This window comes from Colius striatus, chromosome 3, assembly GCF_028858725.1.
Source record: "Colius striatus isolate bColStr4 chromosome 3, bColStr4.1.hap1, whole genome shotgun sequence".
Lineage (NCBI taxonomy): Eukaryota > Metazoa > Chordata > Aves > Coliiformes > Coliidae > Colius > Colius striatus.
This window is the reverse complement of record NC_084761.1, coordinates 16,974,627-17,040,311: the sequence shown is the minus strand read 5'-3', so window position 1 is coordinate 17,040,311 and position 65,685 is coordinate 16,974,627. Positions and strand designations below refer to the sequence as shown.

Sequence of the window (65,685 nt, the reverse complement as noted above, 5' to 3'; positions counted from 1 at the left end):
ACACGTTCCCATGGCACCCACAGCTCACACACCTCCCATAGCCCACACACCTCCCATAGCTACCCCCACACGTTCCCATGGCACCCATAGCCCACACAGCCCACATAGCCCACACACCTCCCATAGCTACCCCCACACGTTCCCATGGCACCCACAGCTCACACACCTCCCATAGCCCACACACCTCCCATAGTTACCCCCACACGTTCCCATGGCACCCATAGCCCACACAGCCCACATAGCCCACACACCTCCCATAGCTACCCCCACACGTTCCCATGGCACCCATAGCCCACACACCTCACATAGCTACCACCACACGTTCCCATGGCACCCATAGCTCATACACCTCACATAGCCCACACACTCCCATAGCTACCCCCACACCTTCCCATGGCACCCATAGCCCATGCACTCCCATAGCTACCCCCACACGTTCCCATGGCACCCATAGCTCATACACCTCACATAGCCCACATACTCCCATAGCTACCCCCACACATTCCCATGGCACTCATAGCCCACACAGCCCACATACCCCATACACTCCCATAGCTACCCCCACACGTTCCCATGGCACCCATAGCCCACACACCTCCCATAGCCCACACACCCCATACACTCCCATAGCTACCCCCACGCACTACATAGCACCCATAGCTCACACATCAACATAGCCCCCCCACCATAGCCCACATAGTACCCATAGCCCACACACCCCCATAGCCCACATAGTCCCAAAACCTCCCCATAGCCGGCATAGTACCCATAGCCCACACACCCCCCATAGCCCCCATAGCCTCAGCCAGTTGCTGGCTCCAGGGATGGTGCTTCTCCTGGCTGTGGGTGCAGGGCTGGGGAGGGGTCTAGAGAACAAGTCTGGTGAGGAGTGGATGAGATAGCTGGGGTGGTTTATTCTGGGGAAGAGGCTGAGGGGAGGGAGACATGATCACTCTCTACAACTGCCTGACAGGAGGCTGTGGCGACTTGGGGGTCAGTCTCTTCTCACAGGTGACAGGACAAGAAGAAACAGCCTCAAGTTGCATTTGGGGAGGTTTAGATTGGAGACGAGAAAGAAGTTTTTCACTGAGAGGGCTGTTAGACACTGTCCCAGGCTGCCCAGGGAGGTGGTGGAGTTCCCGTTTCTGGAGATATATAAAAGCCATACAGATGAGGAGCTGAGGGACGTGGGTTAGTGGTGGGCTTGGCAGTGTGAGAAGTTGGACTCTATGAAGTTAAAGGCCTTTTCCAACCAAAATGATTCCAGGATTCTGTATGGGTGAGGAGGCTTAGCCCAGGCATTCGCTGTTAAACAGCACACAGAGAAATATGCATTTCTGATCAGGTTTTTTGCCAATACAGCAGCTGACCCTGGGTTTGAATCTTAGATTTGAGGAGAACTGGATGGGATGGGTTTTCCTTCACGGGACACTGTGACATGAACCTCCCACCAGTGCCAGTTAACCTGACAGCAGTATGTATCTATGCATGTATCTATAGCGTGTGTGTCAGAGCTCATGGCGAGGAACAGCTCTCCTACGTGCCAACAAGTGGTGAAAGGCACCTCAGCGTTATTTCCAGCCCAGTGATACCATCACGGTGTGGTTTAAAGAGCAAACAAATGGGTAACTCAACTGCAACTCCTACAGCAGAACACGCCCATATCAAATTTTATGTCTTGTAACACATTGTCACGTGCTTGTAAAACTATATTGAGGAAGAATTTACTTAGCGCTTTCCGAGAACGTTTGCATGTGTTAGACGAGGGCAGGTACATTGAAGAAATGAGCCCTGGCCTGCAGCTGGGCAGCTCAGGGGGAAGGAGAGCCCAGCTCTTCAGTCTCCAGTGGAAATTCAGCAGCTTTCCTTGGTCTCCTGGTGAGCCACAGGCTTGTGAGTGTGTTAGGATGGTGATCCATCTCCTGTGAGGTGGTCCAGCACAGCATCAGCTTCAGAGTCAGGTCTCTCACCCCTTGGGAAGTTAATTAGCTGCAGCTTGTCACTATGCTAAAAGCACAGATAAAACTTTTGGCAGATTCATCTTGTAACATCTGCAGAAAACCCCATAGCCAGCCTCCAAGACACAGCAGCTTTGGGAACTTCTTGATGGGGCTCAGAGGATGAAAAGTCAGAGGGCAGCACAGACTTCCTCTTTACCTTCCATTTGGCTTGTCACTGTCATGCTGTTAGAGGTTTTGAGGCCATGGGATAAGTCTCCCACTGTAGACAATGCACTCTACAATGTAGATGTTGTATCCACTTCCACTTTTCCCTCTTTGCATCCTTCAGGTCAAGTGAAAAAATCTGAGTATCATAGAATCACAGAATGGTAGGGGTTCGAAGGGACCTTTAGAGATCATCTAGTCCAACCCCCCTGCAGGTTCACCTAGATCAGGTCACATAGGAACATATCCAGGCGGGTCTTGAAGACCTCCAAGGAAGGAGACTCCACAACCCCTCTGGGCAGCCTGTGCCAGGGCTCCCTCACCTGAACAGTGAAATAGTTTTTTCTTAAGTGGAACTTTTTGTGTTCCACCTTCATCCCATCACCCCTTGTCCTGTTACTATCTACTATAGAAAAAAGGGATGTCCCAACCTCCTGACACCCACCCTTTAGATATTTATAAATGTTAATAAGATCTCTCCTCAGTCTCCTCCAGACTAAACAGCCCCAGTTCCCGCAGCCTTTCCTCAGAACGAAGATGCTCCAGTCCCCTGATCATCTCGGTGGCCCTGTGCTGGACTCTCTCCAGAAGTTCCCTGTCCCTCTTGAGCTGAGGAGCCCAGAACTGGACACAGGACTCCAGATGAGGCCTCACCAGGGCAGAGTAGAGAGGGAGAAGAACCTCCCTTGACCTGCTGGCCACACTCTTCTTGATGCATCCCAGGAGTATTTTGTTTAATGCAAACAAATGTATGTCCAGGTTGGAGGTGGATCAAAATGTCATCTTAAGAAATCTTGTACTGGCTGGCTAGGATAGGTTTTTGCCTGCCTTCCCTCCTCCTCAGGCAACACCAGCACTTTTCATATCCATTCAGGCAGTCTTGGCCTGGGACTTTGATTCCTAGCAGCTCCTGCCCCTACAAAGAGCTGTACTTCTCCACATGCTGATCCTTCCAGGCTGTTTCATAGCCTATTTTGAAACACATCTTGAGTCTTTTGCCTGATGTTAAGTGCTGTTATGCCACCAATTCTGCAAAGACACAATTTGTATGAAAGTTGCTGGAAAAATACCTCTCATTTTCAGCTGTTATCGCCTGATCTAGTTAACACAGCATGGTGTAAAATGTTTAGTAGGTAATGGATCACTTTAGAGAAAAGACTTGCCTTTGAAAAAGAGTTCAAAACTTGCTGTGCTGCATGTGGAAATGGCTCATCTGTTCCCTTGTTTGCAGAGCACACTGAGTTCATTACTGTGGCCCTTTCTTCTTTCTAATGTTTTTAGTTTTAATTTCCTAAGGACATTTATTCGCTGCTATTTGTGAAGGTGGGAGGTGCGACATGACTCACTGACAGCAACTACTGAAATGTCTTTGTCTGAAGTTCTAGAAAACTATATCTCTGAATTTCACACACGAAGGAAAGATCAAGTAGGGGCAAAGACATGCTTTATGTTTGCTTTCTTTACCCACCAATAAATATTTAAATGATGACCTCAGTCTTTTCTTTTAATTCAAGGGGAAAAGGTATGATGGTATCTGCAAGAGAGACACGGGGAATTCCTTCAGAGCCTTATTGCTTTGCCTTCAAGCAATTAAATAGTTACAGAGGTGTTTCTAAATCAAAGAAACCTCCTTATTTGGCTGTTAACAGCCTGTTTGCTTCCTCATTATTGTGATAGTGATTCCATTTATTGGGTTAGTCTATATTTTACTATTAGTTAAAAGGTAAAAGTTCATAACCTGAAAAGAAGCTGCTGCTTACAGAGGGATTAGTGCTCAGTGTTGTTACCCCTACCTATCTTCTGGTCATCTCTAAGAGCAGAGCTGGCTCTTTAGGAAAAGCTGTACTCAATTTTCTCTATTTGCCCTCACAACCAGCATCATCTGGTTTCAAAGCAGGTGAGGAACATAATGCAGTGATGCTCAGATTCAAATCAGAGCAAGGAAATCTGCTTTACTGTTTCTAATTGAATTCAAGTGCAGATCCTAATGAACTCCATTCAAAGGAAGGAACATGGTGCAGAGCAGGGGAAGGAGCCCAGTGCAGGGCCACCAAGATGATCAGGGGACTGGAGCATCTTTCTTCTGAGGAAAGGCTGCAGGAACTGGGGCTGTTTAGCCTAGAGAAGAGAAGATTGAGGGGCGACCTCAACAACACTTACAAGTACCTAATGGGTGATGTCAGGAGGATGCAGCATCACTTTTTTTCTGTAGTATCCAACAACAAGACTGGGGGTAACGGGCACAAGCTAGAACACAAAAAGTTCCACTTAAACAACGGGAAAAGCTTCTTTACTGTTCAGGTGAGGGAGCCTTGGCACAGGCTTCCCAGGTAGGGTGTGGAGTCTTCTTCTCTGGAGGTTTCCAAACCTGCCTGGACGTGTTCCTGTGTCCACTGAGGGATGGGAACCTGGTTTAGCAGGGGGTTGGGCTGGATGATCTCTAGAGGTCCCTCCCAACCACCACCATTTGATGATTCTAAGGGCACGGCAGCCCTGCTCTCCCTTGGATGACCCTCCTGTCATGTCCCAGCGTTGAGTCTGGGGGATGCCCCATGGAGCGTCCCAATGGGAACCAGTGTTCAGCTGCCTGTCTTTGCACTGCTGCTGCCCCTCTGCTCCAAGCATGCCTGAGGATGCCCAGACAGGTAGAGAAGCTGCAGCGTGGGTGAGCCCAGGGGCGATGGAGCTCTGGGCCTGAGGGAACTCACAGTGAGCCCTGGCTGGCCAGCATGCTGCAGCTCCCACCCAGCCCTCCAGTTCCAGCATTACAATTTCAGAACCAGCAGTGTGCTAGAACCAAATGAAGTCCAAACAAAGCCCCTCCTAAGGGTGGCTGCCTCCTGGGGCCAGGAGCAAAGCACAGCTCCATCCTGTGCTGCCCAACTGATGCTTCCTTGATGCGCAGTCCAGGCCCCAGCTGACAGTGGCACCTTGCTCCTGGGCACGGGTGCTGCCAACAAAGCACCTATTTTTCAAGTACTCATGTCTGTGAAACCACTGAAGTCAACTGGGTCAGTGGCTCTTCCTAACAGGTGCTTAACCCCTGGCTGGAATAGCATAGTTGGGGACTGAAGGTTGGGCAATTACCAGGAAGCATTAGTAAAACCTGCACTTGAGAAAATGAAAAGGGTGTGTTTGCCTTTCTCAGAGGAAGACTGCTGTTTGATGTTCTGCTCTTATCTTTGGCAGATACTAAACAAAGTCTTGGGAACAGGCAGATGATAGTGGGGTGCACAGGGAAGGAAGAAGAAACTGGTAATGGGAGAAGACCTGTATTTGAGGGCAGATACACATCCCTCAGCTCCATCTCTAGTGTGAGGCTGGCAGCTGGGGCCAGACACCCCCGTGGGGCCAGACAACCCACTGGCCTTCCGAGCCCCCCTGCACCATGGCCAGAAAGTCCAGTCAGGATAGGCAAAATGCAAGGCACAAGTACCACCCCCTATGGGCTTCCAGCGAAGACAAAGGCCTGAGCCTCAATGCCTCTCCTGAGCAAAGGAGGGAACACCCCCAAGAAGCACACATCTCAAGGAGGAGAGACCCCAAGCAGGCTTCACGCAGCTCTTGCCCCAGCAGTTTGGCCCCAGGTTACAGCAGGGTGCATGTTTATGCACAGAAGTGATTGTGTCTACAAGAAGGCTGCTAATTTTCAAAGATAAATGGCTTAACTAAGACACAGAGGACAGAACTCTTGCTGCTGTCTGACCAGCCCACTCTCTAGGGTTCAGCAGGATGGTATGGAAATGCAATAGCCTGCAGGGCCAGGGAGCCCAGGCTGCCTGCTGGCATGCACTTCACTGCATTACTGCAATAAACACTTAGAAGTTGACCAGAATAATATTCTCAAAGCCTTCTACCTCATTTGGGAACATAAATATCACTAGGTTTTCATTCATTTCTTTACAGTAATTTGGCACATTTTACCCTGTATTTCTGAGGATTCTTACCATGTTTTATGTGATAGTTTTGTAGGTAGCTCCACCTGAATGTAACTGTTGCACTCTCCATCAGAACACACTAACAGGAAGCTGTCTGGTATTTACATGGAGGGATGCAAGCCTAAAGTCCAACCAGTTACAAAGACAGCATCAGGAATTAGTCATGGGGCTGTTTGTGAAGTTACAGTCAACTAGGAAATAGCAGCAGAAAAAAAAATGATGTGTATTTCCAGGTAAGTGTACCATATCAGTTTTGATTTTGCACAAGAAATGCAGCACCTGCAAAATTTCCCAAGGCATGAACTTATCCCCGTGATGCCGTCCTGACACACTCCACTGCCAGTGAATGGGTGAAGCAACAATCTCAGTTCATATCTGTCCAGAACTATTACAATCTGTTTAAAACAGTCTGAGGTATGAGACTCAGTGAAGAGTATACCAAGACTTTGCCTCACATCTGGGGGTCTATACCCAGAGACTGCAGGGTGTTATTTTAAAGTCTGTGCCCTCTTTGCACGTGGCTGATTAAAAGGAGTCTTCAGAAGCAGTGGTGTATATGTTTGCAATGACAGGCCTAGGGAGAAGACCAAAATGTTTTCTGCAAGTTGGTACAGCCAGTCCTCTGACGCTTGTGTCACGCTCCAGTCTGTCTCCTGCATCCCAGGCTCTCTCCAAGCATCCACAGAGGCAGTTAATGCATTCTGAGCATAAACAAGGCACAACTGGGGGGGTCCTTTTGTACTCTTGAAAAAACAAAGCACAAAATTTCCAGTAAGCAGCTCTTGTTTCGCTTGGCTTTGTGAAAGGAGACTGACAGCACTGTCCCCTGCCAACACCAGGAGAGGGCAGGGTGGGCTCCAACTTGGACAGGGGCTTCTGCTGCTGCAGCAGTAGCACAACTGACTGCCCCGTGGGAGCACACTTGGTTTTAATAAGAAGATGCTATTTGAAGTTCATTAAAAGTTGTTGTAATGCAGATTTTGGGCTTCTTCCTTATCAGAGACTCTCATTTTTGTCTGTTAAAAAGTAATGACCCCATTGTTAGCTGTGCTTTTAAAACTGCTTGTGTTCTGTCTGCGGTTTCTGTCTTTTTCCTCATCCTCACGCATCTCTCCCTGATTTTGGGGTGATTCATTTTTCTAGAAGTATGTCAAAGCAAGTGGACTGTAGTAAGTCTCAGTCAGTGGTGGAGGAAGAGATTTTTGTTTGGTAACGATTGCTATGAGAAATCATTAAGAATTAAACATTGATGAAATAACAGCTCTTCTTCCACCTCACTCTTCTCCCCATCAGGCTTTTGCATGAAGATTAAATATTGTTTTCCCTGCTTTCTGAAGAGGAAAAGGAACACGGGGGTCTTCCCTTTCCTCTGAAATAAAGGTAAACTTTAATCTTGAGCCATCAGTGCTGGTTGAAACCCCAGGAGAGATAAGGTGCTTTGCATATTCTGCTTATTGTCGGCAGCGGGGAATGAGGAAAGGGTAAAAATAGGATAAGCACATCTCTGACTAATCTGGGAGGAATACAAGAGTCTTGTCTCTGATAAGACTTCACCATGTCTAGCACGAAGTAAGGATAGATTTTGCCCAAGCAAAGCGGTATTTCTACATTTCTGCAGTTCACCTGTGCTTGCTCCACTTGCCGTTGGCTGTACAGGCTGTGTTGGTGGGATTTTCCCCTGATGGATTTTGGAACGTGTGGGGCAGCCTCCTTGAAGCTTGAAACCCCTCAGGCTCTCAGCCCTGCCTCCTGTCTCCCTTTGCATCCCGCAGCCGGGTCCCAGCAGGTGCCCAGGCTGCGTTGGCCTTGTACCACTCATCAAACACCTTCTCTCTATTTGATTTTAGTTTTTGCTGTAGGAAATGATGCAGGAAACTTTCTCTTGCAGCGCCTTAAGTTCCATTATCATCCTTCCTGGAAGTTTTCTTCTTGAATCATGGTTTTGACCTCTACATAACCTTAGCAAAGCATGTCACTTTTACAAAGGAGCAATGAAATTATCACAGCAAGTGCCTGGTTAACAGGGGCCTGTCCGGCGTGCCCCGGGCAGCGAGCAAACCTCTTGCCAAAGGCAGCTTTTGCCCTGAAAGGCTGCATCTCAAGGGCATTTCAAGGTAAATTTGCTCTGTTGCTTTCACCCCTCTTCACACCCTCTCAGTGTGAGGTTTGAGGGAGTTCATAATTTGTGCCATGATTTTGTACCACCCATCTGGCTGAGGCCATGCTGTCAGGCATCCAGGCAGGGACGGCACCTGAGCCCTGATATCCCGCATGGGGGCAATAACCAGGGATGCCCCAGGCACAAGACCATCCCATGAGATTGCAGATGAAAAGGAATGGGATTAATGCTGCAGTGGAAGGGTGGCAGAGGAAAGCAGAGACAGCCATGGGGCGCAGAGGAGAACAAAAGTGCCAGAAGAAGCCAGCCCCTCTCTATGTGCTGACTCACCAAATCACAGTGATCACATGTAGTTTCTCATGGAAGAGGGCTTGTAGAAAACAAGCAAGGTATTTACCTAGCCCTGTCATAGGGGGCCTTGCTGGCACCTTCTGTTTCTAAGACAGCTCAGGTAGCAGCACTGCAAAATTACTTTTTCCTCCTTCCAGCAAACGCTGCCTTCCCAGCCTGAGCTGGTGGAGAACAGAGAAATACACTCAGCCTTAATGGATCTTTGGTCTCTCTGTCAGGAGTCAACTGCTTTAAGCTGCATCGGTTTGTGATTTGAATGAAAACTCAGCTTGTGGGTGTTGCAAAATGCATTCTTGGTGCTGTGAGGTTCATCAGCTGGAGAGGAAGGTCTCACACACAGCCCCGGTGCAGCTACCTGCCGACCAGCTCCTGTGTTGCACATACAGTGCTGGTACCATGGCTCTTCACACTTGAAGAGCCCTGACTCTCTATCCTGAAGTAAATCTGCCCATTGGGAGGTAGCGAAGCCCCTGCACTGAAGACGGATGTGTTTGTTCAGAAGCTCCTGCCCTGCAGCCGCTTTGGGGGGTGGAGAAGTGCTGTGCTGCTGTGTGATTCATCTGACTACTGAAAGATGCTGTAGTGCCTGCAGCAGCTGATGAAACAGGATGAAACGAAATCTTTTCTTCTGGATTACATATTCCAAAATCTCTCATCCCAGCCTGTGGGAAAGTTCAACTGCCTCCTTTGTTTACGAGGTGAAGGGTATTTTTGTCAGCTCCAGTGTCTGATTTCCTTTTTATTATTTTAAATAAGGGCCTGTTTCTCTATTATCAGAAGTCTAAAACCTCTTTGTACTCTTAAAATCAGCTTTTAGCAGCTGGGCTTTTCATTAAAGGTGCTGATAGGTCATGTGTTATCACAGGTGACCTTCAAGGACATTAAAAAGCAGGTTTTGATTCTCAAGGTGATGGTGGAAAAGATGAAGCTCACTGGCACTGTTCCAGGTGAGGGCCCCCCTTGGCTGTGCCCACAGCTCCTTTCTGTATCTCTTTCTTGCAGCCACAGTACCTCAAGGGTGGTTTGAGGACTTTTTCTGGTTTTGTCTTTTCCTGGTGAGTTTGCAAGAGCTCAGAGAGGAACCTTCGGTAGTTCCTCCCGTTCTGGGCATAGATGAGCAATGTTGGATTTAGAGCCCCTCACATCTGCAGCCATGAGATGTGCAGCTCACAGCCCAGACTTCTGTACAGGTAAGGAGTGCTCATAACACAACTCCTTCCTCTTTTCACGTGTGTGCATTTGTGATAAGGCTATTGCTTGTTAGACTTGGTGGGGCTGGTGAAGAGCTGCCTTTGGCTACTCATGAGAACCCACGTCCTCAATTCTACTTCTGCCTCAGTGAAGGATTGGTCTGGGCATTTGTCCCACATAGGCTGCTCTGCTCTGCTTAAACACACTGGATCAAGTTATTCCTTACTGAAGTTAGCCTACACTGAAATGAAAAGAAAACCAGACCCTCAGTGTTTACTCGTCATGGAGATTTTGTACCAGGTGGAGGGAAGCTGGTCTTGGAAATAGCAGAGGGGGCAGCCTGGGTGGCCCATGGGACTCCCTGAAGCCACTGTCTGACCTACCCTGTCCTTCAGATTGTGAGCTCTTTGGGGCAGGACTCTGCCGTGACTCTCCATGACTATACCTTAGTCATTTCTGTGACACAAACAGTAGTTCCTATACCCAGAGCAACTATTTATGGTAGTATGGTGGCAGCGCTGTTGCTCGAGGAGCAAGAGGCAGAGCTCCACCTTTGCAAGGCATGTGTGGCTTTCTTGAAGCAGACTGCAAAATGTCTACAGTTATTAGGGAGGAAAACTTGTGTTGCCTCATCCGTGTCAAAGCCGGACAATCCGCTCCTATGTATTACTTGTGAATTTATGATCTCTTCTGTAGCTTGTAAAAAGGCTAAGGGAGAAAAGTAACTGTTGTCCTCAAAAACTTTGTAAATAGTGGTGATGAAATAGCAGTGCCCAGCAATACTTGGTGAGTTGGCAGACCACTCCTACCCTTCAGTTAATAATTACACATAAGGAGGTACCAATTCGTGGCAGGGTGATATGGAAGCAATAGAAGACACAAAGTAAACTTGACAATGTCAGAACAATGGTGTTTTGTTGTATTTTTTTTTATGTGTGCTCAAATGTATCCAGCAGAGAAGTGGAACGAATGGCCTCTTCTGATCACATTATCCATCCTTCCCAACAGAAGTGGCCCTGACCTGACACAGTTGTACAAGGGAAGTGCAGTGATGCTGTTGAGGAGCACTTGTGCTGATCCAGAGGCAATCTGGCATAGCCTTCCTTCGCTTTCACAAACAGCATCCCTTCACACTGCTGTGATGTGGCTCTTGAGCAAACTGTTTCTTGACATCAACCCTGAAAACAGCAAACCCTGAAACCAGACAACTATGGCAACTGCAGAGCCTCGCACTCAGCTCTCGGGGATGACATCCTCTCAGAGAAGTGCCTGGCCATTGTCTCCCCCACACCTCTGTCCTGCACTGCAGTGAGCTTTGCTTCTGCAATACGTTTTCTCAAAAACTAATTACTAGGTTTTGAGTAGTTTTGCTCATATTTTGTGTTATACAAGTTCCCTAAATTTAAAATATAGTATATTTAAAATATGTATTTATGATGTATTAAAAGATATGGTGTTTGAAAGCCATGTAGCTGAGGTGCTGAGGGACATGGGTTAGTGGTGGGCTTAGCAGCATGAGGTGAGCGGTTGAACTCGATGAGCTTACAATCAAAAGGATTCTATCACCAGACAATCTCCCAGCCAACCAGCTCTCCAAACCGCACACCCAACTCTTCAGCCTCAGGTGACTTCTTGTTGTAAAATTTGACCATGTCTTCCACATCCCTCTTCCTGAATTCCTTGAAAATGGTGAAATGTGGCAAAGCCTTTGGTGCCAGCAATTGCCAAAACCAAGGCTGCCAAGGAGAAACCTGTGACCATGGGTACAGTGACAGGGAGTCACCAAGGGTTTTGCTGCTGACAGCTTCTAGATAAGCACGATCATAAGGAATAAACTTGCTGGATTAAGTGATTTCCTCTCTCTATCTCTCCCATCCTTTTGAGCCATGTGTATTTAACAGCATATGCTTTTGCTGGACCCTTTGTGAGCAGCAGGCCAGAGGATCCGGCTGTGGGGCTGCTGAGAGCAGTGAGCTTTCCACCGGTCAGTTCCTGTCTGCTTTCATGAGCCAGGAAGTGCCCTGAAGGTCAAATCAAAGGGGTTTTCCCACTAAAACTGCACCCAGGACCTAGGTGCTGTCTGTGTAACTTTTCTTTCCCAATAGGGGAAGCAGCAACAGATTGATCTGTAATGGCAATGCTTCCTCTGTCCTCAGAAACTGCCATCCTGCTGTGCAGGAGCAGGAGCAGGAGCAGGAGCAGGAGCAGGAGCAGCATTACATGCTCATGAAATGCAAACCAAGGCCCTGCTCAGCGTTATTTTCTAGCCATCCAGCAGGAATCTTGTTTGGCCTCCTCTTCAGGTGCTGGGGTTTTTTGTTGTAGATGAAAAATCACCCGCCACAGTTGCTGGGGGTTTTGAGGCACCAGGTGTGACTGGAAAATGAAAGGGAAGGCAGGGCTGAGCCTCTCAATTTGGGCTCTAATAATGTTAATGATTCCATTTCGGCTTCATCAAAGAAGAAAGGGAGGGAGGATGGAGAAGGCGGTTTGATCACACGAATGTCCATCAGCCAAGTCATAACCTGAGGCACGCTAAAGGCAGCAGCTCAATGAAGGGCCAGGCTTTCCAGGGCTGTAATTAGGGGTTCTGCAGCGCCTCTGGGCAGCGGGAGCTGGTCCCTGGGAAGAGCCCTGGAAGGGTATGGAGCCATGGCTTGACGTGAGACAGAACACAGAGCACTTGGAGCTGAGTCGCCATCGAGTATTTACACCTGAGAAGCGTTGAGACGTTTTCAGTTACACCTCGGGGATGTGTTTGTTCATCCCGTGCTCTGGCAACGTCGTCATCGGCGTCTCTCACTGAGTGTGCAAATTCCGATACGGCTACCTGAAAACCATTCGGGTATCTTAGCAGGCGGGACAAGGCAGTAAGGAGATGTGTAACCGCCAGCACACGCAGCGAGCCGTGCCCCATGTGTGCCTCACAACACACCATCTCCGTGATCTGTGCCGGGAACGGGAACGGGCGCGGGCGCGGCCGGCCGGGCTGTGGCAGAGAGCCGCAAACGCCCCGCAGCCGTCCCGCACACGAACCGCGGCTGGCCGCGGGTGCTGTGCGCCGCTGGCCACCCGAGCGCCGGGGCTGACGAAGCTCCCCGGCCGCGGCGCGGGGCCCGGCGCGATGCCATCGGATAAGGCGCTTCTCCGCCCCGGCTCTCGCAACCGAGCGCCCGCGAGGATTTGCGCCGTAAAGCGGGGGCAGGGACAACGCACACCGAGTTACGGAATTCGGGCGGGGTGGAGGAGGAAGAGGAGGAAGCGTGGGAAGGCCTGTGCCCTGCCCCCCGCCCAGGCATATTTAACTACGGGAGTCGGGGCCGAACCCGCAGCTCTGCTCAGCCTCCAGCTGCTTTGGGAAGGAGCATCCGTGCGGAAGATGAGCTGCTGCAGGTACCCAGTGGGTGTGACGGCTGTGGGCCTGATACAGTGCAGAAAGCAGAAGGTACTTCGATGATTTGTAGTTGTTGGGCTTTGCCTCCTTAGATTTTTAGAAATTGAGAAAGTAGAGGGCTTTCTGAGTGACTCCTGCAGCACTATACTTGCTCATTTCCCTATGCTGTTGGGATTAGAACCTCGTGATCTAGGATAAAGGGTCTTGGATTTCATTTGTACTGCGCTTACTAATGTAAGAAAATAGTAGTCTTGGATTCTGCTGCCTTTCTGTTCACAGTGTCATCAATTTCTCTGGTTATAACCATGATTACATCCATTTAGGGGCCTTAAAATTAAGGAAATCTTTTTGTAGGTCGTTTAGTTTAATGTTTTAACATGACAGGACTGCAGCCTGAAGCCAGAACCTGTGAAGCCACAGGTCCCAGCAAATGCCCAGTGCTGGAAAGCACCTGAGACTGAATGTTACCATTTTTTAAAATGCATTTCTTTCCCTTTCTATTTTTCCAGAACTACATGATGTTTGTGTCTTGGTCAGATCAGAACAACATCCTCATCTACCGGACGTTTGAAGACTTCAAGAGATTCCATGTGAGTGAAAGTTCCCCTGCAAAGAGGATTCCTGTCTGGGGCAGGAGCTCAGGCACATGTTGGGGCTGTGAAGCATCACTGTTCTCCTCTTATTATTTTTAGAAAGAGCTGAAGAGAAAATTCCCCATTGAGAGCGGCTCACTCCGGAGTTCTGACCGGACGATACCCAGGTTTAAAGGTAAGAACAAATCCCTGATGGGCCAGCAAACAGGACCGAGTCATAGCTGCTGCCATAGACATCAGCCTCCGAGTCTGACCATCCTCTGGAGCAGACTAACAGTTCATCCTGCTCACAGCACGGTATTGCTGGGTTATACTGCTGCACTTGGGTCTGCCACTGACTTAAAATAACACAGAAGTTTATTTTTAATAGGTAATTGCACTTGGTAAATTAATATTACCCTTGAAGTATTGGCCCAGAACTTGCACTTGGTAAATTAATATTACCCTTGAAGTATTGGCCCAGAACTCCTCACAACATTTAAGTGTGAACAAAGACACATTGTAGATGTAAAAAAATTATTATCAGGCACTTTTAAAAGCGATGGGGAGGCAGAGGTAGCTGCTGCCTGAGCTGTTTAGTTTGGGCTTGAGCAGCAAAGGGTGGTAGATGAGGGCACCTCCTGTTTGGGCAAAAGCTGCTGCTCCCAAGGCATCCAGACCCATGTTGTCTTACACCAGCTTGGCCCTTGATATTTTAAAGATGCAAATGCAAAGCACAGAAAGAGCAAGAAGCTGAACATGTGCCTGGAGCTACTGAAACTGCTGGAAACCTACTGCCAGAAGCTGATGAAAACCGACGCTAAGATCTCCCGCGGGGAAGATGTGATTCAGTTTTTCAAGGCACAGACCCAAGACCTAGATCCCTCCTTTCCTGAAGACAGGTATGAAATCATATTGGTACTGTTTGTTTGTGTCTTCATAGAATAGAATGTTACAGAATACACATAGAAGAGAAGCAGCAGTCAGGTACTGGGGCAGCAGAGCAGGGAAGGCTGACTGAATGCTTTTTAACACATTTACGCTGTTTCAGATGCCTTTTCTTAGCTTACTGCATCCATGATTTTACCAAAGCTCACACTAAACCATGTGACTTTTCAGTAAACCAATACGTAACTTTACTTTTCAGTGTTGTGATCATGCCATCAGAAATTGGAGGGGAAAAGAAAAACCGTTCAAGGCAGCAGCTCTCCTCTATCACCCCCCCGCAGCCATCCCAGAGCTACAGGTGCATCGAAACCTTTGAAACCAAAGATGCAAAGAACAAAACTTTCAAGGTGGCCAAGGAGGAAATTGTTGAAGTGTTACTCAAGGACATGACTGGTATGTGTGATAGTGATTCCTCACTTTCAGGGCTGGAGGGTGTGGATGGAGTCAGAGCTTGGCCAAAGCCAAGCTGGTAGCATTATGGGGGGGCTGTTTGTACAGGTAGTGTGCTCACCTCAATTTACACAGGGGAGAAGAACAGTGTGAGCACAGCCTTGGCCAGGCACTGAGCTGCCACAAAGGTCCCTCCTGCCTCCTAGGGCAAGGGAGCCCTTACCCAGGGATTATGGACTTCTGTCTTCTTGCAGGCTGTTAAAACCCAGTTTTTGCTGTTTGCTGCAGGATGGTGGCTAGTGGAAAACGCAGACAAACAGATAGCCTGGTTTCCAGCCTCCTACCTGGAAGAGACTGAAGGCTACAAGGACATCCAGAATGCCTTGAGCTCAAACGAGGAGGGTAAGTCTGCTTCTGATCCCGACACCACATTCCTCCTTCAAAAAAGGAGTTCTGCAACAAAACCACTGCATTAACCATTGCTTGGAGTCTGTGCCTGGAGTTCTGATCCTTTCTGAGCAGCTCTGCCACCAGCTCTGGGTCTCTCAATCATCAGGGTCACTTGTGCTGCAGCTCCCACCTGCTCCCTGGGGCTGCTGAGGGATGGAGGCACTTTCTCTGCAAGGCAAAACTGACCTCCTCTCCTGTTGTCTGCAGGCAGCCTGTACTTTGTTGTGCAGGCCTATGAGTCTCAGAAGGCAGACGAGCTCTCACTGAACAATGGTGTTGTTGTGGAGGTGGTCAGGAAGTCTGACAACGGCTGGTGGCTGATCCGGTAAGGATGTGTTTCTGAAGCTCTCCTGCCCTGAGGGAGCCAGTTACCAGCTGCAGGTCCTCCTCAGGCAGGGTGCAGAGGAGCCCCCCTGAGCTGACTCCTCTTGGCTAGGAACAGTCTCCCCTTCCTCACGCCTCATGTACAGCATTTGTATCCTCACCTGCTTCCCCTGGGTGCTCTACTCCTTCCCCTTGGTCTGAGCTGGGAGAAGGGGTCTGTTCAGTGTTCCTTTTCATCTTTTCCCCTCAGATACAATGGCTGTACGGGTTACATGCCCTCCATGTGCCTCCAGCCCTACAAGAATCCTCACCATAAGCTCCAGACCATCATGAACTCCAGGCTCAACATCTCCACCCCTAACCTCTGCTTCTCCCCAATGGCTCCTGAGCCCCAGGGCAAGGCTGAAGGACAGTGCAGGGTGCAGGCCTGCTCTTCCCTTGACCAGGCTGAAGAGGACACAAGCTCACTGAGAAGCAGATCAAGGTCTCTGCCCAGGGTCAGCTCCACCCCAGACCTGGAGTCAGACAGCACATCCCTCAGCTCCAGCAGTGGCAGCGAGCAGGACAGCCGGCTGAGCTGGAAGCCTGACTTGTCAACATCTCTGCCTCAAATCGAGCAGGCCAGGAGCCTTCCCCTGGGACATGCCCTGGCCATGCACAGCAGCAGGTCTCCACACCTCACCCCCAAGGACAGGAACAGTTCCAGCTCTGTGGAGTCATCTGCAGCTGATCTAAGTACCTCTCTCACCGACCCCGACTTGGCCGCTTGTGTCCCCAAGGTGCCTGTGCGCCCCTCAGCCCATGAAATCCTGCAGAGGTGCAGCACCCTGACCAAGCGTGCCCTGCAGCAGTCCCTGCCCCCCCGGCCCAGCCTCCCCACCTCCCACGCTCTGCTCCCTCTCCCCACTGTGCACTAGTGCCCTCAGAGGCAAAGAAGCCCAGTCCTGGGCCAGCATCTAGCCCATGACCCGGCACCCTCCTCGCTAAAGTGCCCCAGGCCGGGAGGTGTCAGAGATTGGGACTGTCTTTTGCCAAGGACATGGTTAGAGCCTGACATAATTCAGTTAGATCCTGCTGGAACTCACATGCAGATGTTGCCTCTGGGGCTGCAGAGGAATAGGGAGGCCAGGGAACCAGGAGGGGCTTTCCTGGAGGTGGAGGGTGAGGATTTAGTGGTTTAACTTATCAGGGCAGTTATAGCAGCCATGGATCTGGCAGTTCCTGTGCCAGTTAGAGGTCCCTCGGGCAGGTATTTATCCTGCAGTGCAGTGTGTGTAAGTGCCACAGGAGGTGTTCCCTGCAGGGCTTGCTGCATGAGTGCTGCAGCTGCCCTGGAGAGCAGCTGAGACAAGCCCAGTCACCCATGAAATCCAGAGCCAGTTACTGGTATAGGGGATGGGATGGTGCAGCCCTGTGAATGCCATTTATCTGAACCTTCTTTTTAAAACTCTGATTTTTGGTGTTTGGTTGGGGTTTTCTTGGGGGGTGTGAGGGGGGTGGAGGGTGTTGTTTTGTTTTTTTAAAGGTTACATCAACTTGGATAGCAGAGAACAAAAATACCTAAATTGTCTGGACCTGCTGGCTGACTGTGGGAACAAATGAACCCACTGGCTGGGAACCTCCTCGCTGACCACTCCCTGCAGTGATGGCTGTGCAGGCACAGACACAGAGGGCTGTGGACAGCTTCTTGCCTCACGGCCTAGGGAGGCAGAGCTCATTTTTATGAACAAAACGTTCCCCTTCTGAGTGGGTCTGGTACTTACTGAAACTCACAATAATTCTCACCTGAACTCATTTGCTAGAATTGAGTTAGGGAAATAGCTATAGGAAAACTTAAGACTTCTGTATGGATTGCTGCCTTCCATTTTAGTTATTCTCCCACATACCTGTTCATTTTTTTTACCAGCAATTTAACCACCAGGTGATTCTGTTTGAAGTTTTATACATTTTTGTCTCTATAATAAACTACATAAATATCTAAAGACTGCTTGGGGTTTATTCTTCAAAACTTGCTATCTGGGGAATGAAAACCACACTTATCTCCTTTCTAATAGCTATCATTTGGGGTGAGCACAGGCAAGAGACCTGCCTTGGTCCAGGCTGCATTATGCCTAAGCAAAGCAAATATTCAATGCCACAGCACTGCCCAGGACATGCTCGGCTGTGGGATGGGATACAACACTGTCAGTAGCATCTCTCATCTTCCTAAAGGCTTAAAGTCCCCAGGAAAGACCAAATGCTTTTTCAGAGCCAGATTCTGCTGCTTCTCCGAACTAAGAACTGTTGAAGTGTCTGGGCCTGAAAGTTCTGGGTGTCAAAACACAAAGGGAAAGTAGAGCCTGGCCGAAGAAATGACCCCTTCCTCTCACTAAGCCCCGAGGGCACCAAATGCTGGATTTGTTTTAGAAATTCCAACTTAAAAAATTTATTATATAAAATTCAGGAACAGTCCAGTTGCCATACCTGGTGGGAAAGCAGTTCAGACTCTCCTCTCTGGGAAAAGCAAGGGGAGGGAGGAAGGTCACAAGGGCACGTCCTCCTCCCGGGACACATCTGCCAGCCTCATGTTTTGCCACATGAAATCAATGAACATGGAGGCCTGTAGCAATCGGCTCAGTCTCTGGAAATGGCGCTCTGCAAAGAGAAATGACACGGTGAGTGTCACAGGAGAGAGGGAAAAAACACTCTTCTTAGACCAAAGCAAATGGGGAATGCTCATGCCACAGGAGGAATATTCATGCAGGCTCCCAGCCCATCCCTGCAGTGTGACCCACCGGTGTAAGGCAGCAGGGACTCCACAGCAGATTTAATGCCCGAGTACTGCAGGAGGCTGTCTGGTGCTTCGTGCTTCAGGAGAGTCTCAATCACAGCTTGTGCCTCGTGGCAGTTCCGAGAGTTGGTATTCCACGTCACCAAGAAGGTTAACACTGCCTCTAGGAAGGAAGGGGAGTTGTACACAGGGGTTGTGCTATGGCTGCCCATGTGCAGGACACACCGGGTTCAAAAGTGCCTCTGCCTTACAGAGCTTTTCAGCTCCCACACACCCAGAGGGGCAGTCATGAGGACATGCTGAACAAGGCCAGGCAAACCCACCACAGCAGCTCAGAGGAGCTGCTGGTGCACACGAGGAGTAGCACTGGAACAAAGACGCTGGCCTGGGCAGTGTCCTGCCTGAGGGTGTTGGGAGCTCGGCAGTAAATGCTGACTCCAGGCAGATTCTTCTCCTTTTAATTTCAGTTGAGAAAATAAACCCCTAACCTGAAAGCTTTCAGTACTTAAGTCGTGTTGCAACAAACCTTTCTGGTCCTTCCGGAGACGAAGAATGTTCTCCTCCAAGTGCTTTCTCCCATCAGCTTCCTTGAGGATGGCTGCAGAAAAGAGAGAAGAATCTGTGCAAGAGTCCAGCCTGTGCAGCCATGGGCTGGGAGCTGGGAGCCCAGCTGTTATTCCCACTTAAGAAAATGGGAGTCATATGAGAAAGGGAAAACTCAGGCTTTCAGACATTGTTGTCTTTGCCTGCAAGTGGTGTCCTGGAAAGCAGAGAGGGCAGAGAAATGCCTCCAGAGCCCAACGCAGACTCACCTTTGACCACCATCAACACTGTGTGTGGACGATCCAGGGAGATTGCCAACCCTAAAGCTTTGAGATATCTCTTCTCATGAAGCAGGTTAGAAAGCTCTTGCTCCCTGGAAAACAAATCAGGGTCAAGAGAGTGAGACAAATATTTGGTCAGTAGAAAGAAAACACTATACAGAGAGCAGCAGATTTGGCAGTAACGGCTCCTTGGTGTTACACCTCTGCACACCAACACTGCTTGCCAAGGAATGCCTCAGAGCCCTCACTGTGCAAGTGACTGCCCTGGCACACTGGAGGGCTCCCTGAGCTGCTCAGTGCTGGCTGAAACGGGAGAAAGTGAAAGTGGGTTTTGGCATTTTGACTTTGCTTGTCTTAGCAGTGTATAAATGTGAAACTAATGCATTGCCCATCTAACAGCAGGACAGGAAGGCTCTGCAGGAACTAAACAATCAAGACTACTGTGCCTCAACAGCCCCTAAATACAGAAAAGATGCAATATTGGAGTTGGACAGAGCTGGACAGCTCTGGTGTGGGTGGTTTCACTGGACAGAAGTTGTCTTTCAGAGTTCGTTATTGCACAAAATCAACTTACTTCATAATCTGCTCCTCCTCTTTAGCTTGTGCTTCTCTCTCTTCAATTTCAGTGACATCCTATTAAAAAACACAGAATATAAAACTTTGTCAAATCTTGCTTTGATACAGATGACTTTTTATTTAGCCATCAAGTGATGAGGTGACCAGTTTGTGCAGCAAGATCTCTAGGTTGAGTAATTTAAGTGTTAAATCCACAGCATCTTTAGAATGCAAGGGCTAGGGCAGGCTGCTCAGGCCCATCTGCTGTACCTTTACATCAACTAGGGAAACAAAGACAGTGCAGCCAAAAAAACCTCTAATCCCAAACCCCACTATATGCCTCAGTGACCCACTTTCAAAGAGCAGAAAATGAGGAGAGCACATGTCATGCTGGAACAGCCACAGGGATCCTGAGCTCTCCAACTGCATTTTGATCACTAACCCAGAGAAGAAACACAAAAGACCCCTCCCTGTACCTTCCACAGCGTGATGCAGGAGTCACCGGCCCCTGTCACAACCATGTCATCTTCCTTGTTAGAGTGAAGACCCCAGATTTTATCTTCATGACCATCTAATGTTTTCACACACTCATTTGTTTTAATTGTCCAGAGTTTTAAGAGACCATCAGAACCACTTTTAAAGAGAAAAAAACAAACCACAACAAAAGAATCAGTGCACAGATCCATTCTCACTCTGCCCCACCTCCAGTATCGGATAAATTTGGCCCCTTCCAACATGTTTCAAACAGGGGCTGAATTAACCAAAAAATGCCATGGGCCAGATGCACCTTTAGCTCTGCCTAAGGACAGTGTAATCCCCAACCCAGCTACATCACAGCAGCCAACCAGAATCCACAGCATAACCAGAGAAGAGGATGGTAAATGAGCCCCTGCAGAAAGACTGGTAGAAATGGGGCATTTTCCCATCAGTCTTTCCAAAACTAAATCTATTGGACAAGACTCTATTGTCTTGCTGCTGGTATCAGCTGAGAGACTTCTCTGATTACTTTTGTCACCTTCCTCTAGACTCCTGGTGCAGACACTTACCTGCTGAGCAGCTGTGTTCCTCGGCTTACAAAAATGATCTTCAGTACTGAGGCATCGTGACCTTCAAAGGTCTGGAACACAGAAAGGAAGTTCAGAAGCATTAAGAGCTGTTATCTGGCCTTTCCAGAGGATGATATGTACTCACAAAGCCCAGATAGGTCTGTTCCATAAAGCAGCCTCTGTTCTTAGCACTTCCTCTTACTATAAGTTGGAAGGCCAGTAAGAAGCAACTTGTCCCCACATCATTTCTTCAAACAATCTGCTTGCTTGACTTTGTTAGCCAAAGTCTTATTGCAAGTGGTCTGAGTGCTGAGGCCAACTGCATAGACTGTCTCACCAAAGGCTGATTCCCCTGCCACTGCATGAAGCATCCATTCAGTGAGGCAATCCTGCTGAGCAGAATGTGGCACAGCTGGCAATTGCCTTCTTGGTCTTACTGAGACACTACTATGCTGGCAAGAATCCTTCCATGAAAAGGGAGGCTGAAATTTAAACTTGTGTGTTTTAACTTCATGGCCACAGCTGTGTCAGCCAATGCCAACTTTCCTTCAGTAGCACAAATGTGCCTTTCCCCCAGGATTAACCATGTTCTCATTGTTAGGGAGAAAAGGAAGATCACTTGAGCATGGCAGATGCTCTTGTCCTGCAGCTTTGCATGCAGCTCACAGATCCCAGATCCTGGAGGGAAAGGCTAGACCTAGATAGCTCTTCCTTCAGCAGGGCCACATTGTGACATTCCAGCTGCACTGACTAGCACACCCTTCTTTGAGGCAGCCTTGATCAATCCCTGTAGCATGCAAGGGTTACTAGAGCAAAGGGCAATCTGTGTTCTCATTACCTTCAGACAGCTGAAGTCCTGAAGACCCCAAAGCTTGAGGGTGCCATCTGCTGAAGAGGTGGCCAAGATCTGATCCACTGGGGAGAACTGCACACACCAGATTCCACGCTTGTGGCCAGTGAAGACACCCAGCAAAGAGCAATCAGAACAGGACCACAGCTTGGCCAGCCGGTCCTGTGAGCCTGTGGCAATCAGCTTGTCATTTGGGGAGACTGTCACGCTGTTTATGTCCTAGAGAGGTCACATGAGTGCAGGACATTTTAGGTCTTTGCCCTAGCTGTTGCCCAGGTATTAAGTGTATGATATGACACAGGAGAGAAAGACTGAAGTACTAAAAGCATGTTCTAAAGTCAGGTGGGGTTTTACCTTGTCATGACCCTTCTCAGTCACTTTAGCATGAAGGGTTTCTGGACTGGAGATCAAGGCTGCTTTTGCTTTGGAAGTGAGGGATTCTGGGATATTCCAGATCTTGATTGTGCAGTCCTGGCTGCTGGTTACTATGAAGCTTTCTTTCAATCTGAAAGGAATAAAAGTGTCCAGTGTAAGGAAGTAAAAGAGTGGCTTCCCCTGCACAGGAAAAAAGGCCTTCTCCTCCCCTACCAGGATCTACACACATTCAGTTCCTCTGCTGGGATGTGAAACAGCACTCTAACACTTTTTCAAGCTGTCTTTCATTTTAATTAGACCCCTGGGATCGCCTCCAGCAATTCGGATATTGAGCAAGAGCACTGCTAGCTCTCTTTCTTTACAGACAAAAGTATGCTGCAGCATTCAAACAGGCTTCCAGATTGGCAGACATTCTATTCAAGCACGTTACACTGACAGACATGCTATTCAAGCACGTTACACTGACAGACATGCTATTCAAGCACGTTACAGTGACTATTAGATGTGCTACTCAAGGAAGCACCTTCACAGACATATTCCGTTCACCTCCTCTCCAGATCACTCAAGCTTTATCTGGCAACTTACCCAGCTGCTGCTCTCCAAGGCAAATGGGAATTAGACTGACAAAGACATGCAGACTTCACAACTTATGGGTAAACACATGTGCATCCAAAAAATAAACCATCCTTCCTTCAAACTCAGGGAACAATGGCAAGCTGGGACCAAGCATGGGAAGCAGTACGGCTCTGAGACAGGCATCCACCAAAACATCCATGCTGAGGACTAGCAAAGCAGCCAGGCTTCATGCTTGCAAAGGGAAAGCCTTGTCTAGCTTGTATTACCTTGAGCAGGAGACAGCGCCTACGCCCTGCGCGTGACCCAGACCTTGGGCAACACACATCACCCTTCCACCTTTGCTCATCCGCCACACTCGAAGGCTCCTGTCCTGCAACAGGAGAAGACAGAAGTTGCTGTGCTTTCTTGACACATGCTCAGCTCCCCAGGCACTCATCGTATCCCTGAGCTTAACCATTCATTTAATTTCAAGCCTGCATTTGTCTGAGCAGGTAAAGGCAGATACACAAATAAGGTGTTCTGCAATCCCAGCATGGAGGTTTGTTTCTGGATACCTCAAGGCAGCCAGCACCTTTTCTTTCAACATGGTGGGTTTGGTTTTTTTTATACAGAGCTCCCCATCGGTCTCATAACATCTCTTAACTCTAGTACAAGATGCTTGGAGAATGAGACCTCCCCTTTCAGGCTAATACAATCAATCACATTCCCCCAGCAACATTAAGAAGGGATAGTGGAAGAACCTTCTATTTGGGGGATGTATCTAACAGGAATTCCATCTGAACAAAAGTCTTTTCTGTACTGCCAAAAAGGAATACAGCTCTTCCCATAAAGATCCCTAAAAATGAAGAGAACTAACACACCTTAGCACAGCTGACAAACATCAGGCCTTTTCTGAAGACATCCAAAGCAAGAATTGTTTCTAAACAGAAGAAGAAAAAAGTACTACTGAAATCAGACATGCATGAATTAATGAGTCCACTGTGTCCTGACTGGGGCCAGGTTTGAGGCACTCAGGACATAACACATCCATGTTCACTATGGAGGGACAGGCTGCTTATGCACTGGTGACAGTCTGTCACTTGCAGTCACAAAACTGCATCCAGAGCTCACAGTCATCTTTAGCTCCAACTTAAATTGATCTCAAACCAAAGACCAGGACTCTAGTCTTTGTGGGAGAAGCTGGATAAAGAAATACTTGCAGACCTGCCTCCCACCCACCAGGTCAGAGCTGACCACGCACCTGTGTGGCCATAGAGGATCTGGCAGTGTGATGTTGCCAGTTCGAACACTTTCAGCTGAGGACTGTTGGTAGCCACAACAATGTGAGAGTCACCAGGCCCAAGGAACTTCACATCCAGAACCTCATCATTGTAACCTGCAAGCTGAGGATGCAGAACAGAAGCAGTTTAAAGAGGGAGGAGTCAGTTGGATGGAGAAGTATTAAATGGCCCCATGCTCAGGGAGGCTGCACTACTGTTGCCTTTCATTTAATACTGCATCTAAAAAGTGTTATTAGATATAAACTAGAGCATGGGAGGGATTTCTGGCTATGCCTGTTCTGCTTTCCTTGTCCTGTGTTTGTCTCTGTGTAATATTCCTCCATACAACCCCACCACTAAAAATGGCTTTCTGGCTTAGAACCAAGGAATAGTCCAAGTATGGGCAGGAATGGAGGGCACCCTCAGGCAAAGCTTTCACAGAAGCAGAGATGACCCTAAAATACGGATAAAGGAAGAGGAAAAGGGAGTCTGAGGATCATTACCTGCTTCCTGAGCTGAAGAGTTTCAGCATCATATAAAACAATGTTGTGTTCCACAGACACTGTGACAATCTCGTTTCTCTCAGGCACAAACATGCACTGGGTGAGACTGTGCTCACTGGCCTCCTCCTTCAGCTCGAAGGGCACAGGCTGGGTATACACACAAGCAGCTGTGGCAACTTCCCAAACTTTCAGGATGCCTAGCAAAAACACAAATCATCTGTCAGAGGCACTGGTTTAGCCAGTCAATGTCCAAAGGTTATAAACCTGGAAAAAGCCTCACAGCTTTTAAGGCAGGACTGGAGAGAGACCCAGTCACAGTGGCACTAAAGGTCACAAGGTTTTTCTTCTTCAGTCCAAATAAAACTTTTCTGTGGTTTGAAAACATCCATAGAACTCCACAGAGCCTGATCATTCCTGCTCAACTTCTCAGCCCAGGAAAAGGCTTTGCTGGAGTTCAGCCCAAAGCTTCTGTCACATAGGGAATGCAAATCCCAGGGATAACAGCAACACAGTGCCTTAGTCTCATCCCTTCTCAGCCTCCAAATCTGTCAGGGACCTGCCAGGATACCCACCTTTGCTGCCAGCTGTGATGAAATGCAACCCTTGTTTCTTCACACCTAGCTGAGAGAAATCTCCCTTCTTGGGTAACAAAACAACAGCTTCCACACTCTGCAAGAAAGAGTTGGGCCAAACACCAGCTGAGTGCAAGGGACAGGGTGCCACTTCAGCAGCAGAGCTGTGCCACAGCCCATGAGTGTTCACAACCCCCTGCCTCCCCAGTGGCTCCCTGAGAACAGGCAGGCAGGTATGAGAACAATGTTTTTACATGACTGCCCCTCTTTCCTCCTCCAGCACTGGGGAGATGAAGACAGCAGTGTTATATGTTTCCTCTGATTGCCCAGGCATGGCCACACCAGGCAAGGAGAGAAAGAAAATTAAAAAGCTTTAGACACAGGGTTTTCAGGCTTCTGGAGAGCACAAAGGAGAGAAAGCTGATTTGACAGCACTGTAGGACTGCGACCAAGAAACTACAGAGGATCTCAAAGGAATAAATGAAATGCAGTTTCACCTCGTAGACCGGGACAGTTCGTTTGCTTTCCCTGGTTTTCAGGTCCCACACCATGCAGATTTTATCACGGCCAGAGCTGCAAGTTAAAAGGGCAGTTTTAGTGCTAAATCCATGCCATCAACCCATTCTGAGTACAAAATTGGAACTGTGGAAGTTCAACACCTGGCCCACATGTTAAGAAAGCATCAGCCTTCCATATAGCAGCAGAGTGTATCACCAGAAACACGGGTGCTGACGTCCTCAGCCACTCACATGGCCAAGCACAGACTGCACACTTGCGTCAGTCCTCACAGGAAGGTCTGCCCAGATCCCAGAGAAACACCCGCTCCCTGGCAGGAGGCAGGCTGAACAGGAGTGTGCCAGACCTCTGGGAGGTTCTCCCTTTACCTAATGAGGGTGTTTCCATCTGCAAAGGCCAGGGAGGTGATGGCACTGAAGTGTCCATCCAGTGCAGCCACACACTTGCTGGAGCTGAGGTCCCAGATGCGGATCTTGTAGTCAATGGAGGAGGAGAAGAGCTGCAGTCGGGTGCTATCAGGGTGGAACTCGACAAGGCTGGGCAGAAGGAGAAGCACTTCAACAGGGCAGGAGTAAACAATTGGGCAGGCTGGCATTAGCCCAACATTTAAATACATAGACATTCTACACTGAGATCAGCAGATCAGTTGACATGAAAGATAAGAGGTTTCTTTGTAGGACTTCATTCCTCTGCCACCCATCAGAAAAAACTTATATTTGCCAGTCTTTACATGTTCTTGAAGCACTTTGGTTAGCCAGCACAGATATTCTGTTTAGATCCCAACAAATTTCTTGACCAAATGACTGACTTGGCTTAAGTCGGTCATAGCTCTGCTCCTTCACCAGACATCTCCAACCCCTACCATTCTATGATCTCAAGAATCAGGAAGCAGAAGAGCCCAGAATCTGCTCAGAACATGACTTTATATTCACAGAATGACAGAACAGTGGGGGTTGGAAGGGACCTTTAGAGATCATCCAGTCCAACGTCCCTGCCAAAGCAGGTTCATGTAGGTTACACAGGAAGTTATCCAGGTAGCTCTTGAAAATCGCCAGAGAAGAAGACTCTACACCCTCCCTGGGCAGCCTGTGCCAGGGGTCCCTCACCTAACAGTAAAATAGTTTTTCCTTATGTTTAAATGGGACTTTTTGTATTCCAGCTTCTTTCCATTACCCCTTGTCCTGTCACTAGATACAACAGGAAAAAAAAGGATGCCCCAACCTCCTGATATCCACCAATAAGATATTTTTAAATATCAATGAGATCCCCCCTCAGTCTTCTCTTTTCCAGACTAAACAGCCCCAGTTCCCACAGCTTTTCTTCAGAAGAAAGATGCTCCAGGCCCCTGATCATCTTAGCAGCCCTCTGCTGGACTCTCTCCAGCAGTTGTCTGTTCCTCTTAAGCTGGGGAGCCCAGAACTGGACACAGGACTCAAGATATGGCCTCACCAGGGCAGAGTAGAGGGGGAGGAAAACTCCCTCGACCTGCTAGACACCCAACTCAAGACATTTCCCATCAATCCCAGCATACAAGCACCACAGTAACACCAGTGGCCAACAGACAGGAGTCGTCCTTACTGTACAACACCTGAAGATCCCTTCAGGTTGTGTGTGCAGTACTGTTTGATCATATCCCAGATCTTAATGGTGCTGTCACAGCCACCTGGGAAAAGAGGGGCATAAAAAAATGAACTATGAAGGAGACACACACAGGAGCAACATATCAGCAACTGCAAATTTTCAGAGGTTGCAAAGGCAGCAGAAAGAAAATGAATCCAGTAACAACCACCCACACCAAGAGAAATCCATGGAGCACCTTATGCTGGGCAAAACCTGACTGTTCACAATCAAACCTGAAGGACAGCTTAGTCACATCTGACCTCCTCCATCTCAAAGAACCCCTGTTCTACACAAAGGCAACGACCCCGCACTGCCTCACAGATCCCAGATATTTATCAGTATTTTATTAAGTGTATTTTAGATGGAACATCGGAAGGATCTATTGTTGTCTACCAAGATGTTAGGTCTATGCAAGCAAAAGCTCTTCCTACTATGTCTGCACTCATGAGATCGTCACCTATGCCCAGTTGAGCTATACTATTCAAAAGCAAGAGAGGCACACAGTGTCAGTCTCATAGAGAGACGGTGAAATAGGAGGGTACCTGTGGCTAGCAATGTGGAAGTGGAGTCAAAGGCCATGCTAGCAACTGGTGCGGTGTGCACAGCTTTCCAGGTGCGGACACACTTGTTCTCCCGCCAGTTCCACTGCTTCAGGAGCAGAGCTCGGCTCCCTGTCACCAGCATCTGCTCAAAGGCAAGGTGAAGGAAAGCGTCATTGGTAAGACTTCAACTTCTTGCAGTGCATCCAGGTAAAGCACAGAAACACCAGTGTCTATGACCCTCCTGAAGCTCAGTCTCTCAGCATTCCCCTTCGCCTGACTTGAGCCCAGAAGGGCAGACATGAGCACCTGATGAGACTCTGGGAACACTGAGTGCTTCCAGGCAGAGCAGCCTCCAGCATCCACTGGCTGTAGCAGCCCAACAGGAAAGTCACAAAACAAGCACATACCTCATCATCAGGGCTAAGAACAAATGAGCTGATATCCTCCTCCTCATCCTACAAAAACAAAAGGTAAAACCCCACAGTTAAAACACCGGTGGAGTGCTCACAGATCTCCTTTCCCTATATGCTTCTGCGGACACCGAGCATAGCCAGCTGCTCCCTGCTTTAGGGACACCATAAACAACATCTGACTGTGTGCAGGACCATCCTCATCCTCCCACCACTTCCAACACTCCGGAGTCTCAGCTGAGGAGCCTGTGACGGTGGAGATGGGCTCCGGGAGCCTCGGGGAACCCCCGGGGGTGTGGGCAGGAGCCTGCAGGACCACCTCACCTGCTGGAGGCTGTGCAGAGCTCCGGTTTCCACATCGATGACATTGAGCTTGGTCCCACAGGGGCAAAACATGAATTTTCCATCCCGGTTTATCTATGGAAAAGTGGAGGGGAAGCGGGAACGTCACAGCACCGGGAGACGAGGCCTTCCCAAACCCGCCCCTCGCTGCCGCGGGTCCAGTACCTGGACTCGCCCTCCTTTGTAGAAGGGCTCGATTCGCCTCTCCACGGCGTAGCTGGAAGGGAAAAAAAGAGATGCGCAGAGCGGCGGTTAACGCGGGGCTTAACCCGTCGGCGGCCCGTTACCTCCCGGCTCGTCTCGGCCCCACTGCCCCTCACTTGCTCTTGAAGCGCACTGCGGTGCCGGCCGCCGCCATGTCTGCGCCCGCGTGCCCGCCGCTTCCGGCGCTCCGGGTTGCGAAGGGATGACGGCGCCACTTCCGGCGCCCGCGCTGGGGCGGGAGAGCCCTCGGCGCCATCTTTGGTGCGGGTATGGGGGCTGCCCCGGTACCATCACCCACCCCCGCGCCTGGCCACCTCCGACACGGCGGGGGGAGAAGCCACACCGGGCCCGGAGCAGCCCCGCTCCCCTTCCCAGCTGATGCCTTGAACAAAGTCTGAAAGCTGGAAGAACATCCCCTTAGGTCTTTTGTGGCGGGTTGTATTTTTTGTGCTGGCTCCAACAGCTTCCAGACTGTAGGTGTGAAGGAGTGGGTGAGAAACAGGACACGTGGATTGACTCACAGCTGCTACAAGGGGCTGCGGGGAACACTGTTAACAGAAGGGGTGCAGATAACAAACCTGAGACCTCTACAGAGTGATGAAGACAAAGTCCTTATGTGGAAGAAGGAACTAAGAAGTCAAGATACCTCTTCAACCACCACTAGGAACCACCAGAGACCATCAAAGAAACCCATGGAAATCCACTGCAGACCGAAGCCACAAGTGAAAAAAGTATGTAAATACAATAATTAGCTCCAGGAAATGGTTTGCATCTGTCTGGCAAGTCTAATGCGTATGTATGTAACAGGGTATATAAGCTTTGTTCAATCCAGCATGCAGGATGCACGTGGAGCAATCCATCCATCCCACATTGCAGTGAAGAATGCCTGCTTTCCAAAACGCCAAAATAGAGTTGAAATTTTATTAGACTAGCTTTTACAGTAACACAAGGCATTGTTTTACAGCAGAGCACTCCCCTCCCCACCCCCACCTCAGCCATGGGAAAAGTGGGACTTTTAGACACCAGGAATGACAGTAACTCCACAAGCTTTCAAGTAATTAATCTTTTATTGCATATTAAAACACACAGCTGAAGAATTCTGAAGCGTCGCAGCGTTCCTTTGACTTCACAGGGCTCACCTGCACAAGCAGCAAAGAGGAAGGAGTTGCGAGGAAGGTATGAGATGAGCACATGGTGCCCACGTGCTGCGATACCTCTTTCTCGGCAGGACAGAGCCGAGCTCCGCAGCACTGGTGGGACGGGTCCGTCTGCCTCTGGAGGCCGAGTGCGCCCGCGCAGTGCTCGGCACCTACTTGCAGAAGGAAAAGCAACTCTCAGCAACAGCCCTCTCTTCAGCATGCGTTATGCACACAGCTCCGCCCCCCCCCCCCCCCATACTTCGTCAGTACTGGCATTATGGGAACATGGGTTTCACTGCCCACGCATACCCGTGGGCAATAAGCTTAATGTTCCCTATGCTGTCGGCACAGTTATCTCACCAGGGGCCACAGCAGGCCCCGAGTGATTTTCAGACCGCGCCTTAAGCGCCCACAGATTAAGAGGTTTTCCCAGGGCACTCACAGAACATCAGCCCCCGCCTCCCCTTTGGTTTCAAAGCGGAAAGGGTACACAAAGCGACAGGCAGCACAGCGCAGACACACAGCACAAAACCGACGCCCGCACGTACCTCAGCCGCACCTCGACTGAGTCCCGCGCGCGTGCGCGCCCCCTTTATGGCGGCGGCCCGCGCGTGCGCCAGACTGGCGCGTGCGCACGGGTCGCCGATGGGATCCCCGCGCCCTGTGTAACCGCGCAAAAGGCGCCGCTCTGCGCTGCAGAGTATACTGTATTCAGCGCGCGGGGCCGGCGCCACCGAGCGGTGCTCTCGCGAGACCTCCGTGGACTATAAATAGAAAGCGGCGCGGCTGCGTGGCCTTCTACTCTGAGAGATCACGTAAGCTATGGCAGACGGGAGCGATGGTGGTGGCGGCGGTGCGGCGCGGCCCGCGGGCCATCCGCTCCCATCGGGGCCACCGGCGCCGCGGAGACGTGCGGGGTCCCGCCGGGGTGGTGCGGTGGTGATGGTGTCCCGGCTACCGCGCTTTTTTTCCTGTTGCAGCAAATGGCGGACGACGCCGGTGCTGCGGGAGGTGCGGGAGCGGCCCGAGGAGGCTTCCGCGGCGGTTTCGGGACCGGGCTGCGGGGCCGCGGGCGTGGCCGCGGTAGGGGCCGAGGGAGAGGCCGCGGAGCTCGTGGAGGCAAGGCCGAAGATAAGGAAGTAAGTGGTTCCGGGGTCGGAGCGGGGTCTGTGGGGCTGTGAGGGGCCAGCCAGGGTGGTGAGGATCGCGGCGGAGCTGGGCTCTGCGAGCCCGGCCGCATCTGTTGCCGTCCTGAAAGCTGGAGCAGAAAGGCAGGCAGTTACCCCGGGTGCCGATAGCTTGTGCTGCCGCTGACCCTTTCCCACGGATTTCTTTCCTAGTGGATTCCTGTCACCAAGCTTGGCCGTCTGGTCAAGGATATGAAGATCAAGTCGCTTGAGGAGATCTATCTCTTCTCACTGCCGATCAAGGTAAGCTTCTGTCACTGTTCAGGTGGTGTGCTGAAGAATCTTAACCCGACCTATGGCGTTCCTAGCCATTGCTGTGTTTGATGTTTGGGATGCTCAGGTTAAGTGTGTTTGAGTGAAAGACGTCAGGCAACAGACGCTGAGGACTAATGCAGTTGCTCGCAGTGAAGCGTGGTAGAATGTGTGTTGTATTCTGCCTCATGGGGTGATGACAGCATGTTATTGAGTGTTTTCATAGCAGTTTTGTCCAGGGATGGGGAAGAAATTAGCTTGTTATTTAGCAAGCTAAAATACACTTTACACGTGCAGAATTTAGTATAGTTAAATACTGCCTGTTGCTTAAAATGTCTATAGGATTGCTGAGCTTGAATTGGAGAAGCCTTTCCTATCTGTGTTAGGTTTAGTAGCCATGTGTGACTAAATTATTGACTTTTGCAGGAGTCTGAGATCATTGATTTCTTCCTGGGGTCTTCTCTGAAAGATGAGGTTTTGAAGATCATGCCTGTCCAGAAGCAGACTCGTGCTGGGCAGCGTACCAGGTTTAAGGTAGCCTTTTGCTTCTGTTTTCTCACATTGAAAACTTTGCATGTGTAAGTGTTTTGCCACAGAGATCTGCTTGTGTGTATTATGAAATTATCAGTTTAAGTTTAAAACCTCAGGAATATCTTGAAATATTATTTGAAACAGCCCTAGCAGAAGGTGAAATGGGACTTGTGCGGTGATGTTGGCGTTTCAGGAGCTGTGGTACACACGTAAGCCTGAATTGTCATGAGGGAATGCTGTTTAAAGATAATTGGGGCTTTTGATTAGCGTGAGGGGGGTTGACTAGGTGATCTCTAAAGATCCCTTCCAACCTCTACAATTCTATGATTCTATGAGGTTGTAGTAGGGAACTGAATCTCAGTTCTTCAACCTTCTCTGTGTTTGAAGGATCAGCCTCTTGAACTGTGAGCTGGGCAAGTTTCAGGCAGTGTCCTGATTTGTCCTTGGGGTGGGCTGTGAGTGCTGACTGCTGAGCACACACCTTGGCAAGAGACCCCAATGGCTTGTGTTCTGCTGAGAGTGTGTTCCTGTGCAGCATGGCCACCACCAGACTCTTCTCTTTGCATCCTAGGCTTTTGTTGCTATTGGGGACTACAACGGCCACGTTGGTCTTGGTGTTAAATGCTCCAAAGAAGTTGCTACTGCCATCCGTGGGGCAATCATTTTGGCCAAATTATCCATTGTGCCTGTACGACGAGGTTACTGGGGGAACAAGATCGGCAAGCCCCACACTGTGCCCTGCAAGGTGAGCTGGGCTGGCCAGACCTGCCCCTGGGGACGGTGCTATGCTGTATGAGGGGTTTGGTGCCGTAACTAAGCGTTGGGCTTCCTGTGGGAATGGTGCTGTGGTGTGAGGCATTTGGTGCTGTAACCAGCGCTGGGCAGCCGGTGGGGATGGTGCTGTGCTGTGTGAGGGGTTTGGTGCTGTAACCAGCTGTGTTTGTCTAGGTCACTGGCCGCTGTGGCTCTGTCCTGGTGCGCCTGATCCCGGCCCCCCGTGGGACAGGCATCGTGTCTGCCCCTGTGCCCAAGAAGCTGCTGATGATGGCTGGCATCGATGACTGTTACACCTCGGCCAGGGGCTGCACTGCCACCCTTGGCAACTTTGGTAAGATTCAGGGGGTTTTTATGTTGTCACTTAGCTGCATTGCCAGTTTTGTCACTGATATACCCATTTCTCTAGGATTTTTTTAATCTCTGTCCAAAGGCTTTGAGCGGTCATGCAGAAGCAGAAGTATTCTGCTGATACTATTCACAGTGAGGACTAGCCCTGCTGTACATGATCCCAAAAGTTGATGACGAGAAGTTGTCTTTTTACATATGCGTTGATGTTACAATCTCCCAATCTGCGCGATTGCACTTGTCTGAAGTAGTGTAATTGTCGTAACTGGAGAGAGAAAGAAACTCGAGTTTTGTGTGGTTATCAGAGAGACCCTGCTGTGGTCTCCCTGTGCCTGCCCAGAACCCACACTGCTGGAGCTGCTTGGGTGGGTACTCGAGCAGGCTTCTCTGTCACCCTGATGTCAACCTTTGACTTCTGTCCATAGCTAAAGCCACCTTCGATGCCATCTCCAAAACCTACAGTTACCTGACACCCGATCTCTGGAAAGAGACTGTGTTCACCAAGTCTCCTTACCAGGTAAGAGTCTTTCTGCATCTCCAGCCTGAACTTTACCCTTCCTCAAAGGTGAGATGCTTTGTCCTCAAGAACTTGCAGTCTAAAAGTGGGAGGGCAGAGTTGCAGTCGGAGCTGACTGCCAGGTATTGGGGTTTTTTCCAGCATGCATCATGGGTGATCATGCAGCTTTGAGGAACACTTGAAAAATGGCATTGTGGACAAAGGAAATGGCAAAGTTTTGAAATATTAAGTAAAATATTAATATCTGTGAACCACTCTCTTCTCCATTTACGCACCTCATTGAAAAGGGAGCCTGTGGTAATGGCTTAAGAAGATAAAATGCTGTTTGTTTTTTTCTGCAGGAGTTCACTGATCACCTGGCGAAGACTCACACCAGAGTCTCAGTGCAGAGGACCCAGGCAGCTGCTGTGGCAACCACTTAGGCAGGTTTTTTGTACCTGACAATAAAGCCATCAGTGAATGAGACATTGTGATGGGTTTGAGGGGATGGTTGATGTGTTGGGCAGGTGGCTTAAATCCCTGATGGGGATTAGAGCAGGTTCTCCTTTGTGGGCCAGAGCCCCAAAGTCTTTTGAATGAAATAGTTTGCTATGTTAGGCTGCTCCTCTTTGATCATGTATTTACTAATCCTGAATGGGGCCTTGAAGCAGCTCTGAAGATTGTGCTGTCCTACAGCCAGTCATCTGGACCCTTAAGGAAGTGGGTGGCATGAGGGGCTGGGATTTTCTGCTGAGACTGGGTAGAAGCAACACGGTGTTTGTTTTTTTTATGGGGATTTGGGAGAGTTCTGGACTGGAAATCTCAGCAGAGGCAGCCAGGGCTGTGACCAGTTTGGAAGACAAATACAGAGCTGAGAAAGAATCATGCCACTGTGCAGATCCCATCAAAGAATGAGTCTAGGCTCCAGTTGCCCTGCACCTTTATTTAGAGGCAACAGTGTCAAAGATGTGACATGCAGCACCCACTACCAGCACCAGGGAGGGAGGTGCAACCAGATGGATCTACTCAGATGCCTCTGCCTTTGCTTTTGCATTCCTCTCCTCCATCATCCTCTGCTTCTGCTTCATCAAGCATGTCCTTGCGTTTCCATGGACACCAAGATCACCATCTAAAAGGAAAGGAAATGTCTGAAAGGTGCCCCTAGCAGCTAAAAGAAACAAGCCTCTGTTTTGTGATCTGATCTAGGTGGACCTGCTTCAGCAGGAGGCTGGGCTGCATGACCTCTAAAGGTCCCTTCCAACCCTACCATTCTGTGATTCATGATTCCAACAGCCCCTGGTCCCCGAGTGCCATTGTGGCTGTGGTGGAGGCACAGCCCATGCCATACTCACATCTGTCCTGGTAGGCCTTGGTGACCTGTGCCAGCTGCTCCACCTCCTTGGCGCAGTTCTGGAGGTAGTTGGGTCCCTCCCTTTGCTCGCAGGCACGCAGCCTTTCCCGGATTATCTCCACGATTTCCGTATCAACCATCCTGCAGGAAGGATGACAGGAGCTGAGGCACGGGGTGATGGAGCTGTGGGGAGGGGCAGCACCAGGCAGCAGGATGCTGGTCTGTCCTGGAGCAGTGCTGCAGGGATCAGGCCTGTGGGATGTGTCCTCATGCCACCCTACTTAGCTCAGGTGCGCTGCTAGGGACAGCAGGACTGGGGAACAGGTGCGCTGGGGAGGCAGGCAAGAGGTGCTTCCTCAAAGGCCCAAACCACCAAAGAGCTGTGAGCTCCTTCCAGCCAGCTGCTGTGGTTCCAGAGCAGTGTGCTCTGCTGGCAGCCATACCTGTCCCGCCGCCACTGCGCTTCGGCCTCAAAGAAGCAAAGGTAGTCACCCTCCATACACTCGCTCAGGTAAGGCACACGACGGAACTTCTGGTGGTAGTAATAGAACTTGTTCTTGGACTGCTGGCGCTCGATCCACTCTGTGGGGACAGCCTGAGGTCAGGCACCCCGGCCACAGCTGGCCAGGGGGCCCGTGTTCCTGGCCCCTGTGTGCCCGTCAGCCCGTCTGTGCACGGTTCTTGTCTATATCCGTGTGCCTGTATCTGTGCGGTGTCCCTGTCTGCATCCCTGTGTCCATGTCCCACTGGCCGTGCAGTGTTCCTGTCCCCACATCCCGCTGTCCGTGCAGGACTCCCGTCTGTGTCCCCGTCCCCGCGTCCCAGTGCCCTCGCGTGTCCCATATCAGGCCGTGCCTGTCGCGATGACCGCGTCCCTGTGCCTCTGTCCCTGTGTGCCCCCGCCTCGCTGCCCGCTCGCCGGGCCGGGCCCAGGCCCGGCTCCCGCAGCCGCCGCGGACCGGCGCCGATGAGGGAGACGGCGGCGGGCGCGGGGAGGGGTTCGGCCCGCCTGTACCTCGGACGAAGGTGACTGGGGCGTCGATCACATAGTTGAAGACGGTCTGGAAGAAGGTGACGGGGTTGGGCACCGACGTGAGTCTGTCAGAGACGGGGGTGCGGGTCGGCGGCACCTTGTACACGTCCCAGTCCTTGTCCTCCGGCATGGCGGCGGCGGGCCCGGCGGGCGATGCGGGAAAGATGGCGGCGCCCGGCGGGGGACGCCGGGGTCGGCCGCGCCCTCTCGGCTGTGCGCGGGGCATGCTGGGAGATGTAGTCCCCGCTGCTGGACCTTTCGGCGCTGCTCCAGCTCGAACAGCAAAGTCTTCCTTCCCCGGGCTGATGGAGGGATTCTTATCCTGTCTGCACCCAGAGCAGCCAGCCGCTCCGTGCTTGGCGTGCCCGGGGTGGGTGTTGGCAGCCCCGGGTGTGCACGCTGCCCTGTTGGGAAGCTCTCCTAGTTGATGGAATTGTAGAGTCATACGGTCGCTTTGGTTTGAAAAGACTTTTCAAATGATCGAGTCCATCCACTAACCTCACACTGCTGAGCCCACCTTTAGCCCATGTGCCTCAGCAACTCATCCACGCCTCTTCTGAGTATCTCCAGGGGTGGGGACTCCACCACCTGCCTGGGCAGCCTGTGCCAGTGTCCAACAACCCTTCAGCTCTTCCCAGTCACTGATCTAAACCTCCCCTGGCACAACTTCAGGGCGTTTCCTCTTGTCTTGTCACTTGTTACTTGGGAGAAGAGACTGACCCTCACCTTGCTACAGCCTCCCTTCAGGTAGTTGCTGCCATTCACATTCAAGTTGTTTAGGAGTCTGAAGTGTAAACTGAGACACAGACGACTGACCTTTACGACACCACAACTGTTACGTTGAACCTGCCAGCTTGGCCAAGTACGAAATGAATATATCAGCGAGTGAAGCTAGGAGCTAAATTTGTGTCTTCGTACCGATAACTATCTTAAGTATTAGGCTGGGGAGGCACTTACTGACAGCCTCTTTCTGCGGCTGACCTGGGCTGAAGACGTCCCATGGTTTGTAAAGCTTGGCTCTGCTGCATTTTGATTCTGTGCAGAGGGACAGTGAGCAGGGCTTACCGGTGATGGTAGTGTGTCTGGAATGAGCTCAAACTCAACATAGCTCCGTTTGGGCTAGAAAATAAGCTTGGTTGAAACTACAACCAGGTGCCGGGACTGATCTTAGCATGGATGCAGTAGCGCTGGATGTAGCTCTAACCCTTCACTGCTTGTGCTGTTCCCAGTTCCCCTGCCTTTGAAGCTGATTGTGTGAGAACTTGTCCATATCTCTAAAGCACTGTTGCTTTCTCCCTGCCTGCCTCAGCATGACTTTGCAATTGGGGTATGTATATATAGCTCTTCTAATTTGGTCTTCAAGGTGCGTCTTTAACCTGAGCATATTCTTATTACTGAATCCTTTGGGCATCCTTTCCCGTTTCTTCTGATCATTAGCTGTGCTTGTTTGGTGCCATTTGCCTTGATGACTCGAAGCCCATGAATTCTGAGCAGGCCCTTTTAGTGCCACAGAATACAAAATTAATCATTATAATTAACATCATAGAAGGGCAGACCTATTAAAGAACACATTTCTCCTTCAAAGTCCTTGAGCAGAAGGAAGGAGATCATGTTCAAGGCGTTTTTTTTACTTAATCAGCATCATTTGTCCCGAAACATACTAAATTTTTCCATGCACATGATGGAAGGTTGAACAAAATCCAATGCTGTTGTGGGTTCTTTTTCTCATGTTAGAATTGAGGAAGAGCCCAGAATCCCTCCAGTATTCACTGATGTTTAAGGGGAGACTTCTCATTGTGTTTTGTGTCCTGGCATCTTTTAGGACCCAAAAGTGACGCTGATCTTTTTTTGTTCTTCCTCTCTGTAGTCTCACCGCAAGTTCTCTGCTCCCAGACATGGCCACCTGGGCTTCCTCCCCCACAAGAGAAGCCGTCGCCACCGAGGGAAGGTGAAGACGTGGCCTAAGGATGATCCTAGCAAACCAGTCCACCTGACAGCTTTCCTGGGCTACAAAGCTGGCATGACACACACTGTGCGGGAGGTGCACAGGCCCGGGCTCAGTAAGGCTTGGCTGGTGATCTGTGTCCAGGAGGGAAATGAGGGAACAGAAGTGTTGGTGGGAAAAGCAGCTCCTGGGAATGGGTGGCAGAACATGTAGCTCTCAGGCCATCTCCTGTAACACTGTCCAGATGTTGTACGGCCAAAGGCCACCTCATGGCCAGCGTGAGCTGAGACGGGGAGTTGCTGGGGAATGCCCACACTGGTATGGTGACTGGTGGTTTGTTGGCAGAAGGACCCTGCAAGGTAACCACCTGACAAATCCTGAGCTTGAAACATCTTGCTAGGGAAATTTATAACGCTACCCTCTGAGAAGCCCACAGGATTGGAGCCAAACTCCAGGGCAGAAACCATCCAGTGCACTACATCTCCCAGCCTGGGGCTCGGGTGTTAAGGTGTGCTGGCCCACAGAGTTTAACCTGTTCAGCGTCTGGGGATCTGCCTTGTGTGGCCCTCCAGCAGGTGGGAGATCGTAGAACCATAGAATTTGAGAAGACCTTTAAGCTCATCAAGTCCAACTCCTCACCTCACACTGCCAAGCCTACCACTAACCCACGTCCCTCAGCACCTCAGCTACATGGGCCTGGATGGAAGGGCCCAGGCTGGCTGTGAGAGCAGGGTGACCTTGCCCTCAGCACGCTGCTTGCTCACCATGAATGGCTTCAGGGAATAACCCGATCCTAGATGATGCTGAGGACCATTTCCCTTTACTATCTTGCAGAGACCTCCAAAAGGGAGGAAGTGGAGGCCGTGACCATCATTGAGACACCCCCGATGGTGGTGGTGGGGGTTGTGGGGTACATAGAAACACCAAAGGGCTTGAGGAATTTCAAGACTGTTTTTGCTGAGCACATCAGTGACGAGTGCAGACGGCGCTTCTACAAGAACTGGTACGTGCCTCTGGGGCTGGGGAGGGTCGCTGGGGCAGGGCAGGACGGGAGGGAGTCCCTCACAGGCCTTCCTGTGCAAACAGCTCAGCTACTGGCAGCTGGCTCTGGAGTGGAGTGAAACTGCTATTTATTTAGTCATGCACAGAGATACTGCAAACAGCTTGATGCTGGGAATCAGCATATGTGTATGTAAATTTATTCTAATAGTTGAACTAAGTTAGCTCTCTCCACGGTATCATATGGCAACATGTGCTTGCAGGTTCCTTCTCCTTTGTGTAGGTCGAGCTCATCTACTCTCCATTAAATTGGAATCCTTGAGCTGCAGCACCAAATGAAGGGAGTAAAAGCAGATTTGTCTTGGGGAAAAAAGGGTACAGAATGTGACCCCTGGCCCCTGTAAACATCAACACCCCAAATCCCACACCAGCAGAGAGGAAAATGGAAACATGAATTTCATAACCACGGGAATCGTGTCTCTTGCAAAAGTGCTGTTGAGATCCTCCCACCACATGTCTCTGATCTCTGTCGGAGCCTGTTTTCTCCTTTCTCTGCTTAGCTCTGAGTTTGTGCCTATATTTTGATGGCTCTGAGCCAGTCAGTGGGAGACAACTGGATTCATGCAAACTTTCCTCATGCAAAAAGGTTTGAATTGCCTGCCCTTTTCACAGCTCGTTATTCACTTACCTCTTCCCACCTCAAAGCCCAGTGTGCTGGCCCCTACCATCGGGTGAGGTTCAGGTATCCACAGGCACCTTGTGCCTCCTGGGAAGTGCCTGGCAAGGGGATCTGTGTCCCTGCGCTGGGCTGCCTCAGGGCACAGCCAAGTGCAGAAGCACCTCACTGTTCAGCTCTGCTGGATGTTCAACACTTTTGTCGTAGGCACAAGAGCAAGAAGAAGGCGTTCACCAAGTACTGCAAAAAATGGCAGGATGAGGATGGCAAAAGGCAGCTGGAGAAGGATTTTGCAGCCATGAAGAAGTACTGCAAGGTCATCCGTGTCATTATGCACACACAGGTCAGAGCCTCACCCTCTGGGATGGGTGGGCAAGGGAAGCTCAGGGTCTCCTTCAGCTCCGGAGCGTGGTGTCGGCCTGGAGCTGGGGTCAGGGCAGGGTCTTGGTGGGGTCTCAGGAGGCTGAGCAGACAGACAGGGATCGATCAGAGGGTGCAGGACAGGACTGACCCTTCCAGCTGCCTCCCAACAGCAGCCCTGTCCCTCTGAGCTGGGGAATGCTGCAGGGAGCTGTGGCTTGGGCATGCTGGGGAGCTCACATGGCTGGTGGAGCAGAGCAGACTGCTCAGAGCCTTAGCAGGTGGCGAGCCCTGTGACAGCAAGGGACCATAAGCCTCATGATCACCTCAAATTAGCAACTGGTGTCAAATGTTTTGGGCAGAACTAACTCACAGGCAGGCACAGTTGTGCCAGATGCTGATTGCTGGATACACAGGGTCTATTTTCATGCTGATCCCTGGAATTAACGGCTGCACTGGAGCCTGGGGAAGATCCAAGCTGGCTCAAGGCTTCTCTTGTTGCTGGCACTGACCTTCAGAAAACATCCCACTGTGGCGATTTGTCAGGGGCTTTGCAAGGGAACCTGGGACTTGGAGAGGGCAGAGGCATCTCTTGGTGGGAACCAGAAATAACTGCTCAGTCTGAAAGCGAAGTGGGGCAGGACCAAACGAGAGGCACTGACTCTGGGTTGGAGCACAGAACTGCATCCTGGCTGCTCGCACCTCAGATGGTGCTCTGGTGACGGGCTCCTCTGGGACATTTACATGGCTATTACTGCTACGCTTAAATCTTGAGGTAGGATGAGATTGGCCTGTTCCTGTGCTCCCTGGAGAGAGGGTGTGCATCAGCTTCTGCCTGGAATAGGAGCACTGGGAGATGAGATGGTTGGGTGCAAGGACAAGGAGCTGGCCAAGAGATCTGTAGGCATGCTGGCCCAGGTGACTGGCTGTTATGAAAGGGGTTGGCAAGGCGGTAGGGAGGGGTGGTAAAGAGCAGGCCCTGCTCACCTCTCCACCCCTCACAAGTCGCAGGTGATGCAGCCTTGCGTGCATGTCCATGTCTGTGGGGCAAGGGGCAATATTTTGCCCTAATTCACTGACTAATGCAGATGAAGCTGCTCCCTCTGCGTCAGAAGAAGGCTCACGTGATGGAGATCCAGCTGAACGGTGGGACAGTGGCTGACAAGGTGGACTGGGTCCGTGAGAGGCTGGAGAAGCAGATCCCTGTGCACAGCGTCTTCAGCCAGAACGAGATGATTGATGTAATTGGTGTGACCAAGGGGCACGGGATGAAAGGTACAGAGCAGGGAGACACTTGCCAGGGGCTTGATTCTGTCCTTTTCATATGGCACTGCCCATGAGGTGGTGCTGGGGAAGAGGAGTGTTAGCCATGCTGAGAACTCACCAAGTTATTGCACACAGAGTAGCAAAGAACCTCTGAACCTCAGCCACCACATTCAGTTCCACTGTAGCACAGCTTGGTGTCCTTAACCTCAGAATCACAGAATGGTGGGGGTTGGAAAGGGCCTTTACAGGTCATCTAGTCCAACTCCCCTACCAAAGCAGGTTCACCTGGATCGAGTCACACAGGAATTTATCCAGGCAGCTCTTGAAACCCTCCAGAGGAGGAGCCTCCACACCCTCCCTGGGCAGCCTGTGCCAGGGCTCCCTCACCTGAACAGTAAAACAGTTTTTTCTTATGTTTAGATGGAACTTTTTGTGTTCCAGCTTCTTTCCATTACCCCTTGTCCTGTCACTGGATACAACAGAAAAAAAAACGATGCCTCAACCTCCTGACATCCACCATTCAGGCATTTGTAAATATTAATGAGACCCCCCCCTCAGTCTCCTCCAGACTAAACAGCCCCAGATCTTGCAGCCTTTCCTTTTAGGAAAGATGCTCTGGTCCCCCGATCATCTTAGTGGCCAAAAGTAAAGACCATGCTGTCTGTAGTGACCAGAGTCCTCCCAGGAGGCTCCATGAGCACCTAAAGCTGTTGTACTTCTGGCAAACCCCACATGTGTGGCGGTGTGAGTGTTTCTGTGCGTGTGCGGGGATGTGCTCGGCAGGAACCTATCGCGGTCGGAGCAGATCCATGGGAAGTGAGAACAGCTCTGTGCTCTGTCCTCTCACGGCAGTGACAGCTCTTGGGCTCCTTCCAATGTGGTGTCTCCTGCGAGCTGCAGAGGAATGCCGAGGCTCTCCCCTCCCTAGTGCTCAGACACCAGCCCTGAATCTCCCTGGTGTTCTCACCTGCTCTGTCTGGTCGCACTTGCAGGGGTGACGAGCCGTTGGCACACCAAGAAGCTCCCCAGGAAGACACACAAGGGCTTGCGCAAAGTTGCCTGCATCGGAGCCTGGCACCCGGCCCGGGTGGGCTACTCCATCGCTCGAGCTGGACAGAAGGGCTACCACCACCGCACGGAGCTCAACAAGAAGGTACAGCCCAGATGGGCTCCCTCAGAGCTCCACTGCACCTTCCTGCCTCCCCCCTCCTTTCCCTCTTCGTATCGTGGCCTCGATCCCCCGTAGCTTGATGTTTCCCAGAGATCTGCAGCACTGTTCTCCGTGTCTTTCCTGGTGCTTCCTCCCTGCTCATGGGACACATCACGGGGGCACATCTTGGTGAAAAACATGTCATCCCCATGACAGCCCTGGGTGAGGGGGCTGGGAAGGGCCCACCTCCCTTTCCTTTGTCCCCAGATTTACCGCGTTGGCCGTGGGATCCACGTGGAGGATGGCAAAGTGGTGAAGAACAACGCCTCGACGCACTACGATCTCACAGAGAAGACCATTACGCCTCTGGTAAGGGCCAAGGGGGTGACAGGGCTGTGAGTGACTCTGCCTGCAGGAATTTGAGCCAGGGAAGTAATTCCTTGCCTGGAGGCACCTGCATAAGAAACAATTTAAAGGACATTCACTGAAAGAAATGCAGTGATTCCTTTCCTCATGTTTTGGACATGGAAAATCATCTCTGTGAGGTGGTTTTTAGGCCCATTGGCAGACCCGAACATTTGACTTTGAGCTGATAGCTTGGGGAGGAACGGAGAACTTTGTTTAAGCAGAAAAACGAGTATAAATTACATCAAAAATCTCATACTTAACACATAAATGTTTGTTACTTGGTTTTAAAAAATCACTTTTGCTTATTAAAAGCTGTTAACTGGTGGGTCTGGTCGGCTCTGCTCTCCCTTCACCCACATCCTCCGGGGAAGGAAGCGGGGTTACTGGTTCCCCAGCTCGTGTGGGGTGCTCCTTAGCTGGAATCATGCAGTTGGTGTGGCTGAGAGGCGCTGGTGGTGCTGAGCAGGTGACACGCTCCCATCCAGCCCTCCTGCCTGCCAACCCTCTCTCTCCCTGCAGGGTGGCTTTCCTCACTACGGGGAGGTCAACAACGACTTCCTCATGCTGAAGGGCTGTGTCGTGGGCACCAAGAAGCGTGTGCTCACCCTCCGTAAGGTGAGAGCGTGGTGGCGCTGGGCAGGGACGGCCCATAGCTCTCAACGAATAGATTCACCACATGGAGAATTCAGCTGCACACACATCCAGGGGGACAGCTTGGGCCCTTGGGTCTGTGCAGCAGAGGACATGTGGCACGTGAGCGTGGTGCTCAGTGAGACTATGGGCAGCCAGATGGTCTGTGGCAGCGTGCAGTTGGAGGTGCTCTCTCTGGAGACAGAAGCTGCAAGCCTCTGAGGGCCCAGAAATGGAAGCCTTGGCCATAAACAGATTGTGAGGCAATGAAATGCTCCTTGAAAGACCTGGGGTTGTTCAGCCTGGAGAAGCGAAGGCTGAGAGGGGATCTTATCAGTGCTGATAAATACCTGAAGGGTAGATGTTGAGACAATGGGGACAGTCTTTTTTCTGTGGTGGCCAGCTACAGGACAAGGGGTAACAGGCACAAGCTGGAACATTGGGAGTTCCACTAGAACATGAGGAAAAACTTCTTTGGTGTTCAGATGAGGGAGCCCTGGCACAGGCTGCCCAGGGAGGGTGTGGAGGCTCCTGCTCTGGAGGTTTCCAAACCCACTTGGATGCGTTTCTGTATGATGTGATGGAGGGGAACCTGCTTTGGCAGGGGGTTGGGCTGGATGAGCTCTGAAGGTCCCTTCTAACTCCCACTATTGTGGGATTCTGTGATTCAGAGCTGCTCTGCAATCCAAGGTATCAGCTGCTGCCTGAGCACCACTGTGTTTCTCTTGAGAAGGCAGGTTTTGGTGGAGATACCTGTCTAATGGAGGCACTAAGGACACTTCAGCCCAGATGTCTGGGTTTTCTATAGCAGTAACCTTGATACATCGTGACTCTTCTTTTCCAGTCCCTTCTGGTGCACACAAGCCGCCGCTCTCAGGAAGCCATTGAGCTCAAATTCATTGACACTACTTCCAAGTTTGGCCATGGCCGCTTCCAGACAGCTCAGGAGAAGAGGGCGTTCATGGTGAGTTGTGCTCTGCACCAGCTCCAGCTCCAGGGCTGTGCTCGCAGCTGGGGATGAAGCAACTGTTTGACTCCAACCCAGCAGCTGCTTCTCAGTGTAACAACAGCCACAGGAGCGATCGGGGCCGTCTTGTGTAAAGGACAGGCGTGAAGTCAGTTCACACACACAGGAGATATTATGCTAAGGAAGAACGTGAGGGTTGTGTGAGTGAAACAAGACAACCCATCTAGCAAATAATCTACCATCTGGCCAATCAGTTTCTGTTCACCATGGGATGTGTTTAAACAAGCAGTTCCCTTGGCAAGCACTGTGCTGGACATATGGTCCCTTTCACCCCTAATTGTCCACTTCTTTGATTTGTTTGGAATGGTTTATAACTCGAGTGGTCTTCAGATGAAAAGATTGGGTCAAATTCAGTCACAAATTTGCCATTCTTTTGTCAGGAAGCTTTCAAAAAGGCCAACCACTGTATTTTTCTCTTAAATCTTAGGGGAGGAGGGAAAGGATAATTAAGTAAATCCCAAGCAAGCAAGCAAGCAGGGTTTCTTGAAGAGTTTTGCAGCCTGCAGCAGGCTGCTGCACAAGTCTGTTGTGAAACTGGGGAAGGGTTAAGGCAAGCAGGCCTTTGGCTAGCAGAAATGAAAGAGACAACTGCCTGGATACCACGCAGGCGTAAACCCTGTCTGGATCTGGCCTGTCAGCTAGAAATCCCACGTGAAACCAGCTAAGCCTCCTTAGCCCTGGGGAGGGGGATTGGTGAGGCGGTGCCTTTGCAGAGCTCTTTAGAGGTTAAGCTGATTTCCTTTATCTCGGGAGCTTGTTCTGTGTTGCTGTCACTGCCAGTCATGAGTAGCTCTGACGTGGATCTTAGTGACAGGAGCTGGTTTTGCCTCCTTGCAGCTGTTTTCTTTGCCATTTTCTACTGCAGAGGGAGTTTCCCCCACGTGTACTGCAGACTTAGAGGCACGTAGGTAATTCTTGCCGTCTGCTGCCATAGGACTGACATGGTCTGGGACAACCCCATTTCAGAGGTAGTGGAAACCTCTCTCTCTCTTCTGGGTTGGCTGATGAAACTCTGCACCTTTGGCTGTGGGAGCCTTGCCCCCTCCAGGACTCATACAGCAGCCACTCCACCACGATCACCAGCACCATTCCTGCTCCCCTCCATGTCCCCTGACCACAGGCCAGCAGCTCCTGATTCCAGCAGGGCTGGGGAGGCCCCAGAGTGGCTGGTGAAGGCAGCACGCAGCCCCAGCTGGGGAGCAGAGACCAGGAGCAGCTTGCACAGCAGAAAGGGCCCACGAAGCTGAGATGCAGCCTTGCAGGCCAGGTTTGTCTGCCACTAACACTGAGAGCTTGCCTCTCTGCTCTCTTCCAGGGCCCTCAGAAGAAGCACTTGGTGAAAGGGAAGCCAGGAGCACAGGAAGAGCCGTAAGGACTGAGATCTGCAAGGCCGCATAAATGGGTAGCTTCAATAAAAAGGCTTCAAGCCATGCCTGCTGCCTTGTCTTCCTTCTGAAGGGGAGTCTTGCCTGCATCCAGTGGGCAGCAGCATGTCCTTGAGGCTCCTCAGTAGCTCGGATGAAACAAGTAACAGTTGGGACTGACCCACATGCACAGGGACCGAGGCAGCCAAGTGTCTGCTCTGTCCTGTGGATCCTCCCTTTTCCTTGCTCAGTGAATTTTTTCCTACTGCCTGCATTCACCCAGACCATGGTGAAGGCTCCCCTTCTTCTATTCCAGAGAGCAGAGCAGGTACTGGCACTTCTGCCCCAGTTTTCCCTGGGAGCACAGGGCCTCCCTCGTACCTCTCTTGCACAAGCTCACTGCCCACCTCTCCCCTCACCACCTCACACACGCACACCCAGGCACTCTTTTCACTGAGCCGAAAGTATGGCTGTCTCTCTGCACAGAGGACTCCTCTCTGCACAAGGCCACATGATCCTGACAGGTGCCCTCAGCAGATGTGGAAACTCTTGTACAATAAGATGGCTGCTAGGTAAGACTGGGCAGTGATGGATTTATTCAGATTCTGGCCTCATTCCCCACCCATGTTTTCCTTGCAGTCCAGCTGCCTGTGGGGAGGATGTGATGCATCCTGGAGCTGTGATGTCTTGGAGCAGCCATGATCACAACTCCTTCAGTGCAGAACTGGTCCGGGCGTCCTGCACCCTCTGTGGGAACCAGATAGTGGAAAGCCCAGCCCTCCACTGGTCCAAAGCTGCCCCCTTGACCAGGAGTCCTGGGAACCTGGTAGGAGGTGCACGAATTTCTTGGGTCTCCAGCAAACCTCATGCCCTGGATCTGGTTCTGCTCTGAATGTGTGCTTGCGGTATTTGAGGAGGAGGCTCATCTACACGAGTGCTGAGGATGAGATGAACCGAGAAGCTCAGAGCCCACAGCATAGACCTGGCTGCAGTCAGTGGCCCCATGGCCCAGCAAGGTCCCTGAGCTCTGTGCAATGGCCCTGCCCTGCCCGTGGGGCTGCCCTTCAGAGCCTCCTCTCTGCCCTGGCCAGCAGGTCCCCGGGCAGTCCCGCGGAGGGTGGCTGAGGATCCAGGCCAGAGCGCATGATGGGAATGATGAGATCGTCCATGTTTGGCATCACCAATATTTTCTGAAAAGAGGAATCCAAAATAGCAAGAAGTAAGTGGTTTTGATAATGTCAATCCCTGACTGGTGACATATCTGCTGGGAACTGGCCTTGACAGGAGCCACAGGAGCCTGGTGCTGTGAACAGAGGGTCCTGGGCTCCTATCCATTTGTAAGCAGCTGATTGTGCCTGGCCCTAAAGGACTTCCAGCTCTGGGTACCTCAGGGTAGAGACCAGTTTTAATTTGTCCTGCCCCATGTAGTGAGGCTTCAAGGGTGGTCATGGCAGAGGGCAGGGAGCAGCACTTTGAAGCCACTCAGATGGGCAGCTCTCAAGGGGTGTTTGGGTGCCTAAATACCCATGGGGACATTTCTGCTCTTTGATCAGAGTTCTCAAAGGTGAGAGGCAGGAAACAAACCAGTGAGTACCTTGTGGTGGGAGACTGCTGACCCTGTGATGATCAATCTCCCAGACTTGCTGACACTCCCTATCCCTCCTGCTTGGGGCAGGGCTGCACACACTGGGAGGAAACTGCAGTTCGTCTAGTGCTCTAGTGCTCAGGGTACCAGCTCTTAAAGCAGGTACTTAGGTTGTATTTCTTGACTGGCCAAAGCTGGACAAACCAAATCAGATAATGGCCTTTTGTAAAGATAACCCTGGCCTCCAAACTGATTATCCCTGGGTCACAGCAATGCCTGTGCTTCAGCAGGGTTTGCTGAACCCTTTCCCAGACTAGGAACCTGAAATTCATGCTGCAGCTTCTTCTCGATCCACTCGGTGACGTGGAGAAAGGTCACCTCCCGCTCGCCCAGCTTCGGGCGCACCTTCAGCTCCAGCTGAGGGGGGACTCGGAAGCTGTACCTGTGAGGGGAAAGGAAAGAGGCAGAAAGCATCATGTCCTGAAGCCCCAGAGCTGGCTGCTTGGCCAAGCAAGGGGAGCTGGAAGAAGATGCATATGTGGATGGAGAGCTGGTACCAGACACGGTCTGTGGGTGGCGGGGGGATGTTCACAGCCAGGGTGCCCGCCAGCTCCTGCACCTCCACCGTCAGCAGCAGCGGTGTGTTGGAAACCTCCTCAATCTTTTTTTTGATGAATTCGTTTTCAGTGGCCTTCTGGAAGTACTTGGACTTGGCGATTTTGTCCACAAAGCGCAGGATCTTCCGGCTCGTGCTGTTGCCGCTGACGTGGCTGGAGCGAGGGGAGCCACAGCTCAGCAGCAGGGTCAGGCCCAGAGCTGTGCTGGGTTTCGGCATCCCCTGGCTGCCTGCCACAGCACCCCGTGGGGACAGGAGTCCCTGTGAAGGGCTGCCGTGATGTGCCAGGGTGCTTGTGTTTGCCTTCATGAGGAAACCAGCCCCAAGCCCCTGTGCTGGCGGAGCACTGTGCCGCCCCAAGGTCTCCCCACGGCACAACCCCTTACCCCTCGGTGCCAGGTGGTGGGACCCGCTCCCCCAGGGCTCCCACTGGCTCTGCGGCAGAGACATCTTCCTCATCGGAGGAGCCAGCGCTGGATGACTCGGCATCGCTGTCTGCCAGGAGGATCAGCCGTGGCTTGGCCCTGTAAGCCGCGAGGAGCATCATGGAGGTGCTCGGGGGCCAACACCCTCTTGCCTGGAGGGCGGAGGATGAAATCCAGCCATGCCCCAGTTTCCTTACCCCTCTTGGCCTGCTTCTGCAGGGCTGCTCTCCTCTGCAGTGCTTTCTTTCCCCAGCTTGCTGAGGTTCATCTTTGTCTCGAGTGTCATCTGCAACGAGCCGCTGTAGGTGACCTCCATGTCCACCCAGAGCCCTGCCAGGGAGAAGGATGGGGTAAGCCCCTGGCAGCACTGCAGCACAGGCTGAGGGCTGCTCACGTGCCTGCTGAAACCCCCCTGCTTTGAGGACTGCCCTGGAACCTTGGTAACAGCTTCTGTAGTACTAGCCCTGGAGTCTCTGCTGCTCTGTGAGACTCTTACCTTGGTCATTGACTGTGGGATTGGAGGCGCTGAGGACCGAGGGGATGGATGTGCCCATATCCAGCTCTGTCAGTGCCAGCTCGTTCATGAAATATGGGAGCTGATGGAGGGAAACCATACAGGAATGGTCACTGCAGCCTGGCACCACCATGGGGCCCTGAGGATGGGGCTCCCCTAGGTGCTCTGGTGCTCCTGCCTCTCACCTTGATCTTGCTCAACTTCTTCTGGATCTTATTGGAGACTTGCTCAGCCCAGTACTGCTCCCGGAGGAAGTCCCAGAAGATGCGTCCCACCAGCGCGTTCATCCAGGCCATGCACCCCTCGCTGCGCCCAGCCACGGCCTCGCTGGGCTGTGGAGGGACGGAAGCCACGAGCCCCTGGAGCGAGGTGGCCCCATGAGCAGTGGTACCCACTGCCTGGGTGCTCCCCTGCACCACGGCTTGGCTGCTCAAACCACCGTGCTGGAAGGGAGGAGATGAACCACAGGCTGGAAGTGGCTGCAAGCAGGGTCTATCAGTCTCCCCTTAGCACTCATATCCCACTCCCAGGGCTGGATTTGTCCCACTCACCTTTGTGGGTGTGGGGCTGCCCAGTGCTCCATGAGAGGGGCTCTGCTCCGGGCTGCCCCCCACCTGCGCTGGCACGAATCGGGCCATGTAGGTGCTGTAATCCAGGAAAATGTTCTGTCGGACGCTTCCTGCCAGGTCCTTGGGTGGGAGGGCGGAGGGGATGTCCTCGGTGCTCCCTCCGCTGCTGCTGCCGCTGCTCTGTGGAGCCAGCCCCGCACCTGGGGATACTGGGACATGAGCAGGTCGTGAGATGGCATGAGAGATGAGATATCTCCTGGCTGCAATGAACAGGTGGTGACATTCCGCCCGCCTAGGATGCCAGTGACATGCCACCCACTCCATGCCAGCAAAGGGGATCCTCCAGGCTCTCCCTGCTGCTTTACTCTAAGCTCTGTCATGTCCCCCCACGCTCACCGCTGTCTACCAAGGCTTTGTCCTCCTGGCACACAAGCAGCTCCCACCCCAGATCAGTCCTGGCACAGAGCAGAGGCCATGATGCCTGCTTCTCACCTGGCCCAGCTTCATCATGGTTGCTGCTGGGTGTCCCACGGGAGGCTCGCACGAGGTGCTGGTACCACTCCTCCTTCTCCCTCCCTGTGCGCCCGAAAAGGTACAGGCACCTCTCCCTGCAGTCCCCCGGGATGTCCTGCCCTTGCACCTTCTTTGTCCCTTCATCTCTCTGCAGCTCTGTGTCGTGCTCCTCACTGCTCCTGCACTCCACCTGCACTGGCTCAGGAAGGAGGATGCAGATGGGGTACTTCTTGTTCCACGTCCGCTTTCTGGCCAGGCTGGAGGGGCAGAGGAAGACCTGCAACACCGAGAGCGGTGGTGAGGCCAGGCCAGGGAATGGGGTGTTGGGAATCCCCATGGGAAGGACCTTGGCACTCCCGGACTCACTTTGGCATTGGTCAGGTCGTAGCAGCGGTGGCTGATGAAGGTGGTGTTGAGGATTTCCTCCTCAAAGGTGGCTCGCCGTGGGATGTTGCTCTTGGGGTAGGAGAGCTTGAGGGTGGCTCCATCCAGCGTGGCGTGCACTGAGTGCGTGAGTGACGGGTGGAAAAGCTCGGGGTCGTAGGTGTGCAGCTGGTTCATCCAGCCCTGGGCAGGGGCAGAAGGAGCCATCTGCTGCCTGCTGTGCACCCGCTACAGGCTCAGCACCCCCAGCTTCGTGCTGCACCCAAAACCCTGAGCATCCCCGCAGCTGCCACCCAGCACCCCACCCCTGACCACTCCTACCTGGAGGTGGTGGGTTTCCCGTGGCTCTCCTGGGAGCAGCCTGGGGCGCAGGTGGCCCCGTGGTCCCTGTGCCACTGGCGGATGCTTTGGCATGAGGAAGAGGATGGCGAGGAAGCCCAGCACCAGCCCACAGATAAGTCCCAGGCAGAGGCCGGCGGCGTAGGACGGCAGTGGCAGGATGAAGTAGCCGTAGGCGAGGAGGGCGACTGAGGCGAGGGCTTTGCCTGGCACCGTGCCCCCCGGCTCTGCTGGCGGCGGCTCCTGGGAGGGTGGCAGCTGGGGTTCGGCGTCCCGCTGAGCCACCTCCACCACCTGGATCACATCCCCGTAGGAGCAGATCTCGTAGCGGCAGTTCACGGTGGGCTCCCAGGGACTCCAGTCCCGCACTCGGCGGGCCCCAGCCCCGCGGCCCCCCACCTGCCCGGGGCTGCCCCCCGCCTCCTGCCCCCCGGCACCCGCCTTCGCCCACGCCGCGGGGCTGCTCTCCTCGGCCATGAGCCGGCTGAGCCGGCTGAGGGGCTCCTGCACGGCCTCTGACAGCCGCCTCTTGGTGTCCTCCAGCCTGGCGTCACGCAGCCGGAGCAGGGCAGCACGGCTCTCTGACGGGGAGACACTGGGGGACGACGGGGCCGTGCGGGACTTGGCCGGGCTCAGCCGGGGCTGCGGGGCCCGCGGGAGGTCAGCCAGGAGCATCCCCTCGGGCTGGGGTGAAGGGGAAAGCTTCGTGTCCCCATCCACAGAAAAAATGAGCCCACAGCCGTCCTGGCCGCCGCTGTCCTCTCTGGTGCTGGTGGGATGAGGCATTAGCCCGTCGGTGTCCCTGTGCCGAGGTGAGCCTGGGGACGGTGCCAGGGCTGGAGAGGCATCTGCCGCCGCCGCAGCCTGGTCTGCCATCGCTCGCATCGCCGACGGTGCTGGTGCTGCGGAGGGAATGAGAGGAAGCAGCTCAGCTCTGTGACACCTCCAGGCGCTGTCCCAGTCCTGCCTTCCCCATCAGCATCGTCACAAAACACCGAGCAGGAGCGGGGCACCCCTGGGGACCCCATCACCATGGACTAGGCACCTTCCAGCCTATTTTGAGATGCCCTCGGGGCCATGGAGCTGCCAGCGGATGGGAGGCTATCGGCTCTCCCTGCATTTCCCGGCAGGGATTGATTGGATGGGGAAGGCACCATGGTAAGATGAGCTCAATGATAGCGTACAGGAACCACTTGTATAACGAGGATAAACCTCAGCCAGGCAATTAGCAACAGTGCATCTGAGAACTTGGAGTCATAAGCCAGGTCTGCAGCAAAACAAGGGGAACTTTTGTTCAGAGGGATGTTACGTTGGCCCCTGGTGCAAGCGCAGGGGCTGTGAGGAGGGATGCAACACCAGTGGGCAGGACTCTGGCTTCTCTAAATGGTTCTTACTTAACCAGCAGTGGTTTGGCCCTTGCTTAATGTGTTGCATGAACCCGAAATGAAGCAAGCCTGAGCTGTGGCCCTAGTTCAGCATGAGGGTGCTCTGGAAGCTGGCCTTGGTAGTCTGTTTTTAGTGGAGGGGCACAAAAGTTTGCCTAACAAACAAAGTTTCTGTAGCCCTGGGGGTGTTCCTGGCCATGGCCATGTTGTCCTTTACCCAACAGCCACCACAATCCTCTGTTGCTGCACTCCTGCCAAAGCAGTGGAGCTAGAGCAGTGGGGCGAGTGGATGGAGGCTGTAGGACAGGCTCTATAGGCCATGGCAGGCTGAGCCCAGCATGCACTGGGTTCATGGGGTGCTTGAGCTCTGCCACCATCCTCTTCCCCTCACAGCCTCAGAGATGCTGGGGCTGAGCAGGACCCTGCACCTTGGGTGATGTGCACCCAGCATCTGCATCACCCTGGATCCTCAAAGCGCTTCACTGCCATGAATTAATCACAGGCTGTGCCACAGCTGCCTCCAGCACCGTTTATGTAATCTCACGTTTGGCGGCTTTTGCTTTGCTTCTCATTTACTGGAGCCACTTGTTAACTCCAAATAACCAGCGGATGATTAACCCTGGTGACACCCAGCACCTGTCAGAAACCCTGGCTGTGGGGCTGGTGCCATCCAGCCCATGGGCAGGGCTGCTGGCAGACGGAGCGGTCTGGGGCACCAGCCAAAGCACCAGAACAGCAAAACAGGGAGTGAGCAGAGGAAGATGAGCAGTAGAGCCCTGTACACCTCCCACCTAAGCATGGCAGGTGAGGGGCTGCCAGGACCCCCACTTGCCCTTCATCATGCAGGTTTCTCAGTGACCCTGTGCCACAGCCATCCCCCAGTGTCCTCAGTGCTGCCCATCACCCTCCCCAGCCCTCAGCTGTGCCTACCAGAAAGCCCCGAGCTGATCCTCGGTGAGTCGCTGTCCCTGCAAGGGTTAAGGGGAACGCTGGCTGCCCCGTGCTTGACGAGGGTTTGGTGCTCTGCTCTGCTGTGCCTGCCTCTTCCTTACCACTGCACTGGTATTCGTGGGCTTTAACAGCTAAGGAGAAAAAAAAGAAAGAAGGGGGAAAAAAAAGAGAAGATGACGACTGTTTCCTGAGAGACCATTAGCACAGTGGAAGACAGAGATAATAATAGCCTGGGCTTGTATGGGAGTTTTCATCTGGCAGGGACGTCAAGTACAGCGGGGGCTATAGTATAGATACACTGCTGAAACGCAGCCACCTCTGGGTGTGTGGGTGCCTGGGAGGAGGGGAGCAGCAGGGACGGACCCCAGCTGGACCACCAGCGCTCCAAGGCAGAGGGTCCACACAGAGCAGTCCCAGGGAAGGCTTTGCTGCCGGCTCAGGCTCCAGAGAGCAAGCACGGAGCCCAGAAGTGCCCCTGGAGCTGGATCCTTGGTGCACTTGATGACTGCTGACCCTCCTCACTGCTCTTGGCAATACCATAGCCATAAACACCGTCAGGCCTCTCCGCTGGACCCAGGCTCTGAATTTCTGCTCCTTCCTTTTAGCTCTGGTTCAAATTCAGGGCTTGGACTTGATTTTGAATCAGACATATGCTGCAGCCTGGACTGGGGTGGTGTCTTTGAGCATCTCTCCCACAAACGCTCCCACAGCAGCAGGAGCCTCCGTGACACAGCACGGCACGGTGTTCCCCAGCATTCGCTCACCCTGAGATGACCCCAAAACCGCTTGGAAAGAGGAAGTTCCCCCGTGCCAGTGTCTGCCCCATCAGTGCCCTGGGCTGTGTACTCCAAGGGGAACACTGCCCAGTGAGTGTTTGCTTGTGTTGTAAAATCAGGGAGACTTAATTGGAAAACTAACTTCCAGCAGCCCTCTCCAGCTAATTAGAGGTGCAGGTGGCTGGGGCAGAGGGCTGGCACTGCTGGTGACGGTGTCAGGGCTCTGTCTGGGTGAGAGGAGGCTTTCATCACCCAGCCAAATGAGCTGGAAATGCCTCAGCTAATTAATTATCTCCACAATATACCGCTACAGAAACCAAATTGCTGTTGTTAGTGCGAGAACTGCGGAGCTCTCTGCATTATCCTGGCATTAAAGAGCTTGGAGCTTTGAGGAAGTCTCACTGCAACCTCAAGACACAACTTTGGGCAATGGGTAGGGCAGAGTGAGAGCCCAGCTCCGTTTTCTGTGCCTGCTTGCACGTCACATTGCTCCCTCTCAGGGGGTTTACTGGTGGATACTGGAGTGGATTTCATGCCACTGGAGGAGTCAGGAGCATTGCTGCAGGGCGGCCGTGCCTGCTGGGATGCTCAGAGCCAAGTAAGTAGCCTTAGTGCCCAGCACCCAATCTGGTCCTCCAGTGATCTGTTCCCAAAGCCTTCCCACCACCCTGTGCCGTCCCAGGGCTCAAGATCAGCCTCTGCTGTGGACTTTGCTTCCCACCCATGGCTCAGCTGTCCACACCCCTCATGGCATGACCATTTTGGCTCACGGGAGAGCTCTCAGCCCTGGTTTCACCCTGAGGCAGGACTCAGTGGTTCACTCAGCTGTTTCATTAGCAGAGGCACAGCTTCACCTTCAGGATTCTGGTTAGCAGCAGACATATAGGTGGATGACGCTGCCAAGACACAGGAGTTGGGTGGCTGCTGTGGCTCCTTCCACTAGCTGAAAATCTGCACCCCAAACATATACATGGCCCATGAATCTATTTGGAGCCCTTCCTGACATCCTGCTTGTCTGATCTCAATGGATCACAAGAGGAGTGCTTTCCAAACAGCAAGTCACCTCTTCTCTGCATGGTGACATGGCACGTTCTCTCACTGCAGTGAGAGCCCCCTCCTCCCCCGGCCCGGGCGCCTGCCACGAATCATCAATCCCTGGGGCTGGAGCAGGGAGCTCAGCCTGCTGGAGATGAAAGCCTGACCTAATTCAAATGGGCAGCATCCAGCGGGCAGGAGCACCGCCAGCTCCGGCCTCACACACCGGGCGCAGCCCCGGGGTGAGCTCTGGGCTGATGGACACATCGGTTGGCATTAGGGAGCAGGGACCCATCCGGGAGCTGCACTGTGGGCTGCAGGGCTTCGGCAGCAGTGCCGGCTTCTTGGGACAGTCCCTGGCTTCTGTCCGAAGGGCGCTGGCGTTTTTGCTCTTGCACCAGGGAAGGGGCAACTTCTGTGAGAGGCCACTGGATGAAGGGTCACCCAAGGGTCCTCAGATAAAACCAGAGAAGAAGAGACTTGCAGTGTCTGGGTGTTTTTTGGAAGGAAAAGGAAGCTGCACGCAGTTCATCCCTTCCTGGAGCCTGCCAAGGAGCTGGCTGCCTGCAGTTCACCTTCAAAGCCCTTACCTTGTCACACGCCAGGCTGCTGCTGCCTCTTCCTTCCCGGAGCCCCACGCACCCCACGAAGGGACACAGTGGGGGCCCTGCATCGCCTCGCCCCGCAGCCCTCCCTGGGGAGGGTCCCCACGGGTGACCCGTGGCTCTGAGCTCCCGGGGCAGTGGGAGGTCCCGAGCCCCCAGCATGTGTGTGCTGGGGACCCCCCAGTTCGCCGCAAGAACTGCCCAAACTCCATCAGCCGCCCCGGGCAGCGCTGCTGGGGGGCCCGGCCTCCTCCCCGCGGGTCCCCCGCGCCCGCAGCGCTGGTACCTGCGCCAGGCGGGCGGTCCCGGGCAGCCGAGGAGACGGGCCGCTCTCAGAGCATGGGGAGAACCGGTGCCGGTGGGAACGATGACAGGAGCGTCAGTCCCAGAGACGGGGCAGGACCGGGCCCGGTGCCCGCGAGGAAGAACCAGTGCCAGCGCTGCAGGAGGCAGGCCGGTCCCGGTGTCGGGATCCAAGGACCGATGCCCGTGCCAGCAGAAGAGGGTTGGTACCGGTGCCGGTGCCGGCGCGGGGGATGAAGAGGAGGTGCCGGAGGCGGGGGGTCCGTCCCGCTCCCGGCGCCGGCTGCGGATGAGCGGTGCCGGGCTGCAGCTCGCCCCGCTCCAGCCGCCGATGCCGGAGCATCCGCAGCACCGTGCCCGGTCCCCGCTCAGCCCCGCCTCTCCCCGCCCCCCTCCCCCCGCTCTCTCAGGAGCCTTGGCGGGGGCTGCGGGGCCCGGACCGGGGTTTCCCGCGGCGGGGGGGGGGCAGGGGGCGGGGCGGGACCCCCCCGCGGGCACCGGGACCCCCGGTACCGGCTGCCGCCAGCGCCCCCTGCCGGCCGGCAGCGCGCCCGCGGCGGGGCGGGCCCGGGGCGGGCCCGGGGCGGGCGGACGGCGCCGGGGCGGCGGGCGCAGCCATGTCCTTCTGCTCCTTCCTGAGAGGCGAGGTGTTCAAGGACCACTTCCAGCCGGGTGAGCGGGGACGGGGCTCTCGGGGGGGTGTTGCTGGTTCCCCGTGGGGTCGGGCTGGGGTCTCGGGGATCCCCCCAGCCCTCCTTGGGGAGCTCACGGGGAGTCCCCCGGAAAGGCTGAATTCCCAGGGGTGGGGGATGTGTGAGGTGGGGGTAGCCTTTCCTGTGGAGTGTCCTCCACCCGTGAGACCCTCTCTCTGGGGTCCCCCGATGATGGGGAGCAGGAGATCCTGGCCTCAAAGGTGGGGCGGAGGGGTGTCCCTGTACGGGCCCCGTGGAGGGGTCCTGCCCTGCGGGGCCGGGCCGTAGAGGAGCCCCTATAGGGGATATGGGTCCTACGCCACGTCCCAGAAGCTCCCGCTGCACCCCCTCGGCACTGGGCTGCTGACGGCAGCTGGCAGTGGCGCACGCGGGCAAAGTCCAGCGCGGGTGGGTGTCCCGTGTCACCCTGCTGACACGTCCCCACCGCTGCCCCCCTCCCCCTTCCCGATCCCCTGCACTCGCTGCTGGGACACAGCAGGGCCGGGGGCTGCTCCCCAGCACTGACCTGGCTCCTCCCACCCTCCCCAGGCATCTACATCTGTGCCAAGTGTGGTCATGAGCTCTTCTCCAGCCATGCCAAGTACGAGCACTCTTCGCCATGGCCGGCCTTCACCGACACCATCCACCAGGACAGCGTGTCCAAGCGTGAGGAGCGGCCGGGGGCTTTAAAGGTGACGGGGAAGCAGCTACAAAACCTCCATGGGTGTTTTGCCCTGAGCCTCTCAGACTGCTGAGGAAGACCACTCACTGTCAAACCCTCTCCTCGCATTTCCAGGTGTCTTGTGGCAGGTGTGGCAATGGGCTTGGCCACGAATTCCTCAACGACGGGCCGAAGAGGGGCCAGTCCCGCTTCTGAATATTCAGCAGCTCGCTGAAGTTTGTCCCAAAAGGTACATCTTCGCAGCTCTTTCAGCCCACATGCTTATTTTGGGGAAAGCTGCTGATAGCCAGGCCACACTGTGTGTGATGCACTGGTTTGAGTGTCACTGGCTGTTCAGATAAGCCATGGAGCCACTTGCATTCTGAATAAATCTCATGTGCATCAGTCTGCTCAGCTGTTGGCTCGGCTTCCTGACCTCACACGGTGAAAGGCAGAATGTGCTGGAGCTCCTGGGTGCAGTCATGGGTCTCTGCGTGTCTGAGGGTCAGCTGAGGATCGGGGGAGGTTCTGCCAGTGATGCAAAGAGAGGGCAGGGAGCACCTGCAAGGGGAAAAATGGGGCTGGGAGAGTTTGCTGCCTCACTCCTCTGGGGAGTGAGGTGGTAGCTCTGAATATTGCAGCTGCCCCATGGGTAGGGAGAAGGTCTGTGTGGAAGGGCAGGGCTTCTTGCTGTTGTGGTTATCATGCTGTTTGCTTCCCTCAAGTCAGAAAAGGGCTTTTGGAGGCCAGATTCAGGGCAGCACCCCGGCCATGACTTGCTCTTCCGCTTGTTGGACTGCAGTTGTCGTGAGATGTTAGCAGCATGTCGCAGAATAACGGGCCTGGGGGTTCCAGAGCGAGAACCATGAACCCTGATTTTTACCTTTTTTCTTTTAGGCAAATCTGACAAGGACCTGACAGAGAAGTAAGCGAGCTGCTCTACTTGGCACACTGCTCTTGGGCTGATCCTGCTTTCACACCTTGGGGTGCACCGTCTGGTCAAGGGGACACCAGGAGCAAGAGGAACCTCAAAGAAGCTCCTGGTTGCCCCAGGCTGATTCCCTCTCAGGGCTGCTCCGGGAAAGGGGAAGGGTGCTTCACACGAATTGGGGTGATGCAAAGGCTGCATCTCTTCATTCTACCCACCCTTTCCCCCTCCCCAACCTACCCCCTCCAGCAGCCTCGCCTCTGCCAGCAGCAGCACAGCCCTTTTGGGTTGACCCGTTAAAGGAGCACGTGTGTCTCTGCTGGGGCGGTTTGGCTGTTGGCTTCAGCTGAGCCAGAACCCTCTCCTGATCACAGCCATGAGGGACTGGTTCTGATGTGGCACCGATGCAATCCAGAGTGGCTCCAGGGGCCTTTCCAAGGAGTAATGCTGGATTAGCTGAGGTCAGAGTCTGGGTTAATCTCTGGTGCTATTCTGGGCTGGGATCATGGTATGAATTGTACTACATAAACCCTTCCAGGGTGCTAGGGCAAGGATGATTTTATGATCCTGCTAGAGAGCATCCAGGTATTTTCCCCTCTACCCATCTTGCACTCAGTAGAGACAGTTCTCCACTTCCCATGTCCCCTGGGCTTGATTCTGACTTGGCCTTACAGCAGGTTTATCACTGTGCTCTACATTCCAGTGCACTAACGGTTCCTCCTTGCTCTACACTGGTGCAAGGGAGGCCAGAATTGGGCTCACGGGCTGCACTTTGCACAACTCAGGCATTAAGAATCACATCTGCATTCCCTCTGCACACAGGAGGGCTGCGACACTGATTTCTCCTTAATTCAACATCTTGATTCGTGGCCTTCCCTCCTTGTCCCAGAAACCAAATCCTCCTCTTTGAAATCAATGCACAAGGATTTCTGAAGATGCTGAGATGTGGGTCCATGGTGGGGCTGGTGGGCAGCATGGAGGTGGTTTGGTGAGGCCACGCCGCCAGTGTCGTTACGGCACGGCTGCGCTTGGGGGCACGTCGGAGGCTTTTCTGTGCATGGTATCACCCCAATCCCACCGGTTTGAGGGCACTGATAAAAAGTGCAACGTGCCAGCTCATTAACTGGACCTCACAGCTGGAATTGTACCTCTTTCAATACTGAAAATAAAGCACTGTTTCACTGTGGTGGAGAAATAACCTCTGCTTTTAAAACATGACGGGTGATGATGCCTACCCTGGGCTGCTCAGTTTGCCCAGTGTTGGTTGCAAGGATGGAGAGAGAGGCTGTGCTGATGGAGGATGCATGCCAGACTGTCACAAATGCAGGACAGGTTTCTGTGTCTCCAAACCCCTGGGCAGAAAGCTGAGAGCAGATTTCATCTGATGCCTCTATCTCCACAAACTCACATCCCTAGGTGTGCATCCATGCTGGCTCACATCCAGCATGGTCTGGCAGCCCAAGGGTTTGGTCTGAGGTCAGTGTGTGGGGTTTTATACTAGATCTGTTGCTGCTACTCCAGGTTTTCCTATGTGAAAGGGGATGCTGATGCTCTGGAGGCCTTTAGGCATTCCCAAGGTCAAATTTCTTACAAGGGAAGATTTGCTTTTCATTCTCATTAATATTTACAAGTATATAAATGGTGGGTGTCCGGAGGTTGGGGCATCTCTTTTTTTCTATTTTATCTAGTGACAGGACAAGGGGTAATGAGATGAAGCTGGAACACAAAAAGTTCCATTTAAACATAAGAAAAAAATATTTCACTGTTCAGGTGAGGGAGCCCTGTCACAGGCTGCCCAGGGAGGGTGTGGAGGCTCCTTCTCTGGAGGTTTTCAAGAGCTGCCTGGATATATTCCTATGTGAGCTGATCTAGGTGGACCTGCTTTGGTAGGGGGTTGGACTGGATGATCTCTAAAGGTCCCTTCCAACCCCTACCATTCTATGATTCCAGTTAGCTTTTTTGCCCAAGTGAAGCTGGTTTTAGCTTGTTTCATACTGTCTTCTTGGTACTTTCTAGGCTGGCAGGAATATCTGGGCAGAGGAGATACAAGTTTTAGCAGTCTGTCATGATAGTTTCCCTGTGTGATGGTGCCCACAAGACGAAGCTACAGCCCTCTCTGCCTTTGAGAGGTCTCTTTGCCCTGGCAGGGTTGGAGATGGGGTTCATGGAGGCTGGAGACTTGAGCTGGGCTTTGCTAGACTCTGGTTCCCTTGTCCAAGGGGATAAAGTCTGCTCTGGAGCATGGGAACCAGCACCACATCTCCCTCCTGCCCTGCTGCTGGCTCATGCCTCATGACATCACCCTCACCACCTTCCCCCTGCTTGGGACGACCTCCGACTGATTATTAATCAGGTTCCAGTCTGAAGGTTCAAGCTGCTTTTCGACCTATTAATCCTCCGATCTGCTGCTTTGCCCTGGCCTGGCCATCACCATGTGGGGCCAGGAGGTCAGCAGTTGCCTCTTGGCTTCCCTCCCTGGGACACAGCAGGACCACCCATCCCTGGCACACCTCCTGCCCCGCTGCCCCTCTCTCTGCCCTGGGAGGGAATGTGGTTTTGAGGTAGTTTCCCCTGAGATGCTGTGATGGAAGGAAACCTCCTCGGGAGTGCCAGCGGCGAGGGGATGATGATGATTCCTCCTACTCGTGGGCTCTTCAGCACCCAGCCATGCTGCCATGCAGTTCGTGGACTCAGGCACGAGAGGGTGCAAGTGCTTTTCCTAACCCATCCCAGGCGTTGCAGGGAGAGAAGGACGCTCGCTGGGGCAGGCACGGCGGTAGCTTTGCCTTCCTGCGGATCCAGCCTTGCAACAACGAGAAGGAAAATTACCCGGAGCCAAAAAACCCATCCCTCGGGAGGGTGTAAATAGATTTCCTGGAAGTCTGGCCAGAGTCACCAACGCTAGCGGGATTTTGGGCAGGGGTTTTCCAGAATGCAGACCCCATCCCTGCCCCTTCCCATCTCTGCCGGCCCCGCAGGGTCCCTGGGACTTCCCTGGAGCTCTGCGGATGCTCGGAGCGGGAGGGAGCCCGCTCTGCCCTTCTGCCCGGGGCATCCCCGTCACCCCTGCCGGGATGTGGCCTGTCCTTCCCCTCTGCCACTCCTCCGCATATTATTGTTAGGCTAATGACAATTCTGGTTTGATAAGAGGATTTTGCTTAGTCGGGCAAACGTGGCCCCACATCAGCACCGTGGGTTAATGACAGCAATTGAATTACGTTACCAGGCCGACCCAAACTTCCCTGGTTGTTTAAAAAGTCATTAATTTCCCCCGCCGTAGCCTCCAGCTGACCTCCTTTTTAAGTGTTTTAATTTTTTCATTTGCATGCCATGAAGAGGAGCTGCCTCTTTGACCCTCCTTGGGATGGCTCCAGCAGACGGCAAAGCGGCCAGAGCACGGCGAGATTTAGATTAATTCTCCTAATAAAGACAACAAGCCCTATGGAAATTACGTTATGCAAGGAAAAAGAAAATGACCTGGAGGCATTAGGAAGCTGTAATTACCCTTGTTCCTTGGAGCCAGGGCTGCAGGAGGAGTGAGCTGGCTGGACAGGCGGTCCCCTGTCTGCACCAGCTGCTTTCACCTGAAATTTTCACTCCTGTGTCAAGTGAGCAGCCCAGCCTCGCAGGGGTGGCTCCTTCTTTTCTGTTTCTGAAGTTTTATTTAATTTGACCCTTTGATCAACATTTTTTCCCACTCCAGCTGAGCCCATGGACTACCTGTGTTGACACATCTGCAGGTATGGTGGCATGCTGAGGGCAGGGGCTGCATCTGGCTGCAAACATGGACTGTGAGACTCCAGAGCAGCACTTCTGGGTTTTACACATTGGGACATCCCTGGGGCAGAAGCACAGACAGATTTGGGGGGTGCTCTTGCACAGTTGAGTCCCAGCAGCTGATTGCTTTTGGCCCCAGCCACAAACCCTGAGCTGTGACAGGGTCCCATCCCAGTGATGGGTTCTGAAACATCAGTTTGCTTAAAAGAGATGATTTGAATACCTTTTGGGGCAATAAAGGCTGGGGCTGGTTTTATGCCAGTTACAGAAAACAAAGTGATGGTAATTAAAGAAACCACTCCACGCCCCTGATTTCCCTGAGACACGGGAGGCTGTCAGGACGCGGGGTGCCTCCCCTTGCCCAGCTCACTCGCTCCATCCTGGGGAGAGTACCTGTCCCTCAGCACATCCAGCAACAGCTGGAAGAAATTAAAGGCTTATTCCACTTCATTCAGCGATAATAACCTCATTTCTCCCTATTCCGGGCTGCCTCCTGGCCCGAGATACCGCTTGCCGGGCGGGAGGCAATCGCTGACCTCCTTCCTGAGGTTTGTTTGATCCAGATGAACCTCCCAGAGCCACGAGGTGGGGAAATTTGTTTTCAGTTTGTGGTGTGCATTAATTAGGGAGATAATGACTGGAAACATTCAGAGCGAGTCTGAGCACGATGGAAAAATGTTTAGCCCAAGGAAAATTTTAATCTTTCCTTTTCTTTTTCATTCCCGACTGTTGAGATCCGACTTTTTAAGGCAATTAGTGAGGGGTTATTTGTTAATCAGTCATACTTATACGCTTGCATTGGGATCTTATCTCACGCTCCCAAGTGCACATCGCTTCTAATCACAAGGTTCATTTTTGATGTGGGAGATAGCTGGCCCAGGCTGGTGATGCGTGCTGCTGTGCAGCTGCTGCTGACTGCACCAAGACGTGGCTGGCGCTGAGCGTGATGCTGCCCTTCCTGTGCCCTCTGCGGGCTCCATCCTCAGCCCAAGCGCATCCCAGCATTTTGGAGGTGGCTTCCAGGCATGGTTCTCCCAGAGTCTGCCCAGAGTGGGACTAATCACCCCCAGCTGAATCCCCATCCCATGCCGTGGGTGCAGACAGAGCCGGGGCCTGCCCCTGAAATGGTGGTGCCAGCATGGGGATACCGACAGCACTCTTGCCCTCCCCATGCCTTGGCATGGAGCTGGATGAACCGTTCCCAAAACACGTCACTCACATGGCCCTGGGGAATCACTCCAGCCCTGCAAGCATCAGTCCAGCCCTGGCAGCACCGGCCTAGCCCTGTGAGCATCAGTCCAGCCCTTCACCATCATCAATCTAGCCTTGGGAGCACTGGCTAGCCCTGTGAGCATCAATCCAGCCCTTCACCAGAATTGGTCCAGCCCTGTGAGCATTGGTCCAGCCAGTCCAACCCTTCACCAGCATCACTCCAACTCCTCACCAGCATCAGTCCAGCCCTTCAATCATCATTCCAGCACCACAGCTGCTCCCACGACCACCCTGATGGGCCACAACCCAAAATCCCACTAGTGCTGGGTGATGCCCGGCCAGGGCTCTCCTCTCTGCAATCCTCATTGCACATGCTTTTAAGCAATACACTTTACTGTCTACAATAATGATTTGTTGCTTGTAAAACCACCGTGATTAACTACAGTTTAGCCTCCTGGTTTCATGTCTTATCATGTTTCATCTCACACAAAAGACATTTACAGTCTATTTTCAACTTCAAAGCAAATGCTTCTTGCGTGAGCATTAAGGAAGGCAAATATTTAAGCAGAACCTGTATGGTATTAGCGTCTCTTGATGTTCCCTGCTGAGTGAGGATTGATGGCTGCCTCAAAAGGCAGGTTTTTCTTATTGTTTCATGCACCAGCGATTAATATTTCATGTTCCCACTGCTATACGTTTGCTGGCTGGCACTGGCCTACTCTGGCAGTGCTTTCTTCATGTCTTATATGTCCAGCTTTTAAGCACTTCAGTATAGGAACTGCAACTCTTGGCATGGTTCTTTGCTCTTATTGAAGCCTCCTGCCCGAGTTTTTTTGAATTAAGTTCATCTTGTTGGTGTCAAGGTGGATGGCACGTTCTCCTTCCCCACCAATACCTCTGTCCTGTTGCTTTACAGTGCTCTGCCCCAGCCTGGACCCTTTTGCTGCCCCAGCTTTTAGGTGGGTGCTGCAGGCTGTGTACCCACTGGCACGGGGACAGTGGGGACAGCAACGTGGGGACCAGATCCTGCAGCAGCAAGAGCGTGAGGCTGTATCCTGCCCTACCACAGCCCTGCAGAGGAGTACATAGACCAGGGTGAGAAGCAGCTGCCATCCCTGGTACCACCCTTTGCTCAGTGCCTACATGGCACTGGCATTGCCCTGAGACCTCCTCATTGTTGCTATCACCATCCAGCACCTCTCCTACTGCCCCGGTGGGGTTTCTACTCCCCAGTGCCAGAGGGAGAAACACGGTGTGTCCACTGGACTTCCTCCCTGCAGAAACTCCCGCGTTCCCCAGCAGCCTTGTCAGGGCAGGATGAAAATAGGCCAGGACCAAATTCCTCTGCTTTGAACACGATGACACACTGGCGTGCATTTGTCTGAACTCTAAACATATTAAGACCAGGAACTGTAAGGGACGGCTCTGCTTATCATCCAGCTGTGAGTTAATATAATTCAATTAGCATGAACAGTAAATATAGCTCATTTTAATTTAGATGGAGGGATTGCTGTGGCTTGATCCTTTAATTTCAGGAGTAGGGAAGCTGTGAGAGGACTGCCAAGAATTTCTGCAAACCCCACATTTTCTCTGGGCCCGTGGGCTCTCTCTCAGGGTGCCCTGCAGGCAGAGGAGCCCGTGTGCCTGGTGATTTGGCGCCTGGTGATTGGCACCCAGTGAGCAACTTCCTGGAGGGGCCGGGAGGACCTGAGGGGTTTGAACTACATAGTTATTAGGTGCAAAATAAAGAGTGGAAAGGCACTGGGAAGGAATAAGCAGTGCAGACTGTTTAAAAAAGATCAGCTTGGGAGAGAAGCCGGAGACATGTGTCTTCAGGGCTGCGCTGCATTCTTGGGAGATTATTTTCAACGCGTGCATCTTTTCTGCATCACAGTCTATCTTTGTTCCCCTCTGACGTCTTGAGTCAGGGCTGGTATTTTATGGCCAGGGCTGTGCCTGCCAGCAGCATGACAGCTCTGCTGGAAACAAACTTCTCTGCGCTTTCAAAAAAGAAAAAAAAAGGATCTCACAGGCATAAAATTCAAAGTAAGAGATCAAACTAGTTAATCTTGGATTAATCTAAGCCACTGACTCTAAGCACACTGACGAGTGAAGCATCAAGGCTCTGACAGGGATGTAACGCAGGCAGGAGGTGCTGCCTCTGCCAGACACGTCCTGTGCCCGTCCGTCTGTCTGTCCAGGTGTGGGACACGGCACGCTGCACGGCACAGCTCCCTCCTCTCTGTCTGGGTATGCTAACTCCTGCTGTGGTGCTTTCTATCTGCCCATCCTGGGCACGCAGGGACTTCTGCAGGACAGAAATTGGGTGGCAATTGGGGTTTGTGGGTGCAACTGTTCACAATTGTGTGCATGGCGTGAGGTTGGTGATGAGTCATGGGCTAATGAAGCTCATGCAATACATCCTTCTCTGCGGGTTAGGCCGAGAGGAGTGTTTTCTATCATCCCTCCTGACATTACTGAATAACTTCGGTTGCATTCAATTAAAATAGCTCCTTTAACTGATGGCTCTTAAGATGCAATACTGGAGATTGTCTGCTGCTTCTGTCCAGCCCATGTGCAGCAGAGGGATGGCAACGACCAGGCACGGCTGCTCCAGTGGGATGCAGGGAATGCCAGTGGGGACTTGGATGGTTGGATGGAAAAGGGTTCACA

At 52.5% G+C, this 65,685-nt stretch overlaps 7 protein-coding genes, 1 long non-coding RNA gene and 1 other non-coding gene across 12 annotated transcripts; 4 read left to right on the top strand and 5 right to left on the bottom strand.

Annotated features, from left to right (window-relative positions):
• The first annotated feature begins 13,640 nt into the window (after positions 1-13,640).
• On the top strand, positions 13,641-16,759 carry NOXO1 (NADPH oxidase organizer 1). The gene is made up of 7 exons (XM_010207259.2): positions 13,641-13,748; positions 13,851-13,926; positions 14,452-14,632; positions 14,878-15,071; positions 15,357-15,470; positions 15,726-15,843; positions 16,093-16,759. Exons 1-7 carry the CDS (start codon positions 13,674-13,676, stop codon positions 16,757-16,759), a joined length of 1,425 nt encoding a protein of 474 aa, XP_010205561.2. The 5' UTR covers positions 13,641-13,673.
• On the bottom strand, positions 15,856-28,983 carry TBL3 (transducin beta like 3). Of its 3 annotated transcripts, XR_009818392.1 has the most exons (23): positions 28,923-28,983; positions 28,768-28,819; positions 28,585-28,677; positions 28,258-28,305; positions 27,851-27,992; positions 27,267-27,351; positions 26,057-26,224; positions 25,670-25,745; positions 25,173-25,269; positions 24,601-24,797; positions 24,079-24,220; positions 23,699-23,757; positions 23,105-23,208; positions 22,242-22,392; positions 21,876-22,106; positions 21,038-21,108; positions 20,468-20,624; positions 20,011-20,069; positions 19,425-19,528; positions 19,139-19,210; positions 18,617-18,775; positions 18,306-18,476; positions 15,856-15,873 (listed from the first exon to the last, which is right to left on the bottom strand). XR_009818392.1 is itself a non-coding variant. In XM_061992122.1 (22 exons), the coding sequence occupies exons 1-22, from the start codon at positions 28,958-28,960 to the stop codon at positions 18,364-18,366; spliced, it is 2,418 nt and encodes an 805-aa protein (XP_061848106.1). In that variant the 5' UTR covers positions 28,961-28,983; the 3' UTR covers positions 18,239-18,363. The 3 variants fall into 3 exon arrangements, 2 of the variants coding, with proteins under 2 accessions (XP_061848106.1, XP_061848107.1); XM_061992122.1 differs by lacking the exon at positions 15,856-15,873 and having other exon boundaries at positions 18,239-18,476; XM_061992123.1 differs by lacking the exons at positions 15,856-15,873; positions 18,306-18,476 and having other exon boundaries at positions 18,623-18,773.
• An 871-nt stretch (positions 28,984-29,854) lies between these two features.
• On the bottom strand, positions 29,855-31,397 carry LOC133625196 (uncharacterized). Of its 2 annotated transcripts, none has more exons than XR_009818500.1 (2): positions 30,494-31,397; positions 29,855-30,115 (listed from the first exon to the last, which is right to left on the bottom strand). It is a non-coding gene; the product is annotated as an uncharacterized LOC133625196 (long non-coding RNA). The 2 variants fall into 2 exon arrangements; XR_009818501.1 differs by lacking the exon at positions 30,494-31,397 and adding an exon at positions 30,388-30,487.
• Positions 30,219-30,343, bottom strand: LOC133625253 (small nucleolar RNA ACA64). The gene has a single exon (XR_009818567.1). It is a non-coding gene; the product is annotated as a small nucleolar RNA ACA64 (small nucleolar RNA).
• Positions 30,754-34,019, top strand: RPS2 (ribosomal protein S2). Its single transcript, XM_010208485.2, has 7 exons — positions 30,754-31,084; positions 31,286-31,375; positions 31,811-31,918; positions 32,487-32,660; positions 32,864-33,023; positions 33,463-33,554; positions 33,896-34,019. Exons 1-7 carry the CDS (start codon positions 30,929-30,931, stop codon positions 33,974-33,976), a joined length of 861 nt encoding a protein of 286 aa, XP_010206787.2. The 5' UTR covers positions 30,754-30,928; the 3' UTR covers positions 33,977-34,019.
• A 437-nt stretch (positions 34,020-34,456) lies between these two features.
• NDUFB10 (NADH:ubiquinone oxidoreductase subunit B10) lies at positions 34,457-36,112 on the bottom strand. The gene is made up of 4 exons (XM_061993138.1): positions 35,900-36,112; positions 35,328-35,466; positions 34,886-35,025; positions 34,457-34,662 (listed from the first exon to the last, which is right to left on the bottom strand). The coding sequence occupies exons 1-4, from the start codon at positions 36,045-36,047 to the stop codon at positions 34,556-34,558; spliced, it is 534 nt and encodes a 177-aa protein (XP_061849122.1). The 5' UTR covers positions 36,048-36,112; the 3' UTR covers positions 34,457-34,555.
• Positions 36,113-37,796: 1,684 nt separating this feature from the next.
• Positions 37,797-45,758, top strand: RPL3L (ribosomal protein L3 like). The gene is made up of 9 exons (XM_010203722.2): positions 37,797-37,977; positions 38,697-38,865; positions 39,745-39,880; positions 40,986-41,172; positions 42,156-42,316; positions 42,581-42,682; positions 43,241-43,336; positions 44,196-44,315; positions 45,694-45,758. Exons 1-9 carry the CDS (start codon positions 37,938-37,940, stop codon positions 45,748-45,750), a joined length of 1,068 nt encoding a protein of 355 aa, XP_010202024.2. The 5' UTR covers positions 37,797-37,937; the 3' UTR covers positions 45,751-45,758.
• A 629-nt stretch (positions 45,759-46,387) lies between these two features.
• Positions 46,388-51,572, bottom strand: LOC104558949 (testis-expressed protein 2). The gene is made up of 11 exons (XM_061993449.1): positions 50,670-51,572; positions 50,331-50,531; positions 49,944-50,241; positions 49,434-49,651; positions 49,068-49,241; positions 48,865-48,964; positions 48,566-48,698; positions 48,330-48,467; positions 47,885-48,097; positions 47,649-47,769; positions 46,388-46,932 (listed from the first exon to the last, which is right to left on the bottom strand). The coding sequence occupies exons 1-11, from the start codon at positions 51,570-51,572 to the stop codon at positions 46,807-46,809; spliced, it is 2,625 nt and encodes an 874-aa protein (XP_061849433.1). The 3' UTR covers positions 46,388-46,806.
• A 4,761-nt stretch (positions 51,573-56,333) lies between these two features.
• Positions 56,334-59,221, top strand: MSRB1 (methionine sulfoxide reductase B1). The gene is made up of 4 exons (XM_061993393.1): positions 56,334-56,414; positions 56,984-57,126; positions 57,231-57,345; positions 57,993-59,221. The coding sequence occupies exons 1-4, from the start codon at positions 56,360-56,362 to the stop codon at positions 58,022-58,024; spliced, it is 345 nt and encodes a 114-aa protein (XP_061849377.1). The 5' UTR covers positions 56,334-56,359; the 3' UTR covers positions 58,025-59,221.
• Positions 59,222-65,685: the final 6,464 nt, after the last annotated feature.

Bases quoted from the DNA above. Each gene is read 5' to 3' on its own strand.
- NOXO1 (XM_010207259.2), top strand. From the start codon at position 13,674: ATGATGTTTGTGTCTTGGTCAGATCAGAACAACATCCTCATCTACCGG. The intron at 14,633-14,877 runs GTATGAAATCAT...TTTACTTTTCAG, and splicing joins CCCTCCTTTCCTGAAGACAG to TGTTGTGATCATGCCATCAG. The intron at 15,471-15,725 runs GTAAGTCTGCTT...TGTTGTCTGCAG, and splicing joins CTTGAGCTCAAACGAGGAGG to GCAGCCTGTACTTTGTTGTG.
- TBL3 (XM_061992122.1), bottom strand. From the start codon at position 28,960: ATGGCGGCGGCCGGCACCGCAGTGCGCTTCAAGAGCAA. The intron at 20,625-21,037 runs GTAAGTGTCTGC...TCTCTTTAAAAG, and splicing joins GGAACACAGCTGCTCAGCAG to TGGTTCTGATGGTCTCTTAA. The intron at 18,776-19,138 runs GTTTGTTGCAAC...CTTCCTTCCTAG, and splicing joins TCTCCGGAAGGACCAGAAAG to AGGCAGTGTTAACCTTCTTG.
- RPS2 (XM_010208485.2), top strand. From the start codon at position 30,929: ATGGCGGACGACGCCGGTGCTGCGGGAGGTGCGGGAGCGGCCCGAGGA. The intron at 33,024-33,462 runs GTAAGATTCAGG...TTCTGTCCATAG, and splicing joins TGCCACCCTTGGCAACTTTG to CTAAAGCCACCTTCGATGCC. The intron at 33,555-33,895 runs GTAAGAGTCTTT...TTTTTTCTGCAG, and splicing joins TCACCAAGTCTCCTTACCAG to GAGTTCACTGATCACCTGGC.
- NDUFB10 (XM_061993138.1), bottom strand. From the start codon at position 36,047: ATGCCGGAGGACAAGGACTGGGACGTGTACAAGGTGCCGCCGACCCGC. The intron at 35,467-35,899 runs GTACAGGCGGGC...CTGTCCCCACAG, and splicing joins CCCAGTCACCTTCGTCCGAG to AGTGGATCGAGCGCCAGCAG. The intron at 34,663-34,885 runs GTGAGTATGGCA...CTTTCCTTTTAG, and splicing joins CAAGGCCTACCAGGACAGAT to ATGGTGATCTTGGTGTCCAT.
- RPL3L (XM_010203722.2), top strand. From the start codon at position 37,938: ATGACACACACTGTGCGGGAGGTGCACAGGCCCGGGCTCA. The intron at 38,866-39,744 runs GTACGTGCCTCT...CTTTTGTCGTAG, and splicing joins CGGCGCTTCTACAAGAACTG to GCACAAGAGCAAGAAGAAGG. The intron at 42,683-43,240 runs GTAAGGGCCAAG...CTCTCCCTGCAG, and splicing joins AGAAGACCATTACGCCTCTG to GGTGGCTTTCCTCACTACGG.
- LOC104558949 (XM_061993449.1), bottom strand. From the start codon at position 51,572: ATGCGAGCGATGGCAGACCAGGCTGCGGCGGCGGCAGATGCCTCTCCA. The intron at 50,532-50,669 runs GTAGGAGTGGTC...GCCCCTGCCCAG, and splicing joins GGGAAACCCACCACCTCCAG to GGCTGGATGAACCAGCTGCA. The intron at 48,965-49,067 runs GTGAGAGGCAGG...TCCCTCCATCAG, and splicing joins AGAAGTTGAGCAAGATCAAG to CTCCCATATTTCATGAACGA.